The 72,089-nt window shown below is 37.4% G+C and overlaps 1 long non-coding RNA gene and 1 pseudogene across 3 annotated transcripts; both read left to right on the top strand.

Moving 5' to 3' along the window:
- Window positions 1-48,505: 48,505 nt before the first annotated feature.
- Window positions 48,506-69,996, top strand: LOC112674637 (uncharacterized). 3 transcript variants are annotated; one of them, XR_007408645.1, is made up of 4 exons: window positions 48,506-48,538; window positions 48,695-48,823; window positions 66,723-66,803; window positions 67,707-68,080. It is a non-coding gene; the product is annotated as an uncharacterized LOC112674637 (long non-coding RNA). The 3 variants fall into 3 exon arrangements; XR_003145449.2 differs by lacking the exon at window positions 48,506-48,538 and adding an exon at window positions 69,878-69,996 and having other exon boundaries at window positions 48,545-48,823; window positions 67,707-67,877; XR_003145448.2 differs by lacking the exon at window positions 48,506-48,538 and having other exon boundaries at window positions 48,545-48,823.
- On the top strand, window positions 52,188-52,451 carry LOC112674636 (acyl-CoA-binding protein-like; annotated as a pseudogene).
- Window positions 69,997-72,089: the final 2,093 nt, after the last annotated feature.

Genomic DNA, 72,089 nt, shown 5'->3' with positions numbered 1-72,089 from the left:
TCAACAGCAATTATCCAAACTGAAGAACGAGAGAGAGAGAGAGAGAGAGAAAGAGAATTGAAGAAACATGAACGGCCTCAGAGAAATGTGAGACACCACTAAGCACACCAACATATGTGTAATGGCAGTGCCAAGAGGGGAGAAGAAAAAGAAAAAGCATTTGAAGAAACGATGGCTGCAAACTCCCCAAATTTGATGAAAAACATTAACCTACACATCCAAGAAGACAAGTATTGGCGAGCGCACAGAGAAACTGGAACTCCCGCAGAATGCCTGTGGGAATGCAAATGGTGCAGCTGCTATGGAAAGCAGTAGAAAGGCTCCTCAGAATATTAAAAATAGAACTACCGTATGATCCATCGATCCCACTTCTATCTACCCAAAAGAACTTAAATCAGGATCTTAAGGATATTAGCACTGATCCATATGGCCGAGATGTACAAACACCCCAAACGTCCATCGACAGACCGTTAGGTAGAGGAAAATGTGGTAGTGCCTACAACAGAACATTAGCCAGGAATGAGGTTCTACAGTATGAAACAACGCGGATGAACCCTGAGGGCATCACGTTAAGTGAAATAAAGGCAACCACAGAAAGACAAGTAGTGCCTAATTCCACTTAGAGGAGGTCTCCAAAAATAAAGTCATAGATTCAAAAACTGGAATGGCGGTTGCCAGGGTCTGAGGGAGGGAGGAAATGGAGAGTTACGAATCATCAGGCATAGCTGCATTTATTTATTTTTTTTTAATTTTTTTTTATTTATTTATGATAGTCACACAGAGAGAGAGAGAGAGAGAGGCAGAGACACAGGCAGAGGGAGAAGCAGGCTCCATGCACCGAGAGCCCGATGTGGGATTCGATCCCGGGTCTCCAGGATCGCGCCCTGGGCCAAAGGCAGGCGCCAAACCGCTGTGCCACCCAGGGATCCCCATAGCTGCATTTAAACCAGACAACTAGAAGCTCTGGAAATCTGCTGCACAAGCCTGTACCTACAGCCAACAACCGCGTCTCACAAGCTTCAAAATTTGTTAAGCACGCAAACCTCACGTTGAGTGTTCTTATCACAACGAAATGAAATTTTTAAGACGAATAAAACTTGCCGAGCCTTTTTCTAAAGGACGTGTACGGCTGGCCCTCCAATGCAGGTTTGAACTGCGTGAGTCCACTTGCACGCACTGTTTTCCTGACACAGTGTAACACTGTATATAAGTGCATTTTCTCTTCCTTACGATTTCCGTAACAGCATTTTCTTTTCTCTGGCGTATCTCACTGCACGAATACAGTGTGTCATACGTAGAACATAAATATGTTTTGATGGGCGGCCTTCGTGATCAGTAAGGCTTCCAGTTAACGATAGGCTACCAGAAGTTTTGTTTTGTTTTAAGATTTTATTAATTCATTCATGAGAGGCAGAGAGAGAGGCAGAGACACAGGTAGAGGGAGAAGCAGGCTCCATGCAGGGAGCCCGATGCGGGACTCGACCGCGCGACCCCGGGGTCGCGACCTGGGCCGGGCCTAAGGCGGGCGCTGAAGCGCTGGGCCACCCGGGCGGCCCGGGGGCGTCAAAGTTACACAGACCTGACTGGGGCGGGGAGGGGGGTGGTGTCAAGGACCTTACGCCCAGAGCTTTGCAAGACTCACGTGTAGTCTTTTTCAGTAAACCATCTGCATATATTTGAAAACAACGCCTGTTTCACTATTGTCTCTTCCACTCCCGTGGGGTGGTGATCGACATACTTAAGGTTTCATCATCTCCGCTGTTCCTGGGGTTTCGTCCGCTTACTCTATTAGTCACAGAGGAAAAACAGGTTAAAAATTCCTATGCAATCAGGGATCTGTCTACTTCAAATTCTGTCACGCACCTGGCCCAGGATTCCGAGAAGCCAGACTGGGGGCTCCAGGGCGGCGGGCGACACGCGGGCGACGCGGGCGACGCGAGCCCCGGGCCACACGGAGACGCACAAGCAGCCTGGGGCGGACCCCAAGGAAGGCTGAGGGGGAGACGTGCAGGGGGCTGGCGGCGTCTCAGTCTCGGGGATGCCCTGCGCCCACAGCGAGGCCGCCACCACGGCAGGGCCCAGGCCCACGCCCTCGGCGCCCTCAGAGCCCAACATGGCAGCCTTGCGCGCGCCTCCGCCCGGCAGCCGGAAGCGGACGGACGCGGGAATTCTGGGAAACGTAGTTCCGGCTAAGCGAACTCCATCAATGATCCCCGAGCTGAGCACTGCAAGCTCTGGGACCTTGATGGTTCATTCGTGATTCTTTTGATTCAGAATGCTATTTGAAAGCCACAAAACTTTACGACACTGTTTAGAAACAAAACGTAGGGGGGTCCCTGCGTGGCTCAGCGGTTTAGCGCCTGCCTTCGGCCCAGGGCATGATCCTGGACACCCAGGATCAAGTCCCACGTCCGGCTCCCTGCATGGAGCCTGCTTCTCCCTCTGCCTGTGTCTCTGCCTCTCTCCCTCTCTCTGTGTGCGTCTCATGAATAAATAATAAAATCTTAAAAAAAGAAAATCTAAAGAACAGAAGGGGGGGGGGGGAAGAACAGAGGGAAGATGATAGTACCAGCCCACTACCATTACCAGCTGTAGGCGCAGGGGAATAAAACAAAAAACCCACAAAACCCAAACATCTGATTTTCTAGCAACAGACCTTATTTAAAGGAATATGAATAATGTAAAATGTTGCTAAGAATTTGTAGCTAATGTAAATCAAATAAACACCCCCTAATGAATTAACTTGGTAAATTTAGGTGTCTGTAATGTATAAGGGCATACATCCCTGCTGTCTAATGGTTAAAACAGGTTTTGTTTTGTTTTTTTTTTTTTTTTTTTTTTTTTGGTGGGGGAGAGCCTACAAATTACAATTATGCTGATAAGGCTGTTTAAAATAAAGAAACATTCCCTTTCAAACATTCATAATGTACTGCAACAATATTCCCAAGCTAAGGCAGTGTTTGGCTTGCCAAAGATCATTAACATTTAAATCATTTCAGGGAATTGGAGAACTAGACACAAAGTTAAAGTTAACCCAAAAGGAGTGGGGGATGTGAAACTATGTACCAGATGCTAGAAAAATCCTTGTGATGTGGGCATTTTTGTTTATAAAATAAGGTTTGGGTTTGTAGCTTTGGGTATCAGCATTGTGTAGAAACACAGGAAAAATAAAGAGAGAGACACACACAATTAAGCAAATTACGCTGGAAAGAGGGAAAATGAGGTGAGAATTTCCTCACAAACGGCCCCTCCCCCAGCTCTCAGAAGGTCTTTAGCTACCAGAAGCTTCTCGGAGGACACACGGTTGTCATGGAGACAGAAGAGGCTTCCTCCTCTGCCCTGGAGCTGAAGCAGCAGGGCTGGTGGAACAAGCAAAGGAACACAGTGGTGAGCCCTTTTGCAGCTCGAGGTGGACATCAAGCAGTGACCTAATCCACTAAAAGAGAGAAACGAAAAAGAATGCAAATTCCACACTCCCCCGACCCCCAACACACACATCCAGCACAATGAAATTAGAGACAATAAGGATACTTTTGATCATCAATTTACTTAGCTAAAATTTAAATAGATCAAAAAGCTGCTTTTAGACAAGCCATTTATTTCTTCTAAGGTTCAATAAAGGCAAAACTATCACTATCTCAGTATAATTCAATCTTTCTATATAATAACAATAGTTACTGGTAATAAGAATAAACAAATAATATTATAATAACATGTAAATTCTTCAAGAAAGTTGTATACCATTTTATACAGGAATCTTTCAGTGAATACCAGTAATGTGTACAGAAAAATAAGCACAAGCTTACAAATTTCTTAAAATTAAAAATGACTGAAATAGGCACAGATGGAATTATAGAATCTATCAATACTTACAAAGAATCTCTTCTATTTTATGAGATTGCCCTATTTACATTATAAAACAGAGCAAATTAATTCAACTAAAATTCAAAAAGGAATTAAAAGTGAAAATGTGAGCCAGTGATATTTGAACAGCATTCTTTATATTTCAATTGTCTGAATGAACATAAATAACATTTGTTCTTTTATTCTGTAGTCTTATTAAATACAAAGCACATTTACTTTGTCTAGGAAAATCTCTAGTCACACCTTCAATTTATCTTGATATCCTGCATCCTTTAGCATAGAATGAAAAAGTTAATAATAAACAATAATTTTACATGTAAACTATTGTTGCAAGCTAATCCCTTTAAAAAAAATTCCAAAAGAAAATTAACACAATCACATTCTTGGATTTTTTTTAAGTTCTTATATAAAAATGCTGTGAATACCTTGGTTTATATATTATTCATGAACTATATACAACATTAAAGTTACCAGTGTGTTTTTTAAAACATTTATGTGATGGATAATGCAGATGAAATTTTTGACCTTTAAACAAGGAAACATATTTTATTCACTGGAGACTTTTATGCCTCTGGATTCTGAAAGCACAATCAAGCATATAAATAGAAGAATTTATAACATAATGCCACCCTGTTTGTTTCAGGGGGAAAAAAAAAAAAAACATAGAACCAGAAATGAACAACTATCACAGAAAATGAATCTTAAGCTATATGAAAAGGCAAAATGTACTTCTTAAGGGATGCTCATTATTGCCTAACTTTCTAAAAAGTGATATCATGATCAGCATTTAAGTTATTCATGACTTTGGTGACATGACAAAAATGTTAATCATAACAATAAAAGATCAGTGTAAATAGAAATGATGGTGGCAATTTATCTTCAGCAAACTAGCTGATGTTCCTGGACTTTCATAACTAACCTACTTTTTTACTTTGAACCTTGAAACCACTGAAAATTTTCCTTCTGTTTTCTGTTTATTCCCTCTGTTCCCCTTTCTCTTTCATAAGGAGTATATGGGGATGTATACGTATAAACATACATTTATATAAACATTAAAGAGAAAATACATATAAGTACATATACATACACAAAATGTATACATATACACATGTATATAATGTGTAAATCGAAATTAAACAAAAATATGTATTACACAATAGTGTTAGGCAATATAACACACCCATACACACACACACACACACACACACACACACACAGGCTCCTCATATTTTCACAGAGGAAATTCCACACCATTCTCCCTGAGGGAAAAGTATAGAAAGAGTATTCCTCTGTTCACTTCTTTACTCCTTCCAGGGGAGGAGTGAGATACCTGATGAAGGTTTAAGAGAAGAAACTATGAAAATGTGCTTCTACCTTCTAGCTTTATTTCTAGGTCTTCCTGCCTGCAGAGAGATGGTCTGATTTGCTGTGAGCTACAGTAACCCTGTGGGCTGGCCTTGCTCTGGCCAGGAATACCTGCAACTATCCAGCTGTGTCAATGACTGAGGAGTGTAAATTTGGCCCCCAAAACTCAAATATGTGTGTGTGTGTATAATTTTCCTTCTCTTTATTTTCAAATTGTACTTCAAGAAGTTAACCTAGCTTCAAATAGTTAATGATTTCTCAATTCATAGTTACCATACAAGGAACAAAACAACAGAATTTTTTTTAAAAAACAACAGAATTTAATCAACTCTCTTAGATTCTATTTTTAATTAATTCTGAAACATAGAATGCCTTAGAAATCTGAACACTAGAACTAGGCTAGTTGTTTTGCGTGTATTACGTGTAAGATGATTTTGAGCTCTAATTTCCTCAGTTACATGGAGATATAACGATAAAGCTCAAGAACTAGATTGTAAGGCAATTCATTTCCAACTCTAGGTCTCCACTCCAAAAAAAACCCTATGATTTCAATACTGCTCTTTGAAAAATAAAAGTACATATTTTAAAAGACTTCATTTTCAACTTTAAATATTATGCTTTGAAAAGCATATCATTAAAACAATCATTTCCTTTAAAATAAAATGACATATCCTACATTCTAGTTTAAAGTAGCCAACTCTCTTTAACTTAAATAGTAATTTCTGTACTCATTTTGTATTTGGAAATTCTTAGTGACCAGTTGATTGAAAGTAGGCTATTTGCAGAGTTGTGTCCTCCTGACATTCTCATCTAGTCTCCGGATTTCTCCATTCCTGGAAGCTGCAAACATAAAATTCATTTGCTTATTGTACATACTACTATATGCCCAGAATTATAAAAACATGGAGGGCTTTTACATTTGTTTAATATCTCTTTTTGTAGAGCAGAACAAACCAACAAATATGTAGGCATAATACACAAATGTGAAAAATCTCCTATTTTATCTTAATAAAGACTATAAATTGGTGGGAAAGAAAGTAGTAAAACAACTACTATAGACCACTGTACTATGTGTCCATTTTTATAAAATTTTATCCTATTTATCCCTCATAAGACCCCCAATGAAGTGAGTTTTTTAGCCCTAATTTAAAGATGGGAAAAAACTGAGACTCAAGATCACAAAGTGAGTGGCAGTACCAAAATGCCAAACCTGCCCAAATCAAGCTCTATATAGTATATTGCCCTATTAGACATGTTAGCTGTTCCTCTGCTATCTTTAGTCAATATTTTCTCTGAAATCACATTTTCTATCACTTAATATTTATTGAATATACTGTTATGCAGAGAATCAGAAGGTGTGAGGGGAAAAAAAACCCTGTGGTTCTGCCCTTAAGCATAAAATAATTTAATTTCAGAACCAGTTGTTCTGAGTTTAAAGCCTTGATCACATGAACTGTTCTGTTCTGGACATGGGAAAAGATGGATTAAATAGACAATGTCTTACCCAATTAGGGTCAGACAGCATGGATATATACACAAAAGAAACAATTAAACACAGGCACTAGAAAATAAACCAAAAATAGGAAGAGGAACAGTGAAAAGGTCAAAGCAAAATTCAGGCAAGGTGATCATTGATTCAGTTAACATATATACATTGCATACTACTGTGCCTGGCACAGTGCTAAATGCTGACAAAACATCGACCAAGAACATATACCTGCTGCTCTCATGGAGTTTACTGACTAGCAGAGGACACAGACAAACAAGCAATGTCAGTGCTTTGTGATAAAGCCAGGTACAAGGGAACGTACAGGGTGCAATGTGAACAGAAAAGTGGACACATAGGCCATTCTCCACTAGTTTGCTATACCAAGGGATATGTAAGGGATATCCCTGGGGGGATATAAAAGAAGTTAACTAGGTGGCAAGGCTATAAGCCACATGAGGGAACAAACATACAATATACCACAGGGCCTGGCACAGATTCCTGGCCAAAAGTAGACATTTGTGACTTACCAAACTAACCAAATAAATGAAGAGGGAAATAATCTTGAATTCAACCAAGGAAGGAATGATAAGCTAGTGTAAGAGCTTATGTTTGAGGAGAGGGTACTAAAAGACTATGTTTTAAATCTATTTTTGATATTTTAAATTCAAGATAATTAGCTATACTACCAACAATGCCAACAGTGATTAATCTTGTACATATGTAATGGTGCTCTATTGCAGGATATCTGTAGGATAAATTCCTGACAGCATATATTTTTCCAAAAAAAAGGCAGGATATAAAAATAATACTACTTTATGATCAGAGTCTGGCAAACAAATGCACATATAATTTATGCCTTTGTGTAGAGAAACATGCACAAGCACAAATATAATGTATGTGAGAATATCTATGGGTATGGATTTAAAGAAACCAGTACTATTAGCATCTACAGGTTTACAATGGTTATTTTTTCATGTTCTGATTTCTAAAAAATTCCTATAATGAAACTCCTCAAAACACACATGCACACAGAAGATGCATTCAAATATGCATGCTGTTGGGCTCCCCAGAGGGAGCCTGCTTTTCCCTCTGCCTATGTCTTTGCCACTCTCTCTGTGTCTCTCATGAATAAATAAATAAAATCTTAAAAAAGGAAAAAAAAACAAATATGAATGCTGATATCAATGAATCATGATGAACAGTCTCTTGAAGAAGAAGTATACTCAGGGTACTTAATTTTAAATTAAATAATATAAGTGCCCCCTGTTCAGAAAATGATTATTGTCATTGTATATAAAGATGGAAAAATTATCCCAGATAAATGTATAGAAATAGAGGTATTCCACTTTCAGCTTCAAATTTATCTTAGTGTTTTAATTTTTACAAATTTGCCTAGCTAACATGTAAGCCCCAAATCCATATACTTGCTGCTCTACATGAATTATGTCAGTTAGTTCTCATAGCAACCACATGACAGGGGCACTATTTTTATCCCCACTTCAGAGATATGGAGACTGAGGCTTAGGTTTAGACGCAGAACCAAGATCACATAACCACTAGAGGGCTGGTATTCAAAGCTAGGTGCTAGGGGCACCTGGATTGCTCGGTGATTATCTGCCTCTGGCTCAGGTCATGATCCCAGCATCTGGGATCAAGTCCCACATGGGGCTCTCCTCAGGGAGCCTGCTACTCCCTCTGCCTACAACTCTGCCTCTCTCTGTGCCTCTCATGAATAAATAAATAAAAATCTTCAGGAAAAAAAAAAAAAAAGCTAGGTGCCTCCTGAGCCCATGGTTTTAATCACCAGACTAAACTGTATCTTTCAGCTTTCTCATAATGCTGCAAAATTAACTTGACAAGATGTAAAGCAAAACAAATTGTGCTCTGAAGTGCATAGTTATGCCATGTAAGATAATGTCTGCTTTTATCTCTGCATCTTAATGAATGTATGTTAAGATAATGCTAAGTAAAGGGGGAAATGAGGTAACAGTATTTTTAAATAAAGACTTAAATCCTGGTTAAATTTAATCAGATTTGCCCTATATGTACAGATTTGCCCTATATGTCAGTATGCCAATCAAACAAGATCTTCAGTTGATTGTTTGCAAGTACCTAGTTTTAGAAACTGTCATTTAAGTTCTGTTATATGTTATACTTTAAATGGAGATCAAACCACATTCTTAGAAGATAGTTGAATCTACCCCAAGCTATTAGGAAAGTTGAAGCAATCTTCTAAGAGCATTCTTTGATTTGATCAAGTCCATTACCCCTATTATCCTAGTTAACAACCTCCCAAGTATGAGGGATCTCTCATAATACTTAAGCACTCAAGAGTTCAAGATGGCAACTGAAATGGAATGCATGCCCACAGATGGTTTCTGACTATTTGTGAATATTCAAAGGTTGGCATCTAAATAGAAAAAGATTTATTGGCTATTTTTCAAGTAGTGAAAGACTATTATAACTGGTGACACTGTTAAAAAAGGAAACTAAGATTATGTATTCTGGAAACATTTTCAAAAGTTGCTTTAACTGATGGGAAGTTTTCCCAACAAATGTGGTTATTTTTCACTACCTATTAAGTAAGGGCAAATTTCAAAATTAGAATTACTACTGATACATACAAATGACATCTCCATTAAAATTCTATTTCAGGAAAGGAAATTTTACAGTAGACACTCGGTGCTGCCTTGCCAATTGGCAAGAAGTCAAACATTTTAGCCTTGGAATTAAGTATTATATGAGACCTAGGGGGATGGGATGGTGCTGGTTAAGCCACAATCCTCCCTATCTTTTAGACCAAGGTGAGTAAAAATTAACTGAAGCATATTTTTTAAAGGGTAACAATATTCTTTTATCCTACACAGCTTCTTCATTGCTTATGAATCACAAATTTTGTTTTGAACATTTTACCAACATTTATATCCTATTTCTGTCTCTTCATGAAAGAAAAAGTACAAACTTAACTGTAATTAGAAATGAAGTACTCAAACATACCAATGTAAGTAGTAAGAGTTACTTTGTCTAGCAGAGAATGTTTAAATGGGTGTTTCCTATTTTTTTCAGTTTGGAAAGATGTTTTATCAATCTTGATTTGTCATTCACATACAGTGCAAGACTTTTTCCTCACTTGATTTTGGAGCTCCTTGTAAAAGTTAAAGGCAGAAAGAGGCTGCTGAGTTGTGGTATGTTAGCATCATTGTGAAATGGCATATTAATAAGTAAAAATTAGGATTAAAAATATAATGTTAAGGGCATTCGTAAGAGGGTTGTCCCAAGAGGGCAAGAGATGATCATCTATCCCACTAGTCTAGAAATATTTCACAGAGTTGATGATTTGGAACCTAACCCAGGCAGCAACCTCTAGAGACCCATTTTCTATTTAAATGTTAATACAAGGTCACCAACAGTGAAGTGCAATCTGGAGTGAAGCCTGTTCTCCTGCATTCCAGCCCTCCTCCGTCTCTCCAATGGAATAACTGGTATAGGAAACTGATGTGACCCTGACAGCTGGGCAAAGGAAGAAAAAGTTTAATTCCAAGAAGCTCAAGCTGGTGAAATTTTAAAAGAATAAGCTGAATTGGAACCAGAGAACACTGGCTAATTTTTGCCTATTGTGAAATAACAGTATAAAAATAGCAACAGTAAAAGTGATTATAATATCTAACACTTAATGAACTGTTACTACTTGAGAGGTACCATGTTAAGGGTTGTGTAACTGGGTCATTTAATCCTTATGGAGACCCTATAAAGTAAGAGCAATTGTAATCTCCATTCTATAGACAAGGAAAAAGAGATTTGGAGAAATCTAAGAAGTAACTCTCCAAGATCACACTGTTTGTGGCAGATTAAAGATGGAGGCAAATTCCTTTCATTCCTCCCACTGAGAACTGAGTCTCTGAATGTGTACGGATTCTGTGCTTTGTTCAGTAGATCCCAGTAGAAGTGAAATTGTGCCAATTTTTGAAGTAGGGCTCTCATTTCTGTCTCTTAGAAAACTCTCCCCCAGGAAAGCCAGCCACCATGTAGGAAAACCAACTACCTCAAAACCATTATGCTGTGAGGAAGCCCAAGCTAGATGAGTAAAAAGGCCACACTTAGTGCAAGATGCTCAATCATCCTTCAGCTGTCCCAGTCCAATCACCTCAAGCAGACATGTGAGGGAATGTGATGGTTAATTTTATGTATCGATTTGACTGGGCTAAAGGATGACCAAATAGCTGATAAAACATTATTTCTCAATGTGTCTGTGAGAATGTCTCTGAAATAGATTAACACTGGAATCAGCAGACTGAGTAATGAAGGTCCCCTCACTAATTTGAGTGGACAACTTCCAATCCATTCAGGGCTTGAGTAAAGCCAAAAGGCAGAGGAAAGGTGAATTCTGTGTTTGTTCCTGCTTCTCAGCCTTTCAGACTCACACTGCAAGTTATCCTCATCATATCCCTGATTTTCACAGACTCTGACTGAATTTCAACACTGGCTTTTCCAGTTCTCCAGTTCACAGGTGGCAGACTGTGGGACTTCTCAGCCTCCATAGCACAGAAACCAATTCCTATAACAAATGTTTTCTCTGTATATCTCTACATATCCTACCGGTTCTGTTTCTCTGGAGAATTCTGACCAGCACCCAAAGGAAGTCTTTAGATGACTCTGCCCTAACTGATGACCTCAACTGGTTTACAAACTTTAAGTAAAAACCTCCCTTCTGAATCAATTCACAGAATTATGAGACAAAATGAGAAATTGTGGCTTTAAGCCACTAATTTTTTGGATGGTTTCCTACAAGGCAATAGATAACAAGAACACTATTATTAAGTGGTAGATTTAGACAGTAGCACACAAGACCTCTGCAGGGGACCTACTATTTTCATAAGAATATGAAGTCACCCAAGAATATAAGATGGTATTTGCTTTTTTCACTATGTTGACATTCACATTGATGGTGCCAAAGCATTGGTAGACAAAATCAGGAATATCTTAGCCTGAATCAAGGGAGTGACACCAAATGATATTAATAGGCATTCTGTCCTTAGCCACATACAATATTTTTAAAAATCCAAGTTCCCTTAAAAATGTGGTAGATGAAGTAGTAAAAATTAATTTTATAGAATCTTGGCCATTGTGCATATGCATTTTGAATATTGTGTGACAAAGTGGGAGTACACAGAAAAAGCTTCTGCTTTATACCTGTCATTTTTGAGGAATTGGTGATCGAGCATGGAGATAAACTAGCTGCATTTTTCATGGAACACCATTTTTACTTGAAAGAACAACTGACAGACAAGCTATGGTTATTCAGACTTGGGTATTTGACAGGCATTTTCTTGGAAAGGAATGAAATAAGCTTGTCACTTCAAGTCAAACAACTGACACTATTTTTGCCGGTGATAAAATTCAAACTTTCAAGCAAAAATAAAAATTTTGAAAAAACTTATATGTGCCACAGTGAACTTGACAGTTTCACAATACTTATAAACTTTTCAGATGAGTTCAGTGATGTTATAAACACATGCAATTTTTCTGTATTGAATAATGAAACGTGTTAACATTGGAAAGGCCTGCATAATTCAGGCGGGGTGATATTTTCCAACTGACCAACCCATGACAGCAAAAAAAGTCACATAGGAGTTAACATCCATTCAAAGTACAGTATAGTACAACAAATTTTTATTAAGTGTCAGAGTGTCCAAAATTTACTGGTTTGTTTTCAGAGCCCCCATTGCAACTAACCATAAGAAATGCCCACTTGTTGAGTTTTAATGTTCAATATCCATGATTACTGAAAGCTTATTAAAATGCTTCTTCCTAAAAAAAAAAATAAATAAAATAAAATAAAATAAAATAAAATGCTTCTTCCTTTTCCAATTATTTATCTGTGAGAGGCCACATTCTCATACACTTCAGCCAAAACACCAGACTGCTATAGATTAAATGTAGAAGCAGATTTAGGAAGTTAGCAGTTTCCTATTAAGTCAGGCATTAAAAAGATTTACAAAACAGTGCCACTCTTCTCACTAAATATCCTTTGTTTTGGAAAATAGAGTTGTTTTCACACACACAAATATTCCGTTTATGTTACCGTGTAATGGCTTTATTATTACTTAAAAATGCATAATTTTTAAAAATTCTTAGTTTTAACCTCTTTTTTTCCTTAACCTGTATTACTGCTAATACAGTAAATAGCAACACCTATATAACCCACATAAGTTAAAATACACTGGGTTCTCAATAATTTTTAAGAGTGTAAAAAAAAAAAATTTTTTTAAGAGTGTAAAGGAGTCCTGAGATAAATTTGAGAGCCACTTCTCTAAAGTAAAACATCACTTCACTCCTCACACACACTGATCTGATTAGACGTTTATTATGAGGTGAGAGATTATATGGCCCAGGGAGCAAAGAAATCAGCCAAGAATCAGAAACAGTCCTATTAAAGGACTGCAGATGGCATCATAAGAGAAATTACAAGTGTATTCAGTGTAGGATGGTCTGAGGGTCACAAATCAGAGACACACCCGTAGTAGCACTTTTTTAATTGTTGCATTTACAATACTATTTATTGCTGATAAGCTCTTTATACTCATTATACACAAAGACTTCCCAATTTATATTTTTACCCAGAAACACACAGTATTATGTCATGGAGTTGTATCAGATGTTAACATAGAAATTTAATCTTTCGTTGTATCCTATTGTCACTAAGCAAGAAAACTAAATAAGCCTCTGCTTCACATTTATAGCAATGTCATTCTTGTCTTGACAGCATGTCTCCTGAAAAATGTCACTGTTAGTTCCTGTCTGGAGAGTAGATTTACTATTCCCTGGGTTCAGACACTTAATGCACCATAACAACAGTCTTTTTTTTTTTTTTTTTTCATAACAACAGTCTTAAGACATTTTTACAATCTTATTATTATATGAATGGCAAGAGTAAGACTACCAGTAATAGGATATATGGGGAAATATTAAGTAATTAGGGAAAGATATTAGAAAAGGTGCAATTCTGTGTCATTTTGGGATTCTTCTTTAGAAAAATTTCAAACACGAATTTTCATCTGAGGCTTTTCTAGAGCAGGGCCCTTGGTGAGAATGCTGTTGGTAACGCTGCAATTTATTTTTAGTCTGAATTATAGATAACCCCTTTGTTCTGTTTACAGCCCACACACTCATGAAACATTCCCTCTTTTCCAAACACAAGAATCAGTTGCTGCAGTGCTCTGGGAAGAGAGTCATATTGTCACTACCAGAAGCATGACTCATTTTGATAAGGAGCCTGCAGCATCTCATCAAGATAGTGTTGCCATGGCAAATAGATACAGTACCTAGTTCCATATGATTCGGGGAGAATAGAATTAACACTTCGGGGGTATATGCAGTTATACTAATATAAAGGCATGCATGCATGCTAAGTCAAATACTACTGGAGTTATGTCTTCCTTCTCTAAGGGGTTTATAGGAAATGCTATCAAAACATTCTCTTTCTGGTTGTATGAAGAGTGTCAACTGTTTTCCAAAATCACAAATTAGTAGTATTTTAAACATACGTTTTCTTACTCCTTCTGGCAAGTAAAGAATATTTCTTACTAATGGTACTTTCACAGATATGGGGAATGACATACCTTTAAATATTTTATTCTCCTTAAAAATTCCCATGACTACATCAACCTACTGCTTCAAATGTGTACTTACTGAAAGACCCTAAGGCTTTCAGCTAAAAGCTTTACTAATTTAAAAAAGAGTTTTCCATTTTTTTTTCATGAATAGAAAAATATTTATGAGAAAGCACGGACTAAAGCTGTGCTCAAAAAGAACTATTAATTATGAAAAATGGTACTGTATACAACCTTAATGTCTCTTTGAGCTCATTGTAAGTATTAGCCCCTTCTCCCTTCATATCTACTTTCCCACAGGTCCATCTACAGAAACTGGAAATTGAATTTGGTTCCCTGGGAATGTTAAAGAGATCCAGCAATGGCATGGCCCAGATTATCTAAGGAACTAACGTGAAATAATAAAACCCCAAAGAATAACTTTCTCCATTAAAAATATTACTTTTTCATGTAAATAAAACCGCTACATTTTGAAGCTAAATTTTGTCTCAAAAAACACTAATATAGTCAGTTCTTGATTCACTGGGGTAATGGCTATAAAAGAGAGGTGGAATAAAAAAGATAGAAGAAGAAGAAGATAGTATAAGACCAAATCAGAGTTAAAATATAAATAGATTTCATGTAAAAATGCTTAGTTAAAATGACATACATCATTTCAAAACACATTTACAGCTCTATGAACATTGCACCAAAAACTAAAAATAATATGGAAGTTTAAGTACACTTGTTATCACAGTAATTATTTCAAAACTGGCCAGAAGCTTACTATCTTGTCACAAATATACTGTCACCATGTTTCACTTTTTAGGTTATTTTTTCCTTATGGGTCCCACTTTGGTCCCAGGTAAATTATCTTTCCTTAGCCTTTCTCCAGTCTAATTCCTCCGTCCTCACTCTAAAGTGTTTGTATACACAACACAAGCTCTCCTTTGCCTTCAACATGCAGTTAGTTCCAGGGCCTCTCAAAAGCATATTGGCAGACAGCAGGAGCTACTCAGCTGCTGCTAATTTGACTGGCCAGAGAATGACAAGTTTATGCTGTGGCACCTGTTGATCACTCTGTAATCCCAAGAAATAGATATATCTTAAGTTGTTGATGATTTTGAGTCTAAAGTTTAAATAAACGTGTCACCAGATAGTTGGAATTGAACCTGAAATAGTGAATTCCATTAATTCATTCATTTGTTCATTCAGCATTTACTGAAGGCCTATTACATGCCAATCACTGACTTCAATGAATTCATAGATAAATAAGGGACCTACACATGAATATCAATTATTTTAAGTAACATAGTTTGAATGTCACATTTAAGGATTTTTTGGTATTGGTTGCGGATAACAGCAATCAATTTTAGATAGCTCAAGCAAAAAAAAGGGGGGGGAATTGACTGGAAGCATAGTGAAGTGGCCCATAAAATTAAAAAAATTAAAAAAAAGTCAAACAAGCAAGTTTCAGAAAGTAGAGAAACCAGAGCATCCCAATAATCAGCGGAAGTGTGTAGATCTCCCGTTAAATCAGCAACCTCTGCCTCTCATAGTACAAAATATCCCATTTCTGGGGCACCCGAGTGTCTCAGTCAGTTAAGCACCTGCCTTTGGCTCAGGTTATAATCCCAAGGTCCTGGTATCAAGCCCCACATCAGGTTCCCTGCTCAGGTGGGAGCTTGCTTCTCCTTCTCTCTCTGCTGCTCCCCCTCATTTGTGCTTTCTCTCTCTCTCTCTCTCTCTCTCTCTGTCAAGTAAATAACATTTTTAAAAAATATATCCTTTTAAGGAGAAAGACACTGATTATCTTACTCGAATGGACAAGATCAGGTTGTACAAGCACAGCTGTTTAAAACTCATTTGGAGGACCTAGCTGTATCTGGGCACGATACCTAAATGCAAAGTAGCCACTTTAAGAACAAAGCTAGCCATGGGACAAATATCAATACACAGAGAACAGCTACAAATAACACAGCCTGGGAGTAGGGGTTGGGAACAGAGAAATTGGTTATTAAAACGACTGAGTTTAGCAACATCACTTGTTGAATAGTAGTTTGCTAGATGGTTCATGATAAAAAAAAAAGAGAGCATTGAGAAAATGAGAAATGTAGCACATTCTATCTACGTGGAAAAGTACTTGTTGAATAAGTTGAAAAAGTATGAGGATGGATCATCATTAGGATGGAAGGATTCTGAATGCTTTAAAAAAAAAGTCTACATTATACTTGCACATCCTAGTGCATTTGCCCAGAATATACTTTTTTTAAAAATTTTATTTATTTATTCATGAGAGACAGAGAGAGAGAGAGAGAGAGAGGCAGAGACATATGCAGAGGGCAAAGCAGGCTTCCTGCAGGGAGCCTGATGTGGGACTCGATCCCGGGACTCCAGGATCATGCCCTGGGCCAAAGCAGGCACTAAACCACTGAGCCACCTAGGGATCCCCCTGCCCAGAATATACTTGAAAGAATCCCCAGATCCATTCTCTTAGCAAACTTTATCTTTGAAATCCAGTTTGAAATCCTTGCACTGTATACTGCCTTCACAGATAAGTCATATGCAATATATATGTATATATATATATATATATATACACATTACTCATACCTTTTATTGCACTTATCATGTTTTATTGTTTTGATTTTGTTTATATGTCTATCATAGTAAACTATGGTCTACTGAATGAATGGTGAATAAATTAGAATAAATGGTCTAGCATCTAATTTAATTTCTTGTATACAGAGGTATTCCCCTAAAGTTTCCTATAAATGAAGTGAAGGCAAAGGGGAAATCAAAGGATTTTGAGCTGTGTCTTACAGAGTCAGGTTTCTGTGATGTTCTGTGTTATAGACTAGGGCAGAGTAAGACTAAAGACAAAAGAGGTTAGTGGAAGAGCCTACATTAAAATGCTATAAGCTACAATGCAATGGAGAAGGGTGAATTGTGAATAAATAGAATTTGAGAGGCAAATAAATGCAGGCTTGAATATGAGTTTCAGATTTCAGAGTTGGTGAGTGGATAAAAATGGCAGTAACAATGTTTAGGGTAGCATATAGAGGTAAGGAGCATGCTAATGGGTGAAAAGAATAGGTTCCATTTAGGAAATGTTGTATGTGGGATATAATTGGATATCCAAGGAGATTCAAGCCCAAACCAACTGGCTCTAGAGGGTGTGCTTATAACCCCTAAACTGTGCAATTTAATTCCTAGGGATATTGTGAGAATTAAATGTGCTAACAATTATAAAGGACTTAGTATAGAATTAAGGAATTGCTTATTGAAAATTTGCTGTAATTGATCTTAAGAGTGAGAGACTGTAAATCTTCACCAAAAATATCAAGATTGTGTTTCCACTGTTCAAAGCCAGCTTTTGATGGCTTTGATCAACAAAGGATATGATGGGACTTCTTTAAAATCTGGCCCCAGCATACAGCTCAAAAATGCTTTCTTTTTTACCTTAAGTTAGATCAATCTTCAAGGACAATGAAAAGCATATCAGGTCAGAAGGTGTGACCAGCAAAAGAAACTCTAGAAATGATGAAGTTATTTTTATAAAGCTTTTCCTTACATGATATTTCTGTTATATTCTAGAAACAGGAGGATTAAGCAGTTAAACATAAACATTCAAATTTAAGATCTAGGAATGTGGCTCAAATAAAATTTTCAAACTTTTATAATCATTAGTTTGTACTGAACTCCTATTTCACATTGATAAAATTCAATAAGGAAAGGTAAAATTAATGATTCAGTCAATCTTTCCCAGGAAGCAAGGCTTATGTGCTATTCACATTAGTAATCGTAATGTTGGCACATGGCTGTAACATAGTGTGTACTCAAAAAATTGTTTTTGAATTAAATTAATAGTATAAATTAGAAACATTTTTGAAAAACCCTTTAAAAAGTATATTTAGCAAAAAAAAAAAAAAAAAAGAAAGAAAGAAAAGTATATTTAGCTAGCTAATTTATTGTGCCCTGCCTCTTATTGAAATTTTCTCTGAGGTAAAGGATATACCCTAAAAACTACAGAACACTTCTGAAAGAAATAGAGGAAGACACAAAGAGATGGAAAAATATTTCATGCTCATGGATTGGAAGAATTAACATTGTGAAAACGTCAATGCTACCCAGGGCAATTTACACATTTATTGCAATCCCTATCAAAATACCCTGGACTTTCTTCAGAGAGTTGGAACAAATCATCTTAAGATTTGTGTGGAATCAGAAAATACCCCAATAGCCAGGGGAATACTAAAAAAGAAAACCATAGCTGGGGGCATCACAATGCCAGATTTCAGGTTGTACTACAAAGCTTTTTTTTTTTTTTTTTTTTTTTTAGCAAAACAAATAAATTACTTTTCCATCTCAAAAAGCAAGTTCAAAAATTGAAGGCACCTGTCCAGAAACCTGGTCCGAGCAGCTTCAACGAAGAAGTATACTTTCCTTTTCATGTTCCTTGGCTCCAGCCAGAAAGCTCCCTGCTTTCTACATCTCAGAATTGATTCTAGAGGGTATTTAGTTAGACTTGGGATCTTGTTGCTTGGGCATCTCCCCTCCATCTTCCAAATCCATCTCTGCAGCAACTGACAAACATAGGACCTGGAGGTACCATGTAGTGGATGCCACAATCCTTCAGAGCCAAGGAGGTTGTTTGTGTTCTGGCACCCTGATGATGAGGAAGTAAAAGGGCAAGCCTGAAAGGGCAATGCCAATGTCGATGAGGGAGTTGATGGTGTCACTGTAAAGTGGCACGGCCACCAGGAAGATGGTGCAGAGGCGGAAGACAATGGGGAAGTGACACTGTCATCAAGACAGTGTGGTACTGGCACAAAAACAGACACATAGATCAATGGAATAGAATAGAGAATCCAGAAGTGGACCCCAACTTTATGGTCAACTAATATTTGACAAAGCAGGAAAGACTATCCACTGGAAGAAAGACCGTCTCTTCAATAAATGGTCCTGGGAAAATTGGACAGCCACATGCAGAAGAATGAAACGAGACCATTCTCTTTCACCATACACAAAGATAAACTCAAAATTGATGAAAGATCTAAATGTGAGACAAGATTCCATCAAAATCCTAGAGGAGAACACAGGCAACATCCTTTTTGAACTTGGCCACAGCAACTTCTTGCAAGATACATCCATGAAGGCAAGAGAAACAAAAGCAAAAATGAACTATTGGGACTTCATCAAGATACAAAGCTTCTGCACAGAAAAAAAAAAAAAAAAACAGTCAACAAAACTAAAAGACAACCTACAGATTGGGAGAAGATATTTGCAAATGACCTATCAGATAAAGGGCTGGTATCCAAGATCTATAAAGAACTTATTAAACTCAACAGCAAAGAAACACACAATTCAGTCATGAAATGGGCAAAAGACATGAACAGAAATCTCACAGAGGAAGACATAGACATGGCCAACAAGCACATGAGAAAATGCTCCACATCACTGGCCATCAGGGAAATACAAATCAAAACCACAATGAGATCCCACCTCACACCAATGAGAATGGTGAAAATTAACAAGGCAGGAAACCACAAATGTTGGAGAGGATGCGGAGAAAAGGGAACCCTCTTGCACTGTTGGTGGGAATGTGAACTGGTGCAGCCACTCTGGAAAACTGTGTGGAGGCTCCTCAAAGAGTTAAAAATAGACCTGCCCTACGACCCAGCAATTGCACTGCTGGGGATTTACCCCAAAGATACAGATGCAGTGAAACGCCGGGACACCTGCACCCCGATGTTTATAGCAGCAATGTCCACAATAGCCAAACTGTGGAAGGAGCTTTGGTGTCCACCGAAAGATGAATGGATAAAGAAGATGTGGTCTACGTATACAATGGAATATTACTCAGCCATTAGGAACGACAAATACCATTTGCTTCGAGGTGGATGTACCTGGAGGGTATTATGCTGAGTGAAATAAGTCAATCGGAAAAGGACAAACATTATATGGTCTCATTCATTTGGGGAATATAAAAATTAGTGAAAGGGAATAAAGGGAAATGAGAGAAAATGAGTGAAAATATAAGCGAGGGTGAAATTTTCTCTGAAAAGTATAGAAATTCAAATATTTTAAACACATAATAACTAATAGTATTAGTTTGGTCATTTGCTAAAAATTATCTAGTAAACAGGGGACTCAGGCAAATTAACATCCTGCTGCCATTGCTGTGATGCTCACATAAGAATAAATAAAAACAGGCAAAGAAATACCAAAAACTAATAAATGATAAAAGTAATAGGCCATGTCCAGTTTGGTCTGACATTGATCATAAAAAGAAAGAAATTTCTTTGATTTTTTGCTCTCTTCTTGCTCCACAGATATTAATAAAAGAAAAAGATGGTTAATCAAACTGGGTTGGCTTTATATAAAGCAGGGAGCTGAAAGCTATAGCCTTCTGCAGGGTCATATAAGGAAATGAGTCCAAAGTCTACATTTTTAATTAATAGCTGTAGCAATTATTCATGAAACCTGAGTTTTGAATCACCTGAACCAAAGCAGTCACCAAAAATAAATAATCCATAAAATATGATAAATGGGATTAATCCATTTTATCTAGCATAAAAATTCTCTGAAGAATTTTTATTGGCTTGCTAAGCAATAGGAAGATAAATGGTTTAAATCATTTCTCATAAACACTGATGTAGAGTTCTAGTGATAGAATTTGTGTACTATGATGACCCAGATTCTCATATCTGCAAATTTTAACTATAAGCTTCTGAGTTTCTTCAAAATGCAATTAAAATTTAAATAAACATGTGGAAATATGCCCTTTTGCTTTTCACTTTCTGCAAAACACTGTGGTATGAACAGTCTAATATTCAATGCACATTCATTTCACAGTCTAAAATAGCTAAATGCAATTAACTCTAATATGTTTGGTGAAGTGTTTTCCCAAGAGAAACAAATACCATCCTACAGATTAAGGGATATAAAATGAACCACCAATCCTACACAGAAATATGCTAATTTGATTTTTTTTTAGTTTAATGGCATTTTATTGCAATACTAATCCTTGCTCCTTTTATTACCTTTAAATATTTAACTGTCTCCCATCATGATCTCTCCAAGTTCTTTGAACTTGGCATCAGCACAGCTGGGACTCTCTAAGAGCTCCCACTTGTATAACTAATGAGTAAAGACCATGGGAACAATGATCTTGGGAGTATGTTGGCCTGCTGAATAAAGGAAATAGTCTCAGGCTCTCTAAGTACCTATTTCCCTTCAATAGTATTTTCTGGACTATTACATAAGGAAGAAATTGAGTTTAAAATATGGAGTTCAAAGGAATCCAGGCCAGGCCACTGTCTTCAAAAACCCTGCACTTCATATCTATTTGCCTCTATGTATTTCTAACCTATGTCATCATCCCTCAATCCATAAACTACTCTACCACTAGAGTTTCAATATTTGACACATTCTGGGACAATGCCTATTATATAGGCAGGTATTAGGTAGATACTAAGGTGAATAAGATAGTCTCTACCATACATGGCCAGTGTCTAACATGGAAAACTCGTGTAAAAAAAGTCATAATATTGTAGAAGATATAAACATAGCTTTTATTGTGTCCCAGAAGTATCCATCTTTCTTCATCCTAGAACAAAACCAAAACCAATAACAAAACAAACCAAAACAAACATCATCTATAAAGTCTTTCTAATAAGAGAAAAAAGAAAGTAAAAGTTCTCCCTAATCTAATGGTCCATCCTCACCAAGATTTTAATAACCAAACTAAGCACATTTATATTCATGGCTTTATTAAATCAGCTCTGGGTTGTTTGGTTCTGTGTATACTTTTACTACGTAGGGTTTTTGGTCTTATTTAATAGTTGCTTAAGTGCATATGGGACATACATAGCACAACAGTTAAAAACTGAGTCTCTGAAGCCTTCCTGTCTGGTCTAAAACCCAGCTTAGCCATTTACTAATTGAGTTTCCTTAGGAAAATCACTTAGCCTCTCCCTTCCATGCTCATCTGAAAGTTTGTATAATAGCAATTCCTACCTCATGAGGTTGTGCATTATTTGCATTTTAAAAATCATTTTCTGTATGTTAGGATACTTTGACATCTTGGGACCCTGTGGACTGACTATCCTAAGGTTAGCTAATTCGAGAGAGGGAACAACTTACCTGTGAGAACAACTTGGATATGCAAACCAGCAAATCACAAATCCATACCTCCACCCACCTCTTTTTATCAGGCTCCTGCAGTCTAGGACACTTTCTGCCTGCCTTAAAACATCACAGGGCCAGGTACTGAACAGCTAAGAATCACTTTGATAGCCCAGAGCCTTCAGAAATTATTTCAACTATTCTATCCTAAGCCTGCTCAGTCTGTTTTACCTTGCCTTGCCCATGACCTCCGGTGAAAACCATAATAAAGACTGTTGTCCATGCTCTCCCTTCACCCCTTTGCCTCCTGACTGACCTTTGTACTGTCTCATATGGTCCTGAGTGGCATTGTGTGCCCCCTCCTCCTGGGAACTGTGGATAACTATCAATTAGAGTCATTTGATCTGTTGGCTTCACAATACCTGAATAAGAATAAAGCCCACATTTTAAGTTGTTACAAAAATTCAACTATATATTATATTATTATTATATATTATATTCAAGGCATATAAACATCTTAGGACAGTGCCTCCCATTATAAACACTCATATATCAACTATTACACTTGGTCTTATTTCTAGAGAAGTACATGAGTATAAACATTAAATAACAGCACTGGGGATCCCTGGGTGGCTCAGGAGTTTAGCACCTGCCTTTAACTCAGGGTGTGATCCTGGGGTCCCAGAATCAAGTCCCACGTCGGGCTCCCTGCATGGAGCCTGCTTCTCCCTCTGCCTATGTCTCTGCCTCTCTCTCTCTTTCTCTTTCTCTCTCTCTCTCTCTCTCTCTCTGTCATGAATAAATAAATAAAATCTTTTTTAAAAATAACCAGCACTTACTTTTTCATTTATCCTTACATTAAGTCAGCATTTCCTATTTGCCAAAACCTATGTTAGGCATCGAGGCAGTAACGATATGAATGTGAATACACATTCAGTAACGATGAATACACAATCCTTATCTTCAAACTTATAATCTTGTTAATAAATATGATACTTTACACTATTTCCTTTTGTTCCTTACTAGTAATTACAACTGTTGGGTAGATATTCTATGCTTAAATACTTTTTAAAAAATCAAACCAACTGTAAAGATTACATCTTTCCAAATATTCTTCTTTGCATTATTATCCTAAGCGCAATTTTCACAGTATTGTTATTCATCTCTACATCAATCTCTTTCTCTTTTACCATTTGATGATAAGAAGAGCCTAAAACAGATGTACTATGGTAAATGATGACCACGGGAAGTAGTTACGTAATATCTTCCTCTTCACATATTTCAGTCATTAAAATTTCAAGTGGCAGCATTACACCATTGACTCACAGCTAGTCATCGAATAGAATCTAAATAATTTTGAGCCTTTATTTTTGCACGGTCAGTCAGCCTCTATCTGCATAGCTTGCTTTTTATTCTTAAATGTCTGTTACATATCTGTCTGTGAACTTCTCAGCTCCTCCTATCTGGTTACCAACATGTTAAGTATACTCTAGGGTATCTGCCGTGCTATTCCCAACGTTACTAAATCTCCTAAGTGACTATCACTCCTGCTGAGTAAGCATCACACTCAGCAACCCTGACACCTCCGTCCCCAGATAAGAAAACATGATGCAAGAGTAACTAAATCGGAACCTTTCTCTTCTCTCTCCCTCTGTTTCACACATACAAAGACTACAGCCAGCTGGTGCTGGGCAATAATGGTGGGTAGCCTCTAGACTGGTAACCATGTTCATTTATCCATACAGATATATTGAGCACATAAAGCAACAGACAACATGTGACAGTCCAAAAGCTTTCCTGGTGAAGGAGAATGATAATAAGCAAACAGCTGCATGAGGAATTATTTCCCAATCTAGACCAGGCTTTAATTTTATATGATCTTGCACAAAGGAGAAGATGAAGAAGGGATGTGAAAGGACTAGCAATGACATATGTTTTGCATTCATGCCTATGTGTTTTGAGGGAAGGAAGTATAGAGAAGCAACTCAAAGAAGCGACTCCAAGCTGCAACTTAAAAAACTAATTAGTTGGGATCCCTGGGTGGCGCAGCGGTTTGGCGCCTGCCTTTGCCCCAGGGCGTGATCCTGGAGACCCGGGATCGAATCCCACATCGGGCTCCCGGTGCATGGAGCCTGCTTCTCCCTCTGCCTGTGTCTCTGCCTCTCTCTCTCTCTGTATCTGTCATAAATAAATAAAATATTAAAAAAAAAACTAATTAGTTGGCCATGCAAAGGGGGGAGGGAATAAGTAGTTTAGGTGGGAAGCACCAAGATGTGTAAAAGCTCTGAGACAGGAAGGACTTTGCAACATGAGTAAAATGGAAGACAAGCAGCCTGGACCCTGGAGGAATGGGAAGAGGAGGGTGGACCAAGCCTTGAAGGCAGGCAGGGACCAGATCATGACTAACCTTATAAGTGGTCTTAAGGAATTGGAACAACCTATAAATAAAATGAACCACTAGAAATAGAACAAGGAAGAATGAGGCAAATATGAGACCATGGGGCCCCTAAGCCATCCCCAGCTTCAGTTCTTTGCAACTTCTTTCCCCTCTTCAATCTATCCTCTATGCTACCACTACTGTTATCTTTGGAAATATACATCTTATTATACCACTTTTCTGTTTAAAAAGTATGATGACTGTCCAAGTCTCAAGGATATAGTCCCAAGGATATAGACTTTTCTAGAATCATCTTCTGCTACTTCATACCATACACCCTGCACTTCACTCATACCAGGCTATTCATTATTCATTTTTCTTTTACTGGTAACACCTTTTTAATAGGTCAAAGTAACTGTACAGTTCATTATATTATTCCTGAGAATAATTTATATCCCCCAACGAATTAAAGCGAGGGTATATTTTTCAAAATTATTTAATAGAATGGATGGTGTAACTGCATATCAAAAGAAAACCAAATCTCTCTGCTTTGCTGAATTCTCTCCTGGGAAGACAGACACAATGAAGGGTTCGTTAGCTCCAGTGGCTGCAAGGTAGTCAACATGGCTTTAATCTTTCTTTATAAATACTGGAAGCAGGGATGGCTGCAGAGCCCCTTCTCAGTGCAGTCTGGAGGTGCTGTGGTACTAAGCATTTCTTGTTCCAAGAGAAATAACATTGCTACAAAAAACTGGCACATTATTCTGGTGAAAACAGACAAAGTTTTTAGTGTGTTCTACAGCAAGCTTCCAACCAAATCTTCACATATCCAATGGGATAAAATGGCATTATATCTCCTCATTTTTTGCTTATGTCCCTTCTCTTGTATGTGTTGTCTGCCTCGGAAATTATCTACAAGGTTCAGATGGCATCTCATCCATGAGGTCTTCAGACTATATTTTCTGTACTCCAATAGCATTTTATCCATGTTATTTATATGAAATATAGCACTTTCATTTTTATTTGTGCATTTTACCTTGAAGCTATGAGTATTGAATGTGTATTTCATGTTGATTTTTTACTGGACCAAGTAACTAGTACATAGTACTCAGAATGCTTAATGAATGAATACAGATATTATCTTTTGACTAAAACCAAGACATTTTATTGCACTCCCAAACTGAGTTTTACATATAATTATGATTAATGGTCTTTTTTCCACTGAGTCATCCAGTCACTAGACATTAAGATGCAATAGAATAAAGAGAGCTCTAAATTATATATTATAAATACATAATTTTTACTAGTTATAGATTTTTCTTACCTAAAATATATGACTACATTGAAACTACTTATATACTTTAAAAGATGAGGTAATATATGAAAAATGTTAAAGAATCTGTTTCTCTAAAATAAGTGGTTCAAGGAAAGTAGTGAAGCAGAGAACAGGTAAGAGATAAAGAAAATAAATTCCCTTTTATATTTAAGTGACAGAAACAATAGAGTATCCTAGGGATCTTTAAAGACAATTAAAAAATACCTGTTCATAATAATCTTAGGAAACTTCTACCAATGGGAAGTAAAATGAAATAAATCACCTTTAAGGGGTCCTAGCAGGCCTCTGATACTCAAATTGTGATCCCTTACAGAAATCAAATACTAGGGCGCCTGGGTGGCTCAGTCAGTTGAGCATCTGACTCTTGATTTTGGCTCAGATGCTGATCTCAGGCTCATGGGATCAAGTCCCATGTTGAGCCCCACAGTGATCCCCATATTGGGCTCCCCACTTAGCAGGGAGTCTGCTTCTCCTCTCCCTCTGTGCCATCCCACCCATCCTCCTCCTGCTTGTGCTCTCTCACTCTCTCTCTGAAATAAATAAATAAATAAATCTTGGGGGAAAAAAAGAAAGAAATCAAATACTATCAGAACTAGGAGACCTGGGCCACCTGGGTGGCTCAGTGGTTGAGCATCTGCCTTTCACTCAGGTCATAATCTTGGGATCGAGTCCCGCATCAGGATCCCCACAGGGAGCCTGCTTTTTCCCTCTGCCTGTGTCCCTGCCTCTCTCTGTGTGTCTGTCATGAATAAATAAATAAAATATTTAAAAAAAAAAAGAACCAAGATATCTTATTTTGGACACAGTTCTGATACATATAAAGTTCTGGATGTTGGAGTTCACCCATCTTTCTTGGACCATTTGTCTATTTGCTAAATAATGAAAATGGATTATATAAAATTACTTGTAGTTCTTATAGTCTATGACTGTACATCTCAAAGATAATATTTTTGTAAGACCCAAATATAAACTACTCTCCATTACAATGCTGATAAAATTGACTTTAGAATACTGTGATATTATCTTACACGTATGTATGATGTTGTAGAACACTGCCCCTTTTAAAAATTGACCTTCTTTGGCATCATCATTCCACACTCCACTAATGCCCACTGGTTGTAACATAAACAAACATGCTGGCACTTACAGTATGCTCAGGCAAGCTATTTCCCTAAGAATGGCCCCTGTGAGCATTTGTGCCAGGATTATAACTCCTTTTGTAGAATTCCAACAGCAAATTTTCCTTCAGGCTTAGCATCCTGCTGACCCAGTTTTCCACACAATACTGCCTGCAGCTCCAGACGGCCTGCTGAAATAATGATTGCACCTCTGTCACCTTTCCCCTACTAGGCGAGGAGCTCCCTCTCTGTGAGGATTGCTGTTAATGAGAGGTAACAATGTGCACAAGTGCTCCCTCTTCTCACAGCCGAGGCCGACATCTTTAGTTGATCTTTTACAGAGAACTGTACCAGACTTCACAGTTCTCCTTAGCCTTATATACAGCCACTAATAATCAATTACAGTTGGAATCTGAGATGGAACTTGCCACCCTAGGCCAGATGGTCTCAACTTCTACCTCCTACCTTTAATCTAAAATAACTGGAAAATAGATTTTAGAATCTATTCTAAAAATCACTGAACAAGTTTGGAAATATGTAGAAAAAAACTAAGCCTAATTTGAGCTGACTCTCTTGGTTTCATTAACTGGGTATAATTAGAGGTTATAGGATATTAAGAAAGTTTAGGAAGGGCTATCTTCTTTTCATTTTATAACCAGGACTCAGTATGAAAGGACGATAAGATCCAATTACCTTCATTTCCTTCTTTAATGATACTGTTACTGACTACATAACATGCAGCGTCCATAGGTCTAAGGCAGAATGTGTAAAGTTTAGTACTGGCTAAGGAAGAGCTTGACAAGTTTCTGATATCCTGTAGGATTACAAAACAACAATCTCTATGACCTGATCATAGTTGTCTGGAGTATAGACAACTTATATGAAATTTGAAAGCATTAAGCTTAAGCTACTGCCATTTTGTATTTATTGTGATTAATAATCTCTCGGGCAAACACTGTTTTCAGACAAGGAAAAGGATGACCAAAGAATCAAGGTTGCTCTCTAGCCCAGAATAATTTGTAAATACAAGCTACATTTAAGCCATTTGCTTTTTTAAAGATTTATTTATTTATTCTAGTGAGAGAAAGGGGGATAGAGGAAAGCATGAGCAGGGGTAGGGGCAGAGGGAGAGCAAGAGAAATCTCCAGTATATAGGCTCAATCCCAGAACCCTAAGATCATGACCTAACCTAAATCAAGAACTGGCCACATAACTGAGCCATCCAAGCACCCCAATATTTAAACAACAAGTAAGCAATAAAATTAGCCACAGGTTTTCTCAGCCATACGCATTTTAGCTTGGTTTCTTTCAGCAAAGTGGTTGAATAAAACCTTACATATACACCAAGTTGCTGATCAATGTTGTGGATAATCCCAAATATGAAATAAACTAACATCCTTTTACCTCATCATATAACTACGATATCTGACTTCACAAAGAACTCATGGATTTGGAAATCTTGAATGAGTGCGTAAAATAAAAAAGATGAAAATCTATCATCATTTTCTTGGTAGAGGAAAGAACAAATTTTGGGAGGTACCTATCTCCTAACTTACTCTAGTACCACTCTAATGCTAGGCTGTCCAACATGATAGCCACCAGCCATTTGTGGCAGCTGAGTTCTTAACAAGTGGTGAGAACAAATTATGTGTTGGACATATAAGATTCACAATGGATTTTGAAGGCTTATTACAAAAATGAATATAAGTAATGGAAAACATTTATTGAACACACAGGTTTTAAGATCATATACTATGTATTTATATGATCTTCTTAACCCTATAGGAGAGTGACCAGTGGTCTCAGTTTGTCTGCATTGAGGAGTTTTTAGGATGTGAAATCTCAGGTGCAAAACCTGAAAACATCCAGAGCAAAACAAGTTGATCTAGTCATGCTACCTATATATCAAAATCATTTACCCGATTCTACAACTGAGGTTTAGAAAGTTTCAGTAACTTGTACAAATTCACACCACTAAGAAGTGGCAGAGAAGGGATTCATGTTGCACCTGCTCTGTATTACGCAGTATAAAAAGTAGATTAGACTCTCTTCACATCAGAGAATATTGTTATGTTGTTTTTTATTCATTTCTCCAATTTACGTATGTAAAAGATATAATAAGAAGTGTTATTTCAAAATCTGAAATAACAATAGCTAATGTCAGTGATGCTAATTCATATACTTCTTATTAACTCTATGAGATAGGTACTGCTATTACCCCCATTTAACAGACAGGAAACTAAGGCACAGATAGGTAAAACAACTTTCTCATATAATCAGATTTTCAGCAACTGGACTTAACTGAGGCAGTCTGGCTTCAGGCTATGTGGTAAGATGGCCCTTCTGAACTGTCGATGACTATTGCAGGCACTTCAGAATTCCTGGTACTGCAAAGGGACTGGAAGAGCTGGGGGAAGTATGGAGAAGTAACGTGCTAACCTGGACTCCAAATCCATCTGTAAACACTAAATTCCATGGGTTTAATATATTACTCCACAAAAAGTAAGGGCCCTAAATGTTTTTCAAGGAATACTTTTTTTTTTTAATTCTTAATTTTTATGTCTTTTGGTTCACTGATGTATATTTTCACGTTACTTTAAAAAATACAAGAGTGATGTATTTTCTGAGAATTTGCTTACATAAAAATAAATTTTGCTGTCTTTATTCATAAGAGAATTGGTTTTCTAAAAATATTTTTGAATTAAAGCTTTTCCCCTCTGAGTTTTTTTTTTTAAGATTTTATTTATTTATTCATGATAGACATAGAGAGAGAGAGAGAGGCAGAGACACAGGCAGAGGGAGAAGCAGGCTCCATGCCAGGAGCCTGACGTGGGACTCGATCCCGGGACCCCAGGATCATGCCCTGGGCCAAAGGCAGGCACCAAACCGCTGAGCCACCCAGGGATCCCCTTCCCCTGAGTTTTATAGAAAATTAGACTAAAAAAAAAAAAAGAAAATTAGACTAAATTGGTTGTTTCATCATGTTCTTACCAATATATTCATAGCAGAGGAGTCGTCCAATCTCACGATTTTTTTCTTTTTTTAATTTAAAATCAATTAATTAACATATAGTGTATTATTAGTTTCAGAGATAGAGTTTAGTGATTCATCAGTTGCATATACACTCAGTGCTCATTATATCATGTGCCCTCCTTAATGCCCATCATTCAGTTACCCCAGTTCCCCCTTCTTCCCTCCAGCAATCCTCAGTGTGTTTACTAGAGTCAAGAGTCGCTTATGGTTTGTCTCTCTCTTGGATTTTGTCTTATTTTATTTTTCCATCATTCTCCCTATGTTCATCTGTTTGTTTCTTAAATTCCACATATGAGTAAAATCATATGGTATTTGTCTTTCATGATTTTTATTGTTACAAAGAAGCTGCTTTTTATGACCTCAATGCTTTTGAAATATTTTGTAACTCTACTGGAATTTTTTTAAGTATTACCAAAATGTGCCTACCTATAGATTTCTTTGTATTGATATTGTCTAGAACATAGAGCATTCTTTTGACTGCCATTATCAACCCATTTTCAACAATTATCTTTTATGAGTGTTTCTGATCCAATTATTCTAGTCTCTGGAACATGTATAATCTTGAGATGGACTTTCTATTTTTGGCATTTCAGATCTATTATGCCTTTCTCGTCTTTTTTACTATTTTGCCTTTTTCTGTGCATTCTGAAAGAGCTACTCATTGTTCACATTACTAATTCAATTTTCTGCAGTGTCAAATCTGTCTTTTACTGTCTCCAGTGTGAATTTTAATCCAGATATTGAATTATCATCTCAGCTTGCATATATATAGAGAGACACAGATATGGAAGTAGATGTATCTTTTGGCATCATATCAGAAATACCAATTATTTTTCCAAAATCTAATTCTTAAGACTACTTTTTTTTTCTCCTAGGTGTCTCTCTCTCTCTCTCTCTCTCTCTCTCTCTCTTTTTAGATTTATTTATTTGAGAGAGAGAGAACACATGCACACTCGAGTGGGGGTAGGGGGGTGCACAGGGAGAGGGAGAAGCAGACTCCCCATTAAACAGGGAGCTGGACAGGGAGCTGGATCCCAAGACCCTGAGATCATGACTTGAGTCAAAGGCAGAGGCTTAACTAACTGGGTCACCCAGGTGCCCCTTTTTTCTCCTAGGTCTTTCTTTCCCAGATAATTTTTCATAATCTCTAAGATAGATTTTCTTTTCTCTTCAATGAGTCAACACTGAGTAATTCATACCCACCCAGACTCTCAACATTTATTGATAGAAAACATTTAGTGATGGCAAATGAGCAAATTAACCTTTGCCCCTGCCCCCAGCTTTGTCCTAATAAATCTCTCTATGATTTATAATGTTCTGGCAAATAAATAAACATGTTCTTAGGCCCACTCACAATATACTAGTAATTTTTAATCTAGTGAGGTCCCTCTGCATTGAAGTGGGACTTCCTGCTACCTCTCACATTCACTAACTTTCCCATCCTTTTCACAGTAGAGTCGGGACATTACAGGCCACAGAAAGGATTGATACCATGGCTCCACGCATCCTCTCTTAAGAACTTGACTTGTATGCTGCATGGTTACTAGAAGGCAACATAAAATCAGCAGTAAATACTGTACACAACCACCCTCCTCCTGCTTAATATCCCTTTGACTGCCTTTACCGTGTATATGGGACTTAGGGGGAGGCTAGAACAATTTAGTACTAACCCAGGTTTTTGTTGCTTTAGACCCTCTGACGTGATCACATCTGGAGAGAAAAAGTGACAAGGTGATCTGAAGGAGAAATAAAATTATTTTTCTACCCTTTTCAGGGAGATCAAATCATAGTAAAACATCATAAAATTAGGAGTCTATTTCCCACACTTTAAAACCCCTTTCCACCGTTTTAGTTACTGAACATTCCTCTCAGATTTTGGCAATAGGTTAAGTTTTGGTTTCATATTGTGGTTGCATTGTAAGAATTCCTTTTCATCTGGACCTTCACAGGGACTGAGTCAGGAGAGTCTGCAGGGAGGACTAGCTAGAGAATTTTTTTTTTTTTTTTTTTTTGCTAGAGAACTTTTAAACAAAAACAGCTTTAGTTCAGCCAAGACTTGACGCCTTCTATTTTTCCAGAGCTCCTGGTATTAAATATAAAATATTTTTTTCATTTAACTTTCTTTGTGAATTTTTATTAGTCTTTGAAGTTCAGTAGAATAACAACTGACATTGCTTTTGATCTTTGATGTAGCTGCATAGTGACTCTTTGAACATGCTGGGCTAGATAATTTGCATATCAACCTAAATAACATCAAAGATTTGTGAAGTATTTTTGAGTGTTGTTCAGGCAGTTTATGTGGTTTTGACACCTCTGCTGAGTCACCTAACACGTAATTGGGTTACCTGAAAATGACAATGGTGACACTTGACCCTACTGCTGTGTTTAATAGGACAATCACATTAAAATATTTTTTCCCAACACTATTAAATTTGACCCAACAATGTTAAAGCAGTACTGTTAAAGCAGGACTCTGTCGACAAAGCCATCATAACCAGACTTCAGGAGTCTATTTTGCATTGGCAGGAGATGATGTAACAGGACATTTCCATCCCTGCCATCAGAAATAAAATATTTGCATTAGCAATATTATACATGCAGATTCCAAAACAAATTCAGCTTAAAGATTCATCATAATTGGAGGCACTGTGTTATGAACTACTGTAATTTCTGATAAATTCTATATAATTCAGCCTAAAAGTTACTTCTAAAATATGTTCTTTTTCCTAATTCAGGTGTACCTGTAGCATTGCCATCTTAATGATACTCTGATAAAATCTCCTCTTCTTAAGAATATGTTTAAACACCTAATTCCGGATCCCTGAGTGGTGCAGCGGTTTGGCGCCTGCCTTTGGCCGAGGGCGCGATCCTGGAGACCCAGGATTGAATCCCACGTCGGGCTCCCAGTGCATGGAGCCTGCTTCTCCCTCTCCCTGTGTCTCTGCCTCTCTCTCTCTCTCTCTGTGACTATCATAAATAAATAAAAATAAATAAATAAACACCTAATTCTGAGAATCAGGTGCATTATTTAAAAATGTTTACTATGTAATACAATTTTTATGTAGTACCTTCCTCATGAGACCAGACAGCATTTTCTCCAACCTTTCATTTCACTATCATCAGTTTCCATCAATTGAGATCCCAGTACCTCAACCACAAATACCAAATAAATCATGATAATATGTCTACGATAAAGACTTTAATTCTCTTTCTTTTAAATTAAATTGATTGGTATATAAATAGGTTTCTTTTTTTAAGAAAAGAAGCACAGAGAAATGCTCATAGGTTAATTGTGGTCAGTAGGGCTATAACATTTCTAATAATAAATGGAACAAAAATTCAAGTGGTTTTTGTAATATGCTTACTGATGCATCTCTATTGCCAGTAAAAATATTATGAACATCATAAATTAAGAATTTTCCTAGCTACACTTTAGAACATTGAAAATTTCATATATATCACTAAACTAAACAGCCAAGGAGACTGAAGAAATAAATTTTAAGCAGCATATACAATGCAAATGTCTGAATTTAATTGTTTGGAGCCTTTTTCTGACTATATCTCTATTTGGTATATGAGATAAGTGTGCCATTTAGAAAATCTGAAAACTAATGACAAAATGAAAAATAAAATCACTACAGAGAAATAATTACAGTACCTATTAACTCTATGAATAATAAGTTAAGACTACACAAAAAGTTTCCATTACAATAATGCACTTCTATTAATCACATATTTTCTTTTATGCATATATATTGTCTGGATACATAGGTATATCTCATAATATGGATTTGCATAAGGTTTTTAAATCTTCTAAATGTTTTGCAATGTTTGAAAGTCTTTTATATGATGAGCCAATAATTTACATAGATATGAAATGAATGACTCCTTTGAGTTTATAAATTTTAGACAAGCTTCCCACTCCTACCCAGCATGCTCCTTGCTTATCTACCTCCACTGCCCAGCTGGTAAGTACTTGAGAAAAGTTAATTTTAAAATTTACCTAAGCTGGGACGCCTGGGTGGCTCAGAGGTTTAGTGCCTGTCTCCGGCCCAGGGTATGATCTGGGTAACCAGGATCAACTCTCAGGATCGAGTCCCATATTGGGCTTCCTGCATGGAGCCTGCTTCTCCCTTTGCCTGTGTCTCTGCTTCTCTCTCATGAATGAATGAATGAATGAATGAATGAATAAATAAATAAATAAATAAGCAAGTAAATAAATAAATAAATAAATAAAATTTACCTGAGCAAAGCATTATTGAAAAAAGAGGTCTGCCCCAAAAATTCATAAAGTATGTCCCAAGTAGTTTTGAGTTATTTACTAATGTTTCAAATTATATATTTCTCTCTTAATAGGTAATGTTTCAATTTTAGAATAACTGACAGCTTATGGAGATGTCAAACATTAATTTCATGTAATATTTTGAGTTTAAGTGGCTCATTTTATCAGCAAGTCAAGATTATTTTCACCATTAGACAATAAAAAAGGAGATTTTATGGTTCATACAATTTTTATCATTATTGTATAAATGCATCTTCTATCGAAATCTTTTTTTTCTCAAAATCTTATCCATACTTTCTTTTCAACACCTGCTTCTAGACTGAATTTTAATTTTTTTGTCTTCATTCTACTAAGGTATTTTAGCAAAAAGTAGCATGTAAAAATGTGGAAGATAGTACAAGACTATTACCTTTTTGTATTAATCTATGGGTTTTTATTTTCTGTATTTCTAATGCTTTGACATCTTGCTGACACCTAAGTGACTGATCTTTGAGGGTTAGCTAATTCCTAGAGATAGCAAACAATTTGCATGGGACATGCCTTTCATATGCAAACCAGCACATCCCGAGTCCACACTCCAACTACCTCTTCTGTCAGCTTTCCCTTTCTGGGCCACTATCCCCACCCCATCCTAGAGCCAGCACCAGACAACTAGGGATATCCCCTACACTTCAGAACCTGTTGAAATTATTCAAGCTAACCCATCCTAAGCCTGCTTACCCTGCCTCACCTATTCCTCCCCACAGAAACTAAAAAAGGCTCTTGCCCATGTTTTCCCCCTCTGCCTCCTAATTGACCCCAGGCTTCCTCCTGTGCCCTCTCCTCTTGGAAACTGAGTAATTATGTTTTCAATGACAGTTGTCTCCTGAACTTATGGTCTGGCCATACCTGGGTAATAATACAACATGTATATTTTAAGTACTTTTCATCTATATGTAAGTTTTTCTCTATAAAAATTTCCTATTAGTTAAGAAGCACAAAATGTGAAATCTTGAAAGATTTTCAAGGGTTCAAACATTCCTCATCTTAATTCACTGCCATAAACAACTCTTAACATTATTTGTACTCCCTATCGAAACAAGTGATTGCCACTCTGTAGACAGCATGCCCTCACTCTACTTCAGATCTCTACACTAGAGCTTCTCAAGTAGTGTGAAGCAAATGGGTTATGGCCTGGGAAGGGATCCATCTCTCTTCCCCTGTAGCTAACAGATGGGGCCCAGAGCAGCCAAGACTCTATGCTGGTGACCTCTGCCCACACTCTCCCAGTTTGCAATATAAATATTATTATTTTCTCTGTGTGTAACATCTTAAAAATTTGGAAGCACTACTTTAAACTAATAATCATTAAGGAATTTGGACTGTGGGGTCTACTTCCAGGTGATCCCCAGGCAGATTTAAAGTGTAGGCTCCAATGTATTTTCCATTTTCACTTTAAATATTAATCCACAGTAATGTTAACTTACCAACATCGATGCCCAACCAGATTTTTTCTATTAGACTTAAAATCTCTCAGTATGCGCCTTTCCACATACAAGATAAATTGAAACTTCTTATCATGGCCCAAAGGCCCTTCACAGCACAATTCCTACTTCTCTTTGCAGACACCTCCCACCAAGCCCAGCATTTACCCTTTGCTTGAACTATATCGAACCCCTCACATGTCATAAACATACTATGTGTGCTCTTTTTTCTTTGCTGTTCCATTTGCCTAAATGTCCTGCTTCTTTGTTGACCTGACATCTTCTTCTATATTTTTCAAGACTTAGTGTAAACATGACTATCACTACAAAGGCTTCTTGGCAACATCTCCCTGCCCCCCTTCCCTCCATACACACTTCTTCTCACTTCCTATCTCCCTATGACTAGGAAGGTTGGTTCATCTTCTCTAAGATCCCAGGTAACTATGTAAAACTTTTATTGTTGCATAAGTACACTGTATTAAAGATAACAGTTTATAAACCTGCTGTGTCATTAGATGTTCAGCTCCTTATAGGCCCAGAGTACCTTTTTTCTCAAAGTACACAGCAAATGATAGAGTAGTGGTTACTTTGAGCTTTATTTGCTTAATCCTCCTCCCCTTGAAATCAACTCCACCACCATATTCCTCCACCATTCCAGAACTGCTGTCTATCATTTCTCTGCTTTCATGGCCACAGGATTTGGGTTTTGAGACATAAGTAATCTAAAATGACCTTTCTGGGATTTAAATATTAGCAAATCAGGGCAGCCAGGTGGCTCAGCAGTTTAGTGCCGCCTTCAGCCCAGGGCCTGATCCTGGAGACCAGGAATCGAGTCCCACGTCGGGCTCCCTTCATGTAGCCTGTTTCTCCGTCTGCCTGCGTCTCTGTCTCTCTCTTTCTCTCTCTCTCTCATGAATAAATAAATATTAATAAATCAGAATACTTTCCTTCTTGTCTAAACTAGGAAGATATGGTCCAAGAAGCTACTGAAAGTCATAGATACAAACAACAGACATAAAGATATTCAAAGAGGATGAAGCATGATCATGGAAGCAGAAATGAGAGAAGGGATAAAAAGAGTCCTGGGGGCACTACAGACCCTGGTTTGGGGTTATTCTGGTCTACCATGAACAAAATTTTTTTTTTGCCTCATCTGGTTCAACTGGAGTTTTATCATGACCCCAAAATGCTAACAGAGAAAAAAAAAAAACCCAACAAGTATAAGGTAGCTGACAGATGAAGGAGGGAGGAAGGGAAAAAAAATTTAAAAAGTCAAATGTCACAGGAAATCCTTTGAACCTCACTCAACTCACTCAATATGCAAGAGTTTTTCAAACTTCTCATCAGAATTATTCGTGTTGGGTGGCAATCATGTGTCAAATCTCCAGGATGAAATACAAAAATCTTTATAATAAATACAGGAATCTACTATGTAAGTCATACAATAACAATCAGAAGAGAACTTTAAAATTCCTTGGTTTAAAAAAAAAAAACTCCTTGGTTTTAAGTTAAAACTTCACTATATAAATTCAGAAATCTTCCAGGATAACAAAAAAAAAAGATTAATATTATGGGGTTATGTTAATTTGGCCACTAATTTCCAGAAGTTTGTGACATTATTGTGAGATAAGAATAAAGGCATATTACAGATTTTGCTCTCTAAATCGACCAACAATTTAGGATCCTGAAAGGTTACTACAAAAGGCTTTTAGAGTCTGATGGATATTTTGCAGTTTTGAAAAAGATAATTTATTCTATATTGATTTTTTTTAAATTTTAGAATCTAGCAAACCATGTGTAGGATTTTCAGATATATACAAACAGCACCAACCTGTCTACCCTTCTTTTAAAAATATATGTATATATGCATATATATATATATACATATATATATTCTTTCAATATTGGTCCATCAAACTGACAACCCATTTTATTTTATCATTGTGGAATGCGCATTAAGAGCAATATGCTGGGCGCTGCCTAGGAGCTGCAGATCCAAAGTAATTTTTCAAATGGAAATTAATTCAGCAATCTAGGGAAATACTACCACAAAACAATGCCCTGCTGAATCTCATTAAATCAATTTGGAAAGGCAGATGGGTGGAAAGGTAAAAATAAATCAACAAGATTAAAAAGGAAGTATACGGCTTTGTAACAAAAAGGGAGGAGGTAACAGGAATTCGGTGGCCAAGGAACAGGATTTTAAGCAGGAATTATTTATTTTCCTTATAGAATAAGGCAATTTTGAAGATTAGAGCAAAATATTGTTTGCATATGGTCCAGTTTATACAAACTGCATTGCCTACAACAGGACCTGCTCCATCTTTCAAGAGGGAGATGAGCTTTCACAGGAGGAGCTGTTGCCTAGCAACAAGATGCTAAGAAGGCGAGCTGAGTCCTCTCCAGAAAGAGCTCCCCCTCTCTCCCCCCTGCACTGCAATGACCTCTAGCACAGACTGGTGCCCTTGAGAGAACCACCTCAACAACCAGAAAGCTACAGGAGATCACATCTGCTAAGATCACTACAAGGCCTAAGCTGTTGCTTTTGTTTTTAAGCAGGTCACACAGTGCTCACGCTTCTGCGCTTAGCACTACACAAAGCATTTTCACAAACATGCTTTCACTTCATTTAAGCCCCTGGCTCTCATCGGCATTGAGGCACATGACTAACTACCTGACTAACTACAGGCCTCACGTCTGACTGGTCTTACCCGATTGCCAAATGTTTGCTGAAAAGAACTGAATGAACTGTCATCTTTGCTCTGGCCTCCAATGCTACACCCAGCAGCCCCACCCTACCAGACACAGGAGAGCAAATCCTCTTTAACCTCTTCTTCGCCCTGTGACTACTCCTTTGCTCCTTTTACCCTTCACTCCCACATCCTTGATAAAGATTTCAAGTATCTTTTTTTTTTTTTTTTTAACTGGGCCCTAGTCAGTACACAGAGCTAGGTGCTGGAGATAAAATAAGGAACAAGACATAGTTCCTGTGGGAGCTTCTAGGGCCCCGTGGGAGGAAACAGGAGAAGCAGTGGGGCAGGTGGCCTAGAGATAATATCTCTACTGTGAGACCTGAAGAGCCTGCAGAAGCTAGTGGGGCAAAAAAGTGGGACTGGCTGGAAAGTGAGGTGGAGCAGAGGTGGGGAAGATGACATCTGGCAGAGAGAACCAACAGGAGACGGGGATCCTGAAGCCAGGGGTGTATGTGACCCTCTATCCTTATAATTCATTCAGTATTTGTAAATTTTTAGTTACGAGTCAAATTGACTCAATCAATGGCTTCTCACTGCAACCAAACGTACAACCAAAAATTCCCAAATCTATTACAAAAGATGTTGTATTTCACCAGTCTCTTATTCAAATTACATTTATTCAAAATGTGCTTCCACATGTTTCCAAACAGGGGACAGGGCTTGGAATACACTTAGAATAATTATTCTTAAGGCTATAGGACAGGATAATAGAGTATCTACTAGCCAATCTTTTGTCAAATCGTAAATACCCAAGAAAAATTAGGAAATGTATTCTGAGCAATCCAGGTACTACCCTTGCAAATGTCTGTATTCACATGTACTTACCTACTCCTGGATGCAGGTCTTATTTTTCTTTCAAGGGAGAAAAATAGGCATGTCAATTGGCTATGATTGTTTCAATAGATAGAACATTTAATTTCTGAAGGAGTCTTTCTGAAAACACTACGCCCAAAATTAGAGCTTCAGGCTTTTTTGATTTGCTCTTTCGAGCCGGGCGTCTCCTCTGCCTCTCTGCTGCCCCCATGTGAGTTGACAGGACATAGCAGCACAGCGAATCCTCCGAACAAACCTGCCAAGCCACAGAACTTCGAGAAGGGAGGGATGATGTGACAAGCACAAGCCTTTTTCGCAGATTCCAGGAATCTGGATTTGTTGTGACTCAATCACTGTGCAGATGGGTTTCTATTGACTAATATTTTCAGGACCTGTTTCAAAGAGAGGAGAATTTTTCCAAGAATAATTTGGAAATAATATGAAGAATAAGAAAGCAAGATTTAATTGGCTAATTAAGACTCCAACTTGTACAATTAGAGAACAATTATTGCTCAGCCAAGAACTAAACTTCACTGTTTTTTTTTTTTTCTCACTTTAGTAGTGCTATCCCATTCCTTGCTGGTGGAATGGTATACATCAAGGACCTCATCCAGCTTTCTTATCCTACAAAAGCTAAATATATGTATTTCCTTTTAAAATAAGCTATTTTTGGTAAGTTGTATTACAAGTGAAATGTGAAAGAAAATTTCTATTTTAGAGCTAACTTTTCTAGAGTGCCCTTCAAATATGCCAATCCTTTCGTCTTTATTTCTATTCTGTGCCTTAGAGATTGTGAGTATTCCCATGCCTCCACATATCATTCCTCAGCAGATGGTTTGCAAATGGTTCCCTGGTTTCTCTTGTATACTAGAAATTAATCTTTCAGTGTTTCACCCAGTCTCAAAAGGATAATTCCTTCTGCCCCCAAACTTTTTTCCATACTGATTTTCCTATATTTGGGGTTTTCTTATCGTCTTTCCAGTCTTAACACTCAAAAGTTATTTTTGAGTCCCTCTCCCCTTTCCTCTGTATTCATTTTTCAACCTGTCAATGCTAGGAACCCTGCCACAGGCTTGCTTACCTCTGGCTGGAGATTCCTGGTGAAAAGTAGATGCATAATAAAGATTTATAGGTGGACTTTTGATGGATGGATAAATGGATTGGGAGAAAAAGATATCAGACAATCAAAATTTTGAAAAAAAGCCTGGAATGATAGGTATGCTATAACAGGGAAATGGAATCTAATTCTAGGTACAATAGGGATAGGTTATAGTAATTTTTAAGCTAATGTCTATAAGATAAGAAATCGTTTATCAAATAAAAAGAAGAAAAGCATTCCAACCTGAATGGTCTGTTCTTAACCTCTGAGGTAGGAAGGAGCTTGACATCTTCATATAATTGCAACATGGGCAGGGGAGAGAGGAGGGCAAGATGATGAAGTATCTAGTGTGGAGTGCTGGTTGAAGGTTTTTTTAATCCCCCTTTGGCATACTGATAGCTTTTTTTAGCAGGTGAATCATACATTCATGCCAACCGCCTGTTCCTCATTTGAGATTTGAAATTTGAGATTGAAATTGGGTCTTACAGCACATGTGATTAGATTTTATCCTAAGAGCAAAGAAAGCTGTGGAAGAGATTTAACCAGGGAAGTGACACATTCTGATTTGAGCATATAAAACACACTAGAACCTTTCCATAACACAGTAAGTGTGGTCCAACATTTTCACTGCCATGAAGTGGGTTGTTTTGTTATGGTTAGGTTAATGAAGTGACATGGGTGAGCCTACCAGGACAGAACTGGGAGTCCAGAGTGCTATACAAATTTTTCCAAGAGAGGGCTTGGGTCCCAGCCTCATTCCAAACCACATTATGGGGATGCCTGGGTGGCTCAGTGGTTGGGCACCTGCCTTCGGCTCAGGTCATGATCCCAGGATCTGGGATCAAGTCCCACATCGGGCTCCCCGCAGGGAGCCTGCTTCTCCCTCTGCCTGTGTCTCTGCTTCTCTTTCTCTGTCTCTCATGAATAAATAAATAAATCTTTTAAAAAAGAACCACATTATGGCAGCTGTCCAGTTAGGTTAAATATTGGTAAGGGTGATTCTGAGTACTACAGCTGAGATTTCAAAGACAGTAGCAATAATATCAAGATTCTCACGTTTTGCTGATCCCATGTAGGGAAACTGAGCTGGAAGAAAATTGGAGAAGTGGAAGTTCCTCACCAGCTTCCCAAGATATGTGTTCCTGATACTTCTTCAATGCACATTACCTTCCTTTCTTTGGGCCCCTCCACCAAAAGATGAGAACTTGAGCCTCCTGTTTGGGAGTGGGGGAGGATGGATAATAGTAACCAACCATAAATTGCATTATATCCAATTTCTCTTTATTACTGGTGGTTGTCATGGACTTTTATGGTAAGACTACGACTGTTATATGGAAACTGGATTATAGGTGGAAAAGAGGTTGTTTAGTTAGCAGGTTACTAGGAGGCAATTGCAAAAGCTCAAATGAGAGACGAAGGGTTTTTTTTTTAACTTTTAAAAAAGTAGTCTCTGCCCAATGTGGGGCTCAGAGTCATGACCCTGAGATCAATAACTGCATGCTCCATCTACTGACTCAGCTAAGCACCTTGAGAGATGAAAGTTTCTTAAACTAAAGTGGAGCAGCAGCAGAAATGGAACTAAAGGGGTACATTTGAAATATTTAGGAAGCAGAATCAGCTGGCTCAGTGATTTATTAGATGTCAGGGAGTAGAAGAGTAAAGTGTCAAGAAAGACCTACAATCACCCAGGTTTCTACCATGAAAATCCAGGCAGATGGTGGCTCAGTATATGGACATACTTGGGAGGAAACATTTTCAGGAAGAGACCATGAGCTCAATTTTGAACATATGTTTGAAGTCCCCCAAGACACTGAATTTATTGAGAAGTTTTATAAAGCAAAGTGGCATGTTTAATTTTATATAATTGAGGAGGTATAAGCAGTTAATCTAGATTTCTTTGAAACAATTGAGTAGTAAAGAAAACAAGAGAGGCAGGGCTATAGGTGAGAAGAAACTTTGTTTTTAAGATGGATTTGAGATTATTCCCAAATAATGATGGAGGAAGTAAAGACAGGGGATAGATAAAACATACCCTTCTTGAGGAAGTGAGAACCAATGGCATTGAGAATACAGAAAAGGCTGGCCCTTGATCAAAGGAGGAAAAGTTTAACCATTCCCTAGGGGAGAAGGGATGCAAATGATGGTGGTCTCACAGATTCTGTGGTTGGAAGTTTCCACAGCCTGGGTTTACACTCTTTTGTTAACCTCCAATCCAGTCACCCTGTGTTGGACACTTTCTGCTCCACAACACTCAGCACAGCTGGGCAAAATACATATCATAAAGAATTACTTCAAATAATGTCACTTCTCCACTTAAACATCTTCAGCGACTACAAAGAAGGATACTGGAGGAGAGGGGCTGGACACTAAGAGTTAAAGCCAGCTCTAAATAAAGGACCTCGCTGTAGCTCAGCTGTATATTCACGCAAATCTCTTCACTTCTCTGTCCCTGTTTTCCAAATTCCTTTCTCTACACATCCTGGCTTCCCTGAGTGGTTGCCACTTACATCAGACACATCATCAATGATCAAGGTTCAGTTCCTTTCCTATTTCTTTGACAACTTACATCGATGACTCACATAGAGAAGCCCTGCAACACCCATTTGGTTCCTTTCATGTACTAACTTACATTGCAGCTGAATTTCTCATAGTTTACCCTAGCCTTCACAGACAGGCACCATTGGTGGTTATATCTAAGAGAAATTATCAGATTGCTTACTACATTACACACACACACACAGCACACACACATAGATACGTACTATTTTGCAACAGTCATGCAGAAAGGAAAACAGGAGACAAGTCTTCAAGAAGTCACTTCTGCTACAGCATCATGCTAAAACTCATAGTCACATTTCCCTGTGAATGTTCAAAGCATATTCTCAATGGAAATATGCTCAAAAGAAGCCACTTGGGAAAGCCAGAAAAATTAGCTTGAATCTAGTGCCCTACCTAATTGTTTGACTTTGAGCAAGTCACTTCCCCATTGGATCACAGGGTCCTTGTTTGTACAAAAAAAGGAAATAGACCAAATAACCTCCCATTTTTCTTCTAGATATAAGCTACAAATCTCTTTTTGAGAATGAGGCTGATTATGGGTGAATAGGCATTTTAAGATTACAGAGATTACTACCACAGAGTGATGATCCTACAATTCATAGTCCTTTCTTTGCATTTACTATGGAAGGAAAAAAAAGTGCTGAGTAGTGTTTTCATTTTCTCTGAGCCACATCGTCCTTCCCAGGGAAAGCCTACTATCATCGTTAGAATATGAAGTGATTAAACCATAATACTCTTCAACTGCTTGCAACTTGAGGCAATGTTTGATAATGAATGATTACATAAATAGCCCCACGATACCACCTCAAATGAAAAATCTGCTTTTAGATCAGACTCTATGCATCAGACTATTCCCATAAAAAATTTCAATGCCCTTATTGCTAAACAGAAAATAATGAGTCTAGTAACAATAACAATTATTGCACCCTTGCAACTTAGAGCAATTTCTGTGTAAGATAATATACTAACGTTTTACTGAATTTCCTGAAAAGAAGCAACACTTTCAAATAAAAGAAATACATAACACTCAGCTTATTGATTACATGAAGGAATGGACTCTTGAAGAAACACCAGAGCTAAACCCTATTCATCTATTCATGGTAAATATGTAAGACCAGGATTACTAAGTGGTTAGAAAGTAAGGTCCTGGCTTAAACAGCAACAGCACCTGAAGGCGGAAGGTCATCCTTACACTGTGGTAGGCATAATAATGGCCTTCGGAAGATGCCCACATCCTGATTCCTGGAATCTGTGACTGTTTTACCTTACACGATAAAAGAGATTTTGCAGATGTGATTAAATTTAAAATTTTGAAATGAAGAGATTATCCTGGTGGTTCCAACATATTCAAAAAGACCCTTATAAGAGGAAGAAGGCAGGAGGGTGAGAGCCAGGAAAGGCGATGCGCCAGTGGAACTAGAGGTCAGGGTGATGTGGGCGCATGAAACAATTATTTACCACAAACTGTTTTCTTCTTCTTCTCCTTTTCTTCTTCTTCTTCTTCTTCTTCTTCTTCTTCTTCTTCTTCTTCTTTAAAGATTTTATTTATTTATTTATTCATAGACACAGAGAGAGAGAGAGGCAGAGACACAGGCAGAGGGAGAAGCAGGCTCCATGCAGGGAGCCTGACGTGGGACTCGATCCCAGGTCTCCAGGATCACACCCCACGCTGCAGGCGGCGCCAAACCGCTGCGCCACCAGGGCTGCCCAATTCTCCTTCTTCTATATCAATTCTACACACAGCTCTTTTTAAAAGTCAAGGAGCAAATGCAAAATTATGTGAATATATTTGTATTACTTTTTAAAATGGTTCTGATAAGTTTTCTCGTGGTTTACTTTTAGGTAAACGTATCAGTGTCCTCTTGCTGCTATCACAAATTGCCACAGACTTAGTGGATTATAAATTCTGCTAAAGACTTTCATAGAAGAAGTCAGAGTGGTTTTTTTACTGTGAGCCTGTGTGTGCGCACATACGTGTATATGCCTAAGTTAACTGTATAGAAAATATCTAAAGTTCTCACAAGTCTCAACAAATTCATCATTCTTACAATACCTTGAATGAAAGCCTCCTCTAGATGTTGTTAAATATAGAAATGTGAGCTACTTATATCCACTTATCACCAATAAATAATATGCAATTTTCATTGGAATAGAAATAATTCACAGCTATCCATGTCTGATAGGATCCCACATTGTGGTTGGTGCTGTACACAGCACTAGGAATTCAGAGACAAGAATGATGGCACACCTGCTCTTAGGTAACTCAGGACTCCCCAGAGGAGGAGGCTATTTCAATTGTTTTATAATTTTTTTTAAATTTTTGATTTATTTATTTGAGAGAGAGACAGAATGAGCAGGGAGGAGGAGCAGAGGGAGAGAGAGAAGCAGACTCCCCACAGGGCAGGGAGCCCAGTGCAGGGATTGATCCCAGAACCCAGAGATCATGACCTGAGCTGAAAGCAGACACTTCACCGCCTGAGCCACCCAGGCGTCCCTGTTTTATCATTTTTTATCAGACTACTGTATCAAAGTTATATTTCAAGCTATTTCTACCCAACAACAGGTAACATTTTATCTGCCTCAAAATATCCTATGGGCCATTGTTTCATAACACACGTCCACTTGGACTATATTATTTAGAGACACATTGCATCTTTGAATAAAAGATTATAGCTCCTAATACAGATGTAATCTATATACAGCATTAATTTTGAAAATACTTCCTGACAGTGCATGGCTCTCTTGCATGACTGGATATGGAACTCATGTTAAAGCCTCATTTAGTCTCCAAACATATGGTGGAAAATATTTATTTTACTTTTTTCACTGAAACCACAAAATTAAGCATTGTTAAATCCTGGCTGCTGAGAGAGTCTATGTGACAAATCACCCAAACATAGGAGGTCTCTCTCATTTCCATGGGCTAAGGGTCTTATGGAATCCAGGAATCTGTAGAACTTCAAGGAATTCATTAATCCCTGGAAACTGCAAGCAATTCTAAGCACACATGTGCACTTGTATTCTTTCAGTTATAGGGTCAATAAATGTCATCAGGGCTTCAAGGAGTCTATAAAGAGAAATACTGCCTTTCCATGGGCTAACTTCAGTAGGCAAAAGGCTACATATTTGCAGTTTCCATTCTTATCCTAATTACAACATCCCAGTTATATCATGGTCAGACCATTGCATTTTTTACTGCTTCATATTTTTACCTCCTAAATCAGGGCTAATACTGATTCCCTTATGTTCCATGTTACCCAGAGCTCCACTTGGAGATGGAGGGAATAAATATCCAGACCTCACTGTCTCTTCTCTCTGACCTCATGCCAGCCTCTCAGCAGCTAAACCTAACTGTAAGGCAAAGTGCAAAGTTGCTTGGTGATAAGCTCCTTACAGCCTCTCCCTCCACAGCAAAAAGAAAGGTGGAGATGGATAGATGGTAGATCCTGGGGAGCAAGGCAGAGTGAGTAAAAAGCAAGCCATCTGACATATGCCCTCACGTATGAAGTTCTTGCAGCTATATGTATAAAATGTCATCCTTACACTTGCTCTTTCACCCCCCCCCCTCAGGTTTCCATCACATGGCACCTCTTTGGTGAGACCTTCTCTCATCACCCCATTTGAAGTTGCAAGCTGTCTTACCTCTGTCTCTGACTCCCCATCCCCCTGCCCTGCTTGGAGTTTGATGGTAGCACTATCACCATTACACAGGCTGCACACCTCACTTAGCTTTTTTTTTTTTTTTTTTAATTGTCAGCCTTTTCCCACTAGACCATGAACTCCAAGAGACCAGGGAATATACTGTCTCTTAGAACATTTTCTATCTTCAATGCTGGCATCAACAATATCTTGTACCCAATAGATACTCAACATATACTTATTAAATAAATGAAGGAAAGTGTAAATCAACTTTGGAAAGAAAATCCTTGTGCTATGTTTTAAAAATGGAAACAGGTCTATTAATAAGAAAACTGTTTTTCTTGTTTCAAAATCACTGCAAATACTTACTGCTAGTTTTCACTATCTGAACTTTATTTCCTAAATAGCTCCTTTTCCAAATTTCACTTTCTTTCCTTAATCAACTCAAATATCCTTTTCTATGTAGTCTTTCCTGTTTTGTCAAAAGTGATTGCTGAGTTTGATGAGCTTCAGAGGAGAGTATCTGTATCCTTCATAACTTCCCCCATAGGTATCAGTTATTTGCATGCATATCTTAACCAGCAAAACTGCATTCCAAGTTCTCTGAACAAAGAAAGGGTTTATGGTTTATGCAATGTCCACATTCCACAGCACTAAGCACAACCCACTGCCTGCAATGTGTTGAAGAGTATTAGTACTGGAGTCAGGGAACCTGCATTCAACTCTTGCCTCCATGCTCACCATGATATGCTGCCATTTAAGGTCTCTAAGCTATGTCATGGGGTAGCTACAAGGGTTAAATAAGATGATACATATAAACCATTAGCCAATAAATGCTCAATAAAGTGTATCCATCATTAGCTTAGTGTGTGTTCAGTGTCTGGTAAACAAAAGAATGGTTATAGTAGGAAATGGAAGGATGAAATCCAAACAAGATATAATCTTCCCATGCCTGTCCTTGTTCAGTGATATATGTTAAGTCCTTTATGTGAACTAGAAAGCAATTAGTGTCAAGAGGTGCAGATTCTTGCATCAGTTTGCTCAAGATCAAATCCATCCTTACTACCTGTGTGACCTTGACCGAGTACTTAACTTTTCTGCCCCGGGGTTTTCTCATCTATGTGACCCATTGATAACAGAGCCTGGAAGGAATAAATGATCAATATTACTAATTACTATAGACACCAAAAGGGATACCACACTGAAAGATAAAGCTTTCTCTTAATCTAACAGGCTGTTAGACAGTCATACATTTTAGGAATTTAGTTTGCATGCTAATAAATAGAGAGCTATAATTAATCTTTTTGGATCCTCTCATTGCCACAGTCTTTTCTTTTTCAAGATAGGATTATACCATAGACATTTAAGAGAAAATTACTTCAAAACAAGCAATGTTCCAAGGGGGTAAAATACAACTTCGAAAATTCTTTTGTGTATCTGTTAAAAGTAATCCTCAAAGCAGCAGTTATTAAAACTTTCTACATTCTATCATCCGACGATGTTATTTCACATCATTAATAATTAATCATAGGCCTCTGATTCATTCTTGTACACTCTAAAAATAGAATACCACAAATAGGCTTAGAACCTTAGCAACAGAATGTTGAGTGTTCTATCAGCCTAACCTAGGTACCTACTCACATTTTGCAAATAGATCTGTCTCAGAATTACTAAACTGGAAGGTGTTTCATGGCAAAATCAGATATGTTTTTCCTATTTGCAGTTATTTCAAATTTATCTCACTAAAAGTCTCAGCACTTCTTCCACTCTCTGCTTGCCTGGCAGTAGAGAACAATGAGCTTGTGCTACCATCTTGAGACCCTGATCATGAAGCCTATCAGATATGAAACCTACTAAGTCAGTACCAACCTGGTCAGTCCCCCGATGGAGTTCCTGATGTCTGTCATTTGACAGGTACTTGAACGAGCTCTGGTGAATGAGAAAATTAAGTGAGAAACTGTCATTAATACTGGTAGCATCTAATTTTTACTGAAATTTTAATTTAACTTGTTCAATAAGCTGTGTAAAGCATTATTCTATGTATTTTACAACTATGAGTTCATTTGACCTTCATAACAACTGTATGGGAAAACCAATGCAAAAGTTAAGTATGTTTCCAAGAGTCACACATCTAATAAATGGGAGATCCAGAATCGAAACTCAGGCAACCTGAGTCCTAAATCCGAGAAACCTAGGCCATAAGCCATCCAACAAACCAGGAAACTATAGGTCTGGTTAGCAAATTTCTACATAGCTCTTGGCTTAACAGCAGGACAAATATGGGGGTGGACTTAGTGTGTGTTTAATGTGAGTGTATATGTGTTCCTTAATTCATTTTCAAAATATTCAACTTACCAAGTGATAGTCTATGTATGGATTTCACAAGGGTTCAGAGAGTTAAATCTAAAGGTGGATGTCATAGTCTGATACAAAGCAGCAGAGGCAGAAAATGAAAAGACTAAAACTCTATAATAAGTAGTCCTGGACTCACCCAAGAGTAGAAAAGAGCATTTCCTCTTTCTTTCCTCCTGAAATAGTCACTTGCTCTTTCTCCGATAGATAGATGGATAGGCAGATAAACAGGTAGGTAACAGACAGATAATCCTCACTTCTTTGTGCCACCCGAATTTCTCTTCTGTCTTTTTATCTCCCCCATATGAGATAACTTCAAGCCCGAGCTCATGAATGTCTTTCTGGATACCTGCAGTGTCCAATATGGTAGCCATGAACCACAAGTAGTTACATGAATTAATTAAAATAGACAAATTAAAAATTTAGTTCCTCTGTCCATTCACCACACATGGCTAGTAGCCATCATCGGATAGCCCAGATATGGAGCATGCTCATCACTGTAAAAACTTCTGCTCTAAGAAAGATGGGAGCCATTGTCAGTACCATCCCCTGAAAGTGGTACTGATTTATCTTTTCTGATTTACTTCATTTTTGTGTCCTCACAGAGCTACACAACTAAGTTTAAGAAACCAGTTGCTATAAACATTGAAATTATTTGGCAACATTTACTTTTTCAGATACTTCGTTCAGTCTGCCAACATTCCCTGATCAAAATCATTGGCGAGATTCCATGGATTTTTTTAAGTTGTTTTTTTTCTTACATGACATCCTTCCAAGTAGTTAGAAGTACAGAACTTAATATATGTAATTTTTTAATCAAAGAAAACACAAGGCATAGCTTATTGTTTTCTTTACCTAAAAGTTTCACCTAACGTCATGCATCATTAGTGGAAAAAAATCACTTTTACCATGTTATCTCTTCTGATACGTGCTCACCTCACTTCATCCCTGAGAATTGTATCCAAATGCATGAAACAATTTCTGTATTTAATTTTCATAATATATCACTGGTAGACTGGCAACAATTAAGCCACTGAGTTAGCAACTAATACAATTTAGACATGATTATTTCATCATAAATATTAGAGTAGTTCCTCCATAATCTCTTTTGCTAAAGTAAAGTGAATTATAGTATCTATTAATACATTCCTCCATCAGATACTTAATTATGACTTACTATATGCCTGATAATGTATTAAGTGTGCCCTCAAAGTTCCTATAGTACAATTAAACTCAAATTATTGAAATAAAAAAGTGACTCTGTTGCCCTTTGAGTTCCCATAGGAGGGTGGTGACTGCCTAAATTCAAATCTCTGTTCACTTTCCCCCAAACCACGCATATCCAAAAAGGGAGCAAATAAAACTATCCATAACCCATGCCTGCCACATAACTGGGAGACCGAGATTGTGACAAATCTCAATTTACATGTAAGTAGGGTATAAGCATCCAAATCTGGAGAACCACTTCAAGGCCCAGGCCAGATCAAAAGCAAGAAGATAGTGGGGTACAGCAGCAACAGACTCCACAAAGATAGAATATCACTCTCAGAAGGAGAGAGTTCCACGTGGACTGGAAAAATGGTAGGAACAAAGATAAGACCTGTTGTATCAGGGCACTGGCTCCTGAAGAATTGAAAGGAAGAGCAGAAAAGTGCACCGGAGCAGAAGCAACAGTCCTGGAAACAGTACGGCCCCTGAAGGAAAGGGAGGGCCGTAGGTGGGGGCATCCCTTGGAGGTTAGGTGGTAAAGGCAGCAGAGTGTTTAAGTCAAGGAAAACAAAGAAACCAAAGAGAATCAGAGCCAGAAGATACACCAACCTGCTTCTCCACAGGGATAAAATTATACTTCTCCACCCAACAGAATCAGGCATTCTCAAACCAGAAATCACAGTGAACCTCTCAAATCTCTTGCCTTTGCATGTGGAATCAAGGCAATAGAAAATAACTTTAAACATGCAACAATCCAAAGAATACAGTCCTCACAAGCCTTCCCTTAGGAATCTACTAGAGTGAGAGCTTCAGCCAGCCAGAAACTTCAGCAAAGGGACCTTTGGTGAGCACTGAAGATATTTAATATATATATTTAATTATAGATTAAAGACTAGAAGAAAGGTGGGGCAAACAATGAAAGAACAGCATGTGCCCGTTAAATATTTTGACAGAATTTCAAAATATGGTTAAGTAAATGGGAGGGAAAAAAGGGAAAGAAAGGGAAAAAATGAAATGCATTTTCTGAATACTGTGTAGTGATAAAAGTGATAAAAGGATGTCATCTTAAGCTGACAAATCAAATAGTAGAAGCCTAAATAAGGAATAAAGGGACTAAGGTACTAAAGGTAATCACTAGAAAAAAATACAAATTTTCCTAAACTAAGTTAAATAGTCTGTCCACCCCAGATCCCTAAAAAAATAAAAATAAAAAAGGCAAGGAAATAGACCACATGGTGAAACATAGCAACTATGACAATATATACAGTAAATATAAAAAAATAATAACAGAGTTGATTACTGATGTGACCAAACATATTAGTCATGTCAATATATGTAAATGAGGTGAATTTACTTATTAAAGGGATGCCTGGGTGGCTCAGCGGTTGAGCATTTGCCTTTGGCTCAGGGTGTGATCTCGGGTGTAGGGATCAAGTCCCATGTCAGTCTCCCTGTGAGGACCCTGCTTCTCCCTCTGTCTGTGTCTCTGCCTCTTTCTCTCTCTCTGCCTGTCATGAATAATAACATCTTTTAAAAAAGTACTTATTAAAGAGATTTTCAGACTGATTCACAAGGTAAAACCCAACTCTACTATATACTATCAACATCCTTAAGGGGTTCAAGGAATGTCAAAAATAAAGAGATGGACAAAGTTTTATCCGGCAAATATAAAAAATAAAAGTGCAGGGTTCCCCGGAATCCTTGCAACCCCGCGGGCATGTCTGAGGCTGAGTTTGACAAAGTTGCTGAGGACTCTAAGCACCTCAAGACCAAGCCAGCAGACAATGAGATGCCATTCACCTACAGTCATTATGAACAAGCAACTGTGGATGACACAAGCACAGAGCAGCCTGGGCTGCCAGATCTCAAAGGCAAGGCCAAGTGGGAGGCCTGAAATCAGCTGAAAGGGATTTCCACCGAAGATGCCATGAAAGCTTACATCAACAAAGCAGAAGATCTAAAGAAAGAGTATGGAATATAAGGGGCTGGATTTGGCTGCCAGCAGTGCATTTCATCTAACCTGCCATAAAGTCTTGTTTTCCTAATACTGTGGATGACCTGAAATAATGAAAATAACCTGTTAACCTAGAATCCTGAAGACCCTACAGTATATGGCTCTAACAGAGTAGGAACTGAAATGGTTAGTGACCTTCACTGAGTAGTTTTTATCTGTAGATCGAAAGTGTATTTGTTACTTTAGGGAGACTTGGGTGGCTTGCTCAGTTGGGGGTCTGCCTTTGGCTCAGGTCATGAATCCAGGGTCCTGGAATCGAGCCCCACATCAAGCTCCCTGCTCATTGGGAAGGCTGCTTCTCTTTTTCTCTCTCCCTCTGCCCCTCATTCTTTCTTGTTCTCTCTCTCTCTCCCAAATAAATAAATAAAATCTTTTTTTAAAGTGCATTAGTTACTTTAAATAAATGCAAGGTTGACATCTTGATATTGGACAAGGTATAAATCATCACAAAAAGCATAAAATGAAACAAGGAAAGATAATGTTAAAATGATAAAGGTCATAATTCATAACAAAGATAATATTCTTAAATAACTGTGAATATAACCACCTCATTTATATAACAGAAACTCCCAGAAATGTCAGGAGAAACAGTCAAAAACAAAATAATATTATAAGACTTTAACATATCATTCCCAGATCAAGAAAATCAAGTGGATGAAAACCAAGGAAGGATATAAGACACTCCTCATGCCATGAATAAAGTTGATCTTACAAATCTATATTGAATTTTACCACCAATAATAATTTACACACCTTCTTCTCAATGGCATATGGAACATTCACATAAACTTAGCATATATTATATCACATAGAAATCCTCATTTTCATAATATAGAAATAATTCAAATAGCATTCTCTGATCAGAGCACAATATTAATAGAAATTAACAAGAAGTTAATTTCTAAAGTGTCTTTTCCAGCTGAAAATGTAAACTTTCTACTGAACAACTCTTCAGTAAAAGGAAAATGCTAAATTAAATTTCATAATTTCTTTTAAAAATAATGCTAATAAAAACAGACTGTATGGGATATCATTAAAGCTGTGATTAAAGAGAAATTCATAGCCTTAAGCCCTTAACATCAATAAAAATGAAAGAATAACAATAAATGAATTAAAATCCCAACCTGAAATCCTGTGAAAAAACAAACATACAAACATTGTAAAGCACAAGAAAGGAAATGGTAAAAAAAAAAAAAAAAAAAAAAAAGCAGAAATTAATTATTAGAAAAATATTCGAATTAATAAATTAAAATGCTGGTTCCTGGGAGGGTAGAAATCATTTGGTAACTTATTCAGAGAAAAAAGGGAGAAGCATAAATATGCACAATAATAAATAATCCCTGGAAAAGAATGAATTAAAACACAGAAAACACTATTTTATACAACTCTATGAAAATAACACAGAGATGAAATAGTAATTTCCCAGTAAGTTTAATTGATCAAAACTGATACCACTCAAAATAGGTGGCTTAAGTAGACTAATTTCCATAGGAAAAAAAAAAAGAAGAAAAATTATTAAAATCCTACCCCCCTTAAAAAGGCAACAGGCCCAGATGGCTTCACAAGAGAATTCTACAAAACCTCCAAACACCAGATGATTCTAATTATTCTTAAAGCATTCCAGAACATAGAAAAGGAAAGAATACTTCCAAACTTTTTTTATAAAGCAAGTAGAACATTGCTAATTAAACCTAATGAAGAGGATACCAGAAAAGCACAGTTAAATTCCTCATGGCCACAAACGCAAGATTGTCCTTTCCCAGCCCCAAGGCTTGGGGAAGGGAAAGTACGGAGGGGCCTGAAGTCAGCTGCCCACAAGCACCAGGTACCTACATTCCCCCTTGTTCTGCTGGGGATACCCGAGCAGCTTTCAGTCACTGCAGGCACAGGGCCTGGCATTGCGAATCCCAAAGGAAATGAAGGGAAAAGTTTCTATTTTAGCCTCCTACAACCAGGCTGAGTGGCCTCCTGCAGAGGCCAGAACTACCATCCTGTGTGAGTTCAAAACAGCAACTTCTCCCCCATCCCTCAACTCAGGGCTTGCCTAAAGTTTGTTTTTCTCTCCCTTCTTCTGGGATGGATTTGGAAAATGGAGAGGGGAAGAGCCAGGAGTCCTACTGGGTCCACCTCTTGAGTGGAACTGGAACTTCATCAGAGAGAGGATATTTGATTAGTTTGACTAAAACTCAGATTTTCTTTTAAAGGAGTGGTGGAAAATAAAGTTAGTTATTTCAAAATCATGAAGGTGGTAAATGACTTGATTTGGGCTTTAAACTAGATTTGGTAGATCCCTGAATGTTTTCCAGCAAAGGAAGACTTTCAGTAAAATAGTGTTATAGAAAGATCAATCTAATGATAATCATTCGGGGAGATGCTGCAGCATTCTAGAGTCCCTTCCTAGTCAAAGTACAGGCTTCAGGCCCACAGCATCGGCCTCATGGGGAACTTGTTACATTGCAAACTCTCAGGCCTTTGGGGTCAGAGCCTGCATTTTAATAAAATCTTCAGGAAATTTAGGTGTACATTAAAGTATGAGAAGCAGTGTTCTAGAGATCATAAAATACCACCTGAAAAAAGAAGGGACGGATGCACGAGAAATTGTATTCAAAAAAATGATTAAGATCAAAGAAGATAGGGCACCTGGGTGGCTCAGTGGTTGAGCATCTGCCTTCGACCCAGCATGTGATCCGGGGTGCTGAGATAGAGTCCCGCATTCTGCTCCCCTCAGGGAGCCTGCTTCTCCCTCTGCCGATGTCTCTGCCTCTCTCTGTGTGTCTCTCATGAATAAATAAATCAAATCTTAAGAAAAATAAACTAAAAGATCAGAGAAGACAATAAGGTTTCAAGGTTGGGTCACAGTTGAGTGTATGAATCCCGGCCCCAAGAGCAAATTCATAAAGACTTAGACTGTAGTTAATGGGTTACAGCTGCATCTCTGCTTCTTGTCAAAATAATTTAAATTGTTAAATCATAGTAATATTTCAATTTGGAAAAAATCAATAGAAATCCTGCTATTATTCCTTTAACTCTCGAAGATTTTACGTGGCTTATGTTTTTAATGAAGCTATCCATCTGATTTTCCATTTTCTCTCTTACAGTGTGGTAGATTTAGAGTCTTCCCCCAAAGTTCCCTTTGTCACCAACCTGGGCATTCTTCCAAGCCCAAAGATAGTAGTGAAAATTATAGGCTCTTCCTACATACTTTTCTTTTTTAAGCAACTAGAATGGGTTCCATATTAGCAAGCCTCAATCTTTCCCTATTTGTAGTTTTTTTTTAAAATCCTTTTTTTTTTAAGCACCTCCACAGTCCTGATCAAAACACAAAACCTTCAAAAGAAGCTAAGTTCAACAGTGTGCAATTAACGGTGTTGGTTTATGTAGTTTATATAATTTCTTACTGAATATGCATGCAGTTTTATAAATATCATAAGAGAACTATAGAAATGTGAAAGCATCTTAGGCAGTCAAGTGCAGAAAAAGCTACTCATTAATATAGAATGCTGTCAATTTGGTTAATAGGATATAAATAATATAAACATAGAAATAATAATTATGATGAAAGCTGGGTTCCTCTCTGCAACACAAATGAACCCTCAGAATGTTTTACCTCCATGCTAAAGTTAAAATTAAGAAATTTAGTTGATCTCAGTAATATCCTGGTTCACTCTCAACAACAGAAAACTTACCTACAGACATGTTTAATAATTAAATATAAGATTATATACTGAATAGTAATAGGGGAAAAAACAGTTTTTAGAAGTATCTCAGCATTTTTAATGCCCTTCGGGAGACAAAAATTTTTTGGAACCTAATAATTTTTGTTTCAATAATTACAAATTTTCTTCCTTTGGAATGTTGAGCTTGCTCCTAAAATGTCTTCTCTTTTTTCTTTTTCAATTCAGCATAGAAAGCTTTAATATGAAAGGTGATTTCCTCTCTTATAAAAACAACTACAATTAAAAGTTTCTTATGTATTCTTCCAGAATTTTTTTCTATGCTTAGACCAGTGTCTACATAAAATGTCTATTTTTTCTCTGAAACTCACTAGCACTTCCATATTCCTCTTACGCCTCCCATATCTGCACCTCTTTTGTTTCTCATTTTGTGCTCATGATCTACAACAAGTATATTTTCACATATCTCTCTGATTAAAAGCTTAATTTCCAGTATTTCCAATTTCAAAAAACTCAAAAATAGGGGCATGGATAGTGTTCAAAACTCTGCTAGTCTCTGTAATTCTACATAATTAATCACTTGTCTAAACAAAGTAAGATACATGAGGATACATGATCTTTTCTTTCTGAGAAGCTGAGATGCACAAACTCCTTCCTTATTCCTTGTTCATAAATTTTTCTCAAAAGCGTATCCATGCACATTCTGTTGGGATTTGCTGCTTCAGAGCAATTATGTAGACTACATGGAATAGGTCACTTTCCCTTATGCTGATTGTTCAGGCTTTACATTGCTTTTTAGACTACATTAATGTCTTTACTTCACAAAATTATTTGCTGTATGGTATTAAGGAGATCGACACTATCAATCCAAACATTTGTTATTAGAACTGTAGTACTCTTACAGAATGATTGTGACTCTACAGGAGATGGTTTTGAAATTACAGTTAAATAGTCGTTACCAGAATAGACTTTGCTCCTGAATTATGCAAAATAGTCAACTTCACCATATAAAAATCTCAGTGGATTCCAGAAGTTTTAATTGGTCAAGGCAAAGAAAGAAATAAACAAGGCAACATATTCTGGATGGGAGTCCTGGGACTTGCCTGTAAGGTAATTAATTTTCAATTAAACAGAAAGTAGAAGAAATGGAATTGAAATCCAACTGGATGACTAGGGGAAAGGATTCAAAGCACACATTTATGTTGACAAATGCTATGATTTCAGAGAATGAGCAGGTCATTTCTTATGGTTGGTGATGTGGATATTTCATAAATGAATAAATAAATAACTCTTAAGCTCGGTAGAATGGATCTAACTAGGAGCCACAACCACTCTCTACTCTTATCCCAAATGAGGTACTACTCTCTGCAACTCTGTGCTTATTATGAAATATGCATGGATATAGCCTCGTATTCAAACCACCTAAAACTTTCCCTTTAATTTCCTTGATTCGTTTTAAAGATTTTGTTTCTGTAAAGAAAATTATGGTGGTGTGAACTGTCTTTATGTGGGTAGTTCTCATTCATGTTTCCTACAAAATTGCTTTGTGAAAATGGTCTAAGGCTTAGCGCTTTCTGAGGAAAAATAAACGTACCCCTTTTCAATTATGCCCTATATGTGTTTTCAGGGCAGAGTGAAATTTGAAAAAAATTTCAATTCTAGAAAATGTAATATCCCTTCACATTTTTTTAGTACATTAACACAATTATATTAAAATAAATTGTATTTTGAAATCTTAAAATCAGGTAATCTGCTTATTAAACTATTCCATGCAACAGAGATAGTGAGTTCCTCTGAATTATTGTATGAAGATATGATAATCCAAATTTTTAAATCCTGATAAAATAGTTTTTAAAAGTGTAGATCAAGGTCTCTTCTAAATTTGAATGCAAAATTATAAATGAGGCAATAACAAGTCAACTCAACACTATGTTAAAAGGCTTTAATACGATGATAAAGTAGACTTTCTATTGGTAATAAGAGTATTGCTCATAATTGGAATATATAATAGCACATATATCAATATAAGCAAAAAAGCATATGACCTTCAGATTAGCAATAATTAAAAAAAAAGTAACCCCAGTGCTGGCAAGGATGCAGAGAAATAGATACTATTCACATCAAAACTGAGAGTTTAAATTACCACGAACATTTTAGGAAGAAATAAGAAGTTATCTATTAAAGGTAAAACTTCACATGCTTTTGAACCAGAAATCCTATTTTTAATGTAGTTGACAAAAGATAGCATCATCGTAGTGGTATTTCTATAGTGATGTTTATTGTAGTAGTATTTATAGTGATACAAATAAAAACTGAACAATCAGCCTTCTGACACCAGCCCAGTCAGAAAAGATACCAGCCACCCAGCTGTAAACATCTGTTGGAAACTGAGAAATATCAGCCCTTCATAAAGCTTAATTTTGTTGGCACATTATACCTTCAAATTCAAATATTTTAGGCTCCTGGATGGCTCAGTTGGTTAAGTGTCTGCCTTTGGCTCCGGTCATGATCCTGATGATCCTGGGGCCCACCCATCAGGCTCAACAGGGATGCTGCTTCTCCCTCCTCCCACCCCCTGCTCTCACTTCCTCCTCTCACCATACTTTCTCTGGCTCTCTCTCTTTCTCTCAAATAAATAGATAAAAATCTTAAAAAAAAATAATTCAAATATTCAAACATTTTACCTGAAAATCTTACCTACTAAATCTAACCTTACTAAATCCAATATCTCATTAATGAATCACTTTTTTTTTATTAATCAGTTTTGACAAATGATTTGGTTGTCACTAGGGGTCTAGCTGCTAATGGATATGGCATCATGATATTTATTTAACAAAAATAATATTAAGAGTAGAATTGAACATATTTACAAAACACTCTGTTTTTACATATAGAACAAGAAACATATACATCTACTCCACAAATATTTATTAAATGCCTCTTACTTCTCAGTAGGTACTCCCCTACCTTCTGAACATGTTGCAAAACCGATTTGATGCTAGCTTTCAAAGAGTTCATGATAGACACCAATCAAGTAAAGAAATAGGTGTGTGTACACAATTAGAAACTGTGAGCAGGATGCAATGAAATAGAATAATAAGGAGGGGGTTCATTTAAGTAGTCAGGAAAGGCCTCTCTGGGAAAACGACATTTCATCTACTAGGGTTGAGAAGTCAGCCTTATAAAAGGAGGGAACAAGTCTTCCAGGCAAGCCAAGTAGTCTCTTATTTATTTATGAGACTGGCTTATTTTTTTTAAATGAATCACAATGTCTAATTGGTACTTCATTAGTGCTCAATATGTATTTAATGAATCCAACCATGGATGCATGCTATTTTCCATCTCTCTTAGCAAAGATCTATGTGTTGAATTATGGTACAATGGGGCACATAAGAAACACCAAACTATTTTGAAAGTGAGTACCACATATTTATTTGCCACTAACACACTAATTTATATAAAAGACCTAAGGCATACACGCAAAAATTGACATGATTAAAACATATATACAATTAACCCTTTATATAGCCATGTCCTTGTGGTTCCCATCTCATCTTTCCCCATGTCGGTAATAGTCACAGTTCAAAACCTCCCCCTCCATATCATCTCTAACTACATGAAATGATTATCAACTGAGAGAAGGAATTATGGGGGTTTGTAGAAGTCTGAATCAGAAGGAGTGAGGATCCGGATTCTCTGAAGTTTGAAAAGTATTCCCCCATTCTGGGGAGCATATCCTTCTTCCCCTCCTTATTTAAGAATAAGTAAGGTGTTTTATGGTCACTCTTGCAAAACTCAGCTCAACAAGTAGAACATCCATTGTGTACGTCCCACATGCTTAACACTGTACCTGGCTCTGTGGGGAATCCCAAAGCATGTTTATTCTAAGGCTCTTTGGAAGATGAATATATAAATTGGAATATATAATAGCACATATATGAATAAACCATGTTCTAAGGCTCTTTGGAACCTGACCTTCTAGTTGCATAATTCCCAGTCTTACCTTTCCTTTCAGACCTACTGCTAAGCTCTTTCGGCCATGCCTTCTTCTTCAATCTATATTCTCCTTTGGCGTCCATAACCACAGTCCTGGACAGTTTGCTTTTCTGGCTCGTCTTCCTCTTCTTACCCTATAAATATTTTTCCCCAATTTCATTATCAGTCATTTAATGTGAGCCATCTCAAACCCACTTAGAGCTTCTATCATCAAGCTTACATGGGTCCCAGCTCCAAATCTCTGCCCCAGATCTCTCTCCATACTCCACATTCTGATCTCTTAGATCCTCTCAATATGACTTGGATGTCTTACAGACAGCTCATGATAAACCCAGACTCTTCCACTTGGCCCTGAATCTGTTGTTCCTCTTCTGTTTCCTGTACTCATAATGACACCTTAAACCATTCAAGATTCTAGAAATGATCCTACTCTCTTCCCTCCTTTTCCCTGGAAATGATCCTACTCTTTTCCCTCCAATTGATCACTAGATCCTGACAGTTTTGCTCTCTTAATATACCTCCATTCTTCCCTCTCTCCTTGGTTAGGCTCTCAGATCTTACATGGGAAAATTCAATAGCAATCATTTAACTAGTCTCTGCTTTCCCTTCCATTCTCCCCACAAACCATCCAACATATCCCTCCATAATTCCATCAAAGGGGCTGTATTAGAATATCAAAGTACAGTATCAAGTTAAATGAGGTGTTTAATGACAATAGTAAGAGGTTAAGAGATTCAGGAAAGAGAAAAATATATCCATTTTCCTTCTCATGGGTTTCCTCTGAAAGCTTTAGGTTTCTAGAAACAATGTCACCTGAAATATCTCCCTTGTGAACTTTCCAGAAATTTTAGCCAAGAAATTACCATTATTAGGACTGGCTATTTGTAAGGGCAATGGAAGTAGACAAGAGGACAGTGTATCTAGTAATTTACAGGAAATCATGCAGGTATGTTTCAGGACTGGTTTCCCTATTAGTGCCCTCATTTGGGTCCTGATAAAACAAGACACAAAACAGGAAAATTGGAATAGTGATATAGAGTGGCAAGAATAGGTTCTAGGAATGGAAATCAGGGTTTTACATACGCAGATATAAAATTTTTACCAAAGATGCCCTTCAGGCAATTTACCACTAAATCCATGCTTGTCCTGCTGGTATTACCTCTCACTTCATTTAATTCAGAAAGGTTCCATTGAACATCTCTTCCATGTCCTATCGTGAGCACCGGAGGGTATGAAAGAGAAATGTAAAACACATCTCCTGTTGTCAGTTTACATTCTTTTAAGATTTTATTTTTATTTATTTGACAGAGAGAAAACACAAGCAGGGAGAGCAACAGGCAGAGGGAGAGGGAGAGAAGCAGGCTCCCTGCTGAGCAGAGGCAGACGTAGGGCTCCATCCCAGGACCCTGGGATCTGAGCCAAAGGCAGATGATTAACCGACTGAGCTACCAAAGCACCCCGGGGAGTTTGCATTCTAATTGCAGAGATAACATACACAAACATCCATGAAAATATACTAAATGAGAAGCTACAGAAATAAATGAGAAACTACAGAAATAAATGGGCAGCCCGAGTGACTTAGCGGTTTAGCGCCGCCTTCAGCCCAGGGCCTGGGATCAAGTCCCACGTCGGGCTCCCTGCATGGAGCCTGCTTCTCCCTCTGCTTGTGTCTCTGCCTCTCTCTCTCTCTCTGTCTCTCATGAATAATAAATAAAATCTTGAAAGAAAGAAAGAAAGAAAGAAAGAAAGAAAGAAAGAAAGAAAGAAAGAAAGAAAGAAAGAAAGAGGAAAGAGAAAGAAAGAAGAAAGGGTAAACAGAAAGTAGGCAAACACACTAAGATGGACAGAGAAGGCTGGAGTAGGGGTCCATAGGCAAGTCCTGGTGAAAGGGAAATGGGACCTATTGTTGCCAAAAGATTTTGTGATATATACACATTTGTGTGTGCAGCATGTTCGAAGTGCCTCTACCCCAGAAGGTGATAACATAGGCCAGAGAAAAGTGCAAAAAAAAAGAAAAAAAGAAAAGAAAAAGTACTTAAAAGCAAATTTGGGGCATCTGGGAGGCTGGGTCAGTTAAGTGTCGAACTCTTGATTTAGGCCTAGGTCATGATCTCAGGATCATGAGTTCAAGCCCCATGTTGGGCATGGAGCCTGCTTAAGATGCTCTCTCTTCCTCTGCTCCTCCTCCTTGCTCTTTCTCTCTCTCAAAAAAGGGGGAAAAAGGGGAAAAAAAAGCAAATCTTCATGAGGGGCTCTGTAAGTGACATGTTTAAATCTAAGTATCCTGAAAGCTTCTCAACCATTAAGACAAACAGCTTAGTCAAATTCTCTGCCTAAGGATCGGTGAGTCACATGGAATCATTTCTTCTGCTCTTTGAAGATCAGTCAGGGGTGGGTTTCACTGCAAATATCTGAAGCTTTTCCACGCCCACAAAGCCCTCCAGCTACAGCTCAGCATTTTGTACAGCTGGACAGTAAATCTTTAAAAAAGTAAAACACTGCCCTCTAGTGTCCAATGTACACAACTGTGGAAATTCCTTCATGTTATTCAACAGCAGCCAGGCGGAGAACAGTATCCAGTATTCAGGCTTTAAATGGGTTTGCAATTAAAAGGACTAAAGCCTCTTGAAATGATACGAGCAAATCCTTCAGGAAATGAAATTTAGAATCAGACCCGATTACAGTGTTTCAAAATGGGGCCTAATACTCTAATTACCACCATGACTCTGCATATATGCAAATTTTTCCTCCAAGGAGTTCAAAATTTGACTTGAAATCCAGAACTCTTGATTTCTGGTCCAATCCTTACCATCTAAAGAAAGCATATTCATTTAGACTAGCTGTTTAGTAGGAAATTTATTAGAATCCACTTCTTCTTGCCTGCAGTCACATAGGTTCTTTTCCTGCTCCAAATTCTAGTAAGAGTTGATTCCACGTTTCTTCAGGTCTTGCCTCCTGTTGGTAAGCAACATTTTTAGTCCCTTCGTGGTCCTTGGGATGGGCATGGCATTTAAAGTGTGTTTAATGGGGCAGCCCTGGTGGCCCAACGGTTTAGCGCTGCCTTCAGCCTAGGGCCTGATCCTGGGGTCCTGGGATTGAGTCCCACATCGGGCTCCCTGCATGGGGCCTGCTTTTCCCTCTGCCTGTGTCTCTGCCTCTCTCTGTGTGTGTCTCTCATGAATAAATAAATAAAATCTTTAAAAATATAAAATATTTTTTTAAAAATAAAATAAATGTGTTTAATAAATGTGTGAATGCATGAATGAATGAATAAATTGGAATTGAATAATGAATAGACAGATGGATATATGATAGGTGGTAAGATAATCACCCTTATTTAAAGCAGAGGTAAAAAATGCTATCTATTGTGCAAATACAAATACACCCCCAAAGCTCACTGCCCTGGCTCAGAGGCCACAACAGGCAACTAATAAAAAAAATATATATATATCAGGAAGGCAAGAATGGCTCCAAATCAAGCCTGAGAGCACTACTATATTCTGTTGACCTCAAAAATGGACACTTTGGCTCTGCCTGCTTTTTGTGTAAGCCCTATAAGGATTACACAGATGCCTGAGCACAAAAGCAGGAGAGAGGAAAACCTGAGAGAGTTGGAGGAGGTTCCTCACCCCCACTACCCTTGGGAAATGTCTTTCAATGGATGGGTTGTAGAACTAAACATACAAGTCAATGCTTCCTTGGAGCTGGATAGAAATGTCATAAACAATGGCTCCTGTGGGCACCACAGAATCAATCAGTCCTTGAGTTTGGTTCAGTAGCTCTTTCTGCTTTAGGTGCTCTGTGAGTACTGGCTGGGAACGGTCAGTGATAGTGGTGGAGACGTAATAATGCTTTATTAGGTGCCTGCTGGTTCAGACTCTTTAAATGCTCCCTGCCTGCCCTTGAAGAAGCAAGCTGAGAAAGTGTAAACGTATGCAGTAGGTATTTGTAGTTGCCTAGGGACTTCTCCAGACAAGCTCCCACTTGCCCGCTCCAAGGTGAATTGCCCAAAGCTTTCTGCTCTCCGTTCCTATTTCTCTAAGCTGTGGACCTCGACTCCTGTTTTCTGAAGAGCTCTTTTACACATAAGTTGACTCAGTCATAACATGATATACTTTGAACAAAGTCTACTTCTGCCTTCCGGGACCATAAGTGTCACTAAGAAACTGTGGTGTCTGTTTGGGTACCCTGACAATTAGAGGACAGGCTTGCCTTTTAGCCAGGATTCCATTTCCCTAGAGAATAGGAGGTAGTGAAAGAGGTAGGAAATAAGAGGGAAAGGAAAGAAACTAAGAGAAAGTGGCCTCACACACACAACACATAGAAAACAAGCAGCACATGCCCCGTGTGTGGTTCTAATTGCCACATTCTCCTCTGCAGGATGCTTGGGACCAGCAGCATTTTCTTACCATGTACCACGTCCCTGACCTCACTTTACCACAATACTCAGATCTCTCCTCAAAGAACTCCAGTGGTCTCAGTGAATACCAGGATCTTTTCTCAGTGCTTATTCTCTCTGGCCTTTCTTTAACTTCTGACATTTCTGATATTTTTGATTATCTGTTCCTAGAACGGTCTCCTGCTTTTCCTCCAGAGATTATCATTATTTGGGGGAAATCCAAGCCACTTCCATTTTTTTTAAAGAATCCAAACATTTTGGTATGTCTTTTTTTTATTTCTTTTAAAGATTTTATTTATTTATTCATAAGAGACAGAGAGAGAGAGAGAGAGAGAGAGGCAGAGACACAGGCAGAGGGAGAAGCAGGCTCCATGCAGGGAGCCCAAAGTGGGACTCGATCCCGGGACTCCAGGATCACGCCCCGGGCCAAAGGCAGGTGCTCAACCACTGAGCCACCCAGGCGTCCCATTCTGGTATGTTTTAAATGTGTACCATTACTAAATTAAAATTTTAATACAAACAAAATATAAGGATATGATTTCACTTTGAGAGCACATCAAAAATCTAAACTTGAAGCTATAGATGATCGTGAGAGCTCATGCTGGTAGCACAGGGATAGGCTCTTCCTGCCTCTCCATCTGGCTTCTAAATCTTTCACTAACTCCTCTTCCTCTTCTTGCTGCAAGACTGTCTTCCGACCCAGTACCTCTCCACTTACTTTTCTTTGGCCTCCTGATCCTGCCTCCTAGGCCAATTGTCATTTTATACTAATGACTCCCCAACTGATTTCCTAAACCTACTCCAACTCTGCTACCAATACCTCCAGTGTCCTACAAAACATCTAAACTTTTCCATCTGCAAACTGAGCACATCATCCTCTTTCTGGGTAGCAAACTAGCTTTCCCATTTCTCCTGTCCATTTCTCCTTTCTCCTGTCTCAGCAGAAGCTGAGAGTTCCTTATAGGACTAGCTGCAGAGGTGTCCATCCTAGTTGAGCTTTCAGAACTGGGTATAATGGCTTGACACAGAGGTTAATCTGAAAAAGTTCGGCAGATAAAGCTAGTTAAATGTGATGGATAATAAGCTGTTAAGGGCAGACTCTGAGCTTTACACAGACACTGGGGTATATGTCATGGGTAGACAGGAAGTTTTTAAGGTTGTTCAAATAGTTTAGACATCTCCTTCATGCCATAGATCCCAAGTCTTATTCACTAGTTACATGCATATCATGTAATAAGCTAAAAAATATAATTTTAATATTACATTTCACTTTTGTTTGTCCTTCCATAAATTATTCACCTAGTGGATTTTTATGGGCAATTTTTAATCCCAGTATTATAATGACCTCTCAGACAGATCTCTTTATGTTCTAAGATTATCCAAAGCACCATATACAATCCGTCCTTCTATACATGGTATCAACTGGTATGATCAATGGTATTGATCCATTGATCCAACCAGTAGATAGCTTTACTTAAGGAAGCTACCCCTGAGTGTCTTCATGAAAGGCATGCCATACACATTACAAGAAAGGAAATTATGATAATTTGGCAACTTCCCTGTGAAAATCCCTCCTTAGTTTAGACATTATGATCACTTGCATTCCAAGGCTTGCATTGTGCTCCTTAAAGTCCTAATGAGTACCCCAAATGAAGTAAGATAATCATGATTAGATATCACCATTGGGCCACATTTTATGTCCTAAGAAAAGTAATGAGACAGGTCAGAACTTCCCCATTTTAGAAGAGTCACCCAGTCTTACTGTTAGAAACGCAGCTGTACGAAGTAGACGTTCTTTGTAATCTGCCCCCAAAAGATAGAGTTAACTAAGCCACTGATGAGATAAGAATCCAGACTACTTAGATAATTGGTGACTACTACTTAGATAACTGGTGACAGACTACTTAGATAACTGGTGACAGACTACTACTTAGATAACTGGTGACAGACTACTTAGATAACTGGTGACTTCATACAGGAGGCAGAAGCCGTGCCTGAAATGTCTGAGTAGGACATGATGTTGCATTTTGGAGATAAAGGGCAACTGAAACCCTTTGTAAAGTCTTTATCTCTCAGTGGGCTGGAATTTCTTTGGAAAAGAAATCTCCATTGTAATAAAATAGATCTGAACCAGATAAAAGAGTCATCCCAAATGTGGGCATTTCCTAGGGCACCTGGACTGATGTTCCCTAGCCATTGAGAGCTGCATCATCATCACCAGTTGCTGTATAATTAAAAGCACAACAAACTGTAAGTATGAGCAAGATATAATTATGAAGGAGAATTTCCTTTTGTATATGGCAAATTAGTATGTTCTATTTCAACACTAAAGATAATTTATTTTTAAACTGCCCATTTTTTAATGCTCTGCATAAAGCTTCCTGTAATATAGAATATTTTTTTAAAAAGCATCAATTATATTTACAAAAAATAAACTACTATTTAAACATATATTTAATATGCAGGAATGCGAACTGAATGAAAATCAAATTTCACTTTTAGACAATAGATATTTTTCCAAGAGACTTATCAGGATTACAGAGAAGGTTAGATGACTGAATTCTTCTACAAAATGGTGTTCTCTAGTAACAAAATTGTATCAAGGAATTTTTATTTTGTCCTTATTCTAACCTTAGCAAATTTGTAACTGAGTTTCCATCACAAACCAGCAGGACACTTTGGTGGATTTACCTTGTAAGAAGAAAACTAGTAAAAAGAAAATAGTATTATTTAATGCATAATTTAACATTTGCCAGGAAAACTCTGTAAATTCATTTTCATCTATATTATATATTATCAGCTCTAATATCTTTTTCTTTACTACTTTTTTCTATTCTTAATATAACCTATTCCTACAAACATGCCCAAATCTCCACCAGCCAACTTAAGATGGTTTCTTGACACTATCTTAAAATGCAATGTTATCCTCATTGATTTCATCACACACAGACTTTTGCAAAGATACTGACACTTCACATGTCCTTCCTCAATTTCTACAGTTCCCTTAATCCATGGTTTCCACTCTTACAATTCATTTGAAATTTGTGCAGAGTCTGACAACCTTTCCTCCATTTTCATCTCAGTTGATTTCCATCAATATTCGACCCTATTAATGTTCTCCTTTTCCATGTCTCTTTTTTTTTTTTTTGGCAGTGTTATTCTGGCCAACCTCTTCCATCTTTCTTTTGGCAACCCGAATGTCCATCAGTAGACAAATGCGTAAATAAAATACGGTATATACCTGCAATGGAATATTACTCAGCCTTGAAGAGGAAGGAAATTTTGGCACATGCTACAACATGTATGAACCTTAAGGATATTACAGTAAGTGAAATAAACCAGTTACAAAAAGACAAGTATTGTATGATTCCACTTATATGGGTTACGTAGAGTAGTTAAACTCATACAGCCAGAAAACAGCGATGGTTGCCAGAGGCTGGAGGGAAAGAGAACTGAGGAGTTATTCTTTAAAGGATATAGTTTCAATTTTGCAAGATGAAAAGAATTCTGCAGATGGATGCTGGTGATGGTTGTACAACAATATGAATGTACTTAATACCACAGACCTGTACACTTGAAAGTAGCTAAGATCCTAAATTTTACATTATGTATATTTTACCACAATAAAACAAATTGGGGGAAAATTATTCTGGTGCTGCATCACTCATCCTAGGTCAAGTGTGTATCATTCCTTCCCAATGTAATGTTTTCTCATGATAATACACAGTACTCATCTTCTCAAAAACCCATTCACACTGCATAATCCTGGGTATTTCAAATATAATCATTCCAGTAGTGGATGATAGTTGCAGGTAATTCCACATGGTACAGATTGAGGGATGCCTTACCAAACCTTCAGATAACAAAAGAAAAGCAGCAGAGTCCTAAATAACCTAGCTGGTGATCACTTGCCCACCTGGTGTTTATATTTACTCACCTCACTGACTAGCCATCTGTCTTTTGTCTAATGAACTTCAGCCTTGTTAATCCACCGAGCTGTAAATATGTTCACAGCCAGCTCTCATCAAAGGTGCTCCAGCTTGAACAAGGCAGTCTGGATTTGTACAGAGCGGCTGGAGTCCAGACCTATGCTTTTAAGCTACTCGACTGTATGAAACATAAAAACACTTTTTAAAATATCATTTATATTCTCAACAATATATGAATATTAATTACAATTATATTACAAAGATTTGAGAATCACTAAATCTTTTCAAGGAAAAATCTGAATCATTAACTTCATAAGGGCAAAAATGTGTGTATCAAATTTAGAAAGCAGACAGAAACAATGAACAGTAAATTGACTCCTTTAAAAGAAAAAGGGTGTGGGTGGGTGAGTGGGTAGTTTGCAAAGTCAACTTGAGAAATTCTTTGAGAACTAAAAGGACAGAGAATGTATTTGACTATAATAAAACCAAGAGCCTTGCTAAATTGTGGTACATCCATACTCGTGAATACTACTTAGCAATTAAAGGGAATCAGCTGTTAGTACCCCCAACAACACAGATGGATCTCAAGGGCATTACAATGAGTAAAATAAGCCAGTCTCCAAAAGTCACATACTAGTTGATTCCACTTATATAACATTCTCAAATTACAAAATGGTATCAGTTGAGAATAGGTTAGTGGTTGCCAGGGGCAAGGGATGGTAAGGAGTCAGGGGCATGACTATAAAGAGAGAGAGATCTTTGTGTAGATAGAGCGGTTCTGTACCTTGATGGTGGTGGGTATCACACAAATCTATGCATGTGACAGAATGACACAGACCTACACAGACACGCTGTACCAAATTCGTGGTTTGATACTGTAATAAAATTATGTAAGGAATAACATCAGGGGCATATGGATGAAGCACACAGGACATTTCTCGGTACTACTTTTGCAATACACCCTGAATCTATAATGATTTCAAATAAAAAGTATTTAAAAAAAGACGTGTTCACTAAATGGAAAAGACCCAATATGCATATAAAGGAGGAAGAAGGGGAAGAAAGTAATAATCAAGAAGGAATAGAAAAATATGCTAAGCCAAAGAAATATTTGTTTCTATTTTGAAAGGGCCAATCAGGCAAAATCAATGTAGTATAGCCCACAGCCACAAATATCTTTGAAATTCATGGTTTTCAAGGATAATAAAAAGTTGTATAGGCAGAAACGACAAATAATATGCAAGAGGAAAAATAGTTGGTGTTAAAATTACACTTTCTTTTTATACACTAAATTTTAGTAGTGACAAGAGTGATTTCTATGCAAATAGTTCTGAAAATGTGAAATTACTTTAAAAGCTTGTTTAAAATGCATATTCCTGGACCTTATCTCCATAGATTCTGAAGCAGATGGCCCAAGAATCACATTATTTAAGACTGGTCTACTGAGTTTTGCAAAGAAAAGATTTATGGTGAAAAAAACCTTAACCTAGCCAAACTCTTATTAAAATGAGAAGGAATTAGAAAGTGTAAAGCTCCACTGACTCTTTTTGGGGAAAAGAAGTACTTGATATCTGAAAAAAATACCACAACTGATGAAAAGAATAAGTAAAAATTATAAAATCTCAAGAGGTGATGTGATATTTAAAAATTGGTGATGTGTAATGCACCCATTAAAACTAGCATTAAATTTTTATCAGTAGTTTTTAACACAGCTACGTTATACAATTAATCTGTCAAAAATATTTCTTGGGAAAGAAAATACACAATATAAAAAAGGAAGTCTTAACATCAAAGAATTTAAACAAATCTAAAGTAGTTAATTAATACCTGTTGGAAGGGAGAAAAAAGAAGAAAGAGTACACATTATGAGTGTCACCTGATACAGAAGAATCAGTTGTAATCATATTTTTGTCATTAGTTTAAATATATATATATATGAAACAAATACAATATTGTGTATCAATTATACTTCAATAAAAATTACATATTTTGTATATTTACCTGTGGATGTATTGTTATACATGTATATAATATGTATAAAATGTGTATACGGTACATCTAATTTATAATTATGCATATCTTAAAGCTAAACATTGTAGAACACAAATGAGACAAATGTACTGTATATTCTACAAATACCTGTAGGAAAAGAAAACTAAAATGAAAAAAGAAAATCTTCTATGATATATAATGCATAGGGGAGAAAAAAACAATAATTATAAACCATAAATTATAAAATAAAATATAAAATAAGTTCATATGTCACTTTTTATGGTAAATGTAAATGACTTAAAAGGAAAATGCCATCAGATTGGATCATGAGGGGAATCAAAGTTACTGCTTCTTACTGGTGCAGCCACTCTGGAAAACTGTGTGGAGGTTCCTCAAAGAGTTAAAAATAGACCTGCCCTATGACCCAGCAATTGCACTGTTGGGGATTTACCCCAAAGATACAGATGCAATGAAACGCCGGGACACCTGCACCCCGATGTTTCTAGCAGCAATGGCCACAATAGCCAAACTGTGGAAGGAGCCTCGGTGTCCATCGAAAGATGAGTGGATAAAGAAGATGTGGTTTATGTATACAATGGAATATTCCTCAGCCATTAGAAATGACAAATACCCACCATTTGCTTCGACGTGGATGGAACTGGAGGGTATTATGCTGAGTGAAGTAAGTCAATCGGAGAAGGACAAACATTATATGTTCTCATTCATGTGGGGAATATAAATAATAGTGAAAGGGAATATAAGGGAAGGGAGAAGAAATGTGTGGGAAATATCAGAAAGGGAGACAGAACGTAAAGACTCCTAACTCTGGGAAACGAACTAGGGGTGGTAGAAGGGGAGGAGGGCGGGGGGTGGGAGTGATTGGGTGAAGGGCACTGGGGGTTATTCTGTATGTTGGTAAATTGATCACCAATAAAAAAAATTAAAAAAATAAAAAATAAATAAAAAAGTTACTGCTTCTTAAAAGAAGCATACACATAAACAAATCAAGAAATAAAAGTTGGAAGTAAAGGGGTTCAGAAAATTTCTCCAGTCAAAATGTATCCATTTTTAAAAAAATCAGAGGAGGAGAAAGGTAGAAATTAGAACCAAAGAATCATGTATGTGGCAAAAAATATATGACAGGATAAAATGATTAGTATACATCTATAAAAGTTACAATGCAGAATGCAAATGTTAACAATTATGAAAATCCATATAGAGGAGAAATATATAAAATATAAACTATTGGGAAAAAAAGGAAAAATTCACTTAAAATTTAACATAACTCTTGGGGCACCTGGGTGACTCAGTTAAGCATAATGCTCTTGATTTCAGCTCAGGTAGTGATCTCAGGGTCTCGGAATCAAATGCTGTGTAGGGCTCTGAGCTCAGGTGGGAGTCTGCTGGAGAATTTTCTCCTTCTCCCTCTGTCCCTCCCCGTGGTCCTGCTCTCTCTCTCTCTCTCTCTCAAATAAATCTTTAAAAAAATTCGAATATAACTCTTTAACCAGTATATGAATGCGATGAAACAGAATTTCAAAAGAATTATAAAAATTGTAAGAACTATAAAATATCATTCATAAGCATGATTAAACTGTACATTGTATAGAGAATA

Source organism: Canis lupus, chromosome 36, assembly GCF_003254725.2.
Source record: "Canis lupus dingo isolate Sandy chromosome 36, ASM325472v2, whole genome shotgun sequence".
Lineage (NCBI taxonomy): Eukaryota > Metazoa > Chordata > Mammalia > Carnivora > Canidae > Canis > Canis lupus.
The sequence above is the reverse complement of the archived record's forward strand: the minus strand, read 5'-3'. Positions and strand labels throughout refer to the sequence as shown.